The 72,089-nt window shown below is 45.5% G+C and overlaps 1 long non-coding RNA gene across 1 annotated transcript; it reads left to right on the top strand.

The window, feature by feature from the left end:
• Positions 1-51,601: 51,601 nt before the first annotated feature.
• LOC311610268 lies at positions 51,602-63,032 on the top strand. The gene is made up of 3 exons (XR_014792938.1): positions 51,602-52,067; positions 57,195-57,280; positions 61,414-63,032. It is a non-coding gene; the product is annotated as an uncharacterized lncRNA (long non-coding RNA).
• The last annotated feature ends 9,057 nt before the right edge of the window (positions 63,033-72,089 follow it).

Genomic DNA, 72,089 nt, shown 5'->3' with positions numbered 1-72,089 from the left:
ATTACCTCACACTGGAGGACTTCAGTACTTTTTCTGGGCTGCGTTTCCTGAGATCTTCGACGGGCCATGGCTTGTCGTAGCCACTCATGTTAGATCATATGAGTGGTTACTTTCCCCCCCCTGACAGGCCTGTCCCCTCCTCGCGGTCTCCTTGAGGTATCTGGAGTTGATTTTCTTGCCCGAGGGCCACCGCCGGGGCCTCGCACCCCGTGGAGGGCCTGCGTTCCTCCAGCCCCTCCGGCCCCCTCTCCTCCACGTTCGTTTTCCTTGGAGTTCTCCGGGGCAGTCTGCTAACAAGGCTGCGCTCTCTCCCGTCCAGGGTCAGGACCCCTGTTCTCTATAAAAGCCAGATGAAGAACTGGCTGGCGTGAAACTCAGAGGCAGTCCCTGGAGAGCCCACTGTGGCTACTGTCCTGAGGCCGAGAACAGTACCAGACGCTGCTGGGAAAACGCTCCAGGCTTCGACACAGCCCGGCTCTGGCCAAAGTCACCAAACGGCCCCGGGCACAGCCAGGAGCCGTTGTGGAACTGGGATCGCTGGTCGGTGGTGATCCTGGACGGCCGAGGGCTGATGATCGTCTTCCCATGCGTCCTCCCTGACCTCCGTTCTTTTAAGATTCGGAGAATGGTGTTGGGGGTGGAAACCATCTCCAATAATTAAAACATTTGGTCCCTGTTTATCCTTTGCTTCCTTCTTTGGGCCTTGTTCAGAAAATAAACTTTGCTCTGCGCTTCCGGGCTCCGAAAGTTCCCGAGTGTGTGAGTGTCCTGCAGGCCTTGGGCAGGGATCATGGCTAGCGTGAGGTTCGAGGGCCCTCACTGTGTGTGTGTGTGTGTGTGTGTGTGTGTGTGTGTGTGTAACCGCATGTTCTGGTAGCAGGTCTGTCTCTCTTCCTTGCAGGGCGACTTCTCTGGTCCCAGAAGGAAGCCTTACTTGGTGACTGTTTCTAAGTGCTCAGAGGTGTGTGTGTGTGTGTGTGTGTGTGTGTGTGTGTGTGTGTGTCCTTTTAACAAACAAACAAAAAACAACAAAAAAATATGAGCAGAATTAGGGCAGCCACCTCACAACATACAGACAATGGCATTTCATTCTTATACTGTCAGCGAGGCAGGATCCCCGTTAGGTGCCTGGAAATCTTCCAATGTCAAGATGCCTATTTCTCAACTCTCCCTGCCTTCTCTTTCGCAGAAGGCAGCCTGTGTCAGGTCTGAGTCCATGTGTTTTCTTTCTGTGTCCTCACTGCCTGGCTGCTTTTCAAATCTCAGAGCGGCCAAAACATGCCTAGAATCCCCTATCTCCCGCCATCCTCTCTGCCACCTCCCTGGCCCATCCGCATCTACTCTTGCCTGGAGCCTAAAAGGCTTTCTAAATCCCCACCCCCACCCCCACTTGTCAGGGAGCAGCCAGAGGGGTCATTGAAAAACCCAACTCAGATCAGCCCCATGTCCCTGCTGAAACCTTTCTGGTCCCTATCCACTTCCAATACTGAGTTGTCTCTCCTTGGTCCTTTATGTCCCAGATATCCTAGCTCACTGCCCTCATCAGATGAGTGGGCACTGAAAATGCCTGCTCACAGCTGGGGAGGAGTAAGGGCTTTAACATCCAAAGGGCAAGGTCCGGACCAAGGTCTGAGCATGACAGGTGCTCAGTAAATGGAAGAGCCCTTCATAGTTTTTGAATCTGTCAAGGACTCCCCTGCTTCGGGGCCTTCCCAGAAGCCTCTGACACTCACCTTTTTCTCTTTGTGTGGCTGGTCCATTTTTATCTTTCAAGTTCGAATTCACTGCTAACCTCTCAGAGATCTCCTCTGACCAGTCTATTCAAATGGATTCCCATCCCTTTAACCCCCAATCCCATGATTTTCTCCTGTAACACCCTATTTGTTTCCTTCATAGCATTTTTTTTTAACTTGTGATTTACATATACTTTGTTTACCTGAGGACAGGGCTCTGCCTGTATAGCCTCGTCTCTTACAAGAAACATTTGTGGAATGAATGCAGAAACGAATGAATCTAACTCCTTACCTTCCCTCTTCTGATACCAGAGCCATCTCCACCCCACCTTGTCTCCTTCGCCACGTTCTTCTCTCCAAACTCTGTATTTATTTACTTATTGTTCTCTCACCTTCTTGCCAATACTGACCACCATCTCTTGGCAGTGGAGATCCTCAGAATCCTCTAGGGACGACCCCACCCCTCTCCTACCACTCCACTCTTCTCTTGCTTGTGGGCCAGTTTCTCCTGCGAGAGGCTCACACTTTCACTTCTATGTAAATAATAAATAATAGGATATGGAATGCCCAGAGTGAGTCTGAGGGCTAATAACTCCACATCTGCCAAGTTAGAAGGGGTTGGGAATGGATTAACTCATCTTCTACCATCAAGAGATCAATGTCTATGCAATTACTACGCGAAGAGCAAAGATCAGGTGTTTCATTGCCCTACCTGAAAGCCCGGAGTGACAGCAAGACACTGGTGGAGGTGAAATCATCATTCCCATTTTTGATCCTTATTACCCATCGCTAGGTGTGCATGGTGTGCTATGGAGACGTCCTGTAACACGAGCTAAGAAGGGGTAACTGACCTGTCTTTGTGGACCTCTCTCTCTCTCATAGCCAAGAACACTAAGATGGAAAATGCCTCGACTGAATTTTTTATTATTTATTGATTGATAGCCTGTCTCCCTCCCCCCGCCCCCCCGCGCCCCTCCCCCCCAAGCCTCCCCGTGCACTTTGCTAATTACTTCTCTGGAAATCATTTCATTTTACCATTCACCAGAATGCTGCCACCTCTGGGAAAGAATGCGGTAGTGTGATGGAATGTAGGCTTGATAAGAGCTAAGCTTCTAGAAAGGTCTTCTTACTGAAGTGCTGGCCCAGCCCCACCCTCCAATCTTATCCATCTCATGCAATATGAAGGCAGTGATGTAGCCATGAGAAATAGCAACAAGACTTGCATCTCGGCGATTCTTTTCCACCAACGGAATAGGCACAAGGATGACTGCCTTCATCATTTCATTCTTGCCCCCACTTCCTCCCTCTCATCCCCCCACCCCCAGATCTGCACCGTCAGGGAGACCAGGTCACAGAAGCAAGTATACCAGCACATTGAGGCATTGTCTCCCATGACTGTGATCTGAAGGTGAAATCTGTGTGTCCCCTGGGCTAACTACTCAGTGAGTTGAGTGAGTTATTACAAAAAGCCCAATTAGTTATTAACTCCTTTAAGAAGAAAGTAAAGATCTCTTCCATTATATGCAAAAGAGACTCCACTGGTTTATACATGTTTGGATGGATAGCAGATAAATGGGTTTTATTAAGATGAGTTTTCTAGAATTTCATAGTGGGAACTCTGGGAACAAAAGAGAATGCTGAGGGAAAAGGGCAGGGAGAAATGTTTCTTTAATACATTATATATCACCTTACTGACACCATAGGTTCAGAGATTACCATTATTTGAAAGAATATGAGGCATTATGTATATAGTATTGCAAACCTCAAGAATACAGGTACTCTTTACTTTAAAGATGGAAAAAGTGGATTCACAGATGAGATCTCCCCACAAACATAGAAACTTGAAGGACAGCCAACACTGCTACACTGCCGCTCCAGAGCTTCTGTTTCCTAAGTATCAGACTAGACCGAACGAATTTTTTTGGTATTAGTCTTGAATCAAAGAGTCAGCCAAGTTCTGTTTAACTTGACAAAGTAAATATTGAGTGTCTACTGTGCATCAAAAACAAAAAAGGCAAAGGCCTTGTGCTGGAGGAGTAAATAACGACAGACGCATACACTGAATTTAAGGTAAGCACTATTGACAGAGCATTGAGCAAGGAACATTGACCATTAGTTGTGAAGGCCTCACAGTGGAGGAGCCGCTCTGGATGGGGGCTGCCTGTCCAGAAAGAAAGAGAAAGACCCATCAATAGAATCAGGCCACTTCCCTCTAGGCACCGGGGAGCTCTTTGAACTGGTCAAGATTGCTTCCTTGTTTTGGGCTGAAATCTCTCTCTCTGTAGTTTCTACCATGTGGTTCTAGCTTTATCTTCTGAAGTGACATACATTATTTTAACTCTTCTCTTGTGTACCTCCCTTCACAATTCTAAGTCTGGATGATGTTTTTCTCCCCTTTCCTAATACTTCTTCCCCCACTGACTCATTTCCCTTTCCCTTCTTCATCAAGGAGATACCTTAATCTCTTCAACTCGTTCAGTTATAGCATGATTCCCAAATGCTTCACTATCTGAGCATTCTTCTCTCACATTCTACTTTATTCCATCCTTAAACATGGACATGGCATTGAAAACTGAACCGTGGACAGTGTGTCAGTTTCTCCCCTTGTTTTCTACCTATCCACCTCCCCATCCTTCCATCTCTTCCTCCCTCCCTGCAAATGACACTTAAATGATGAGGCACTGTTCTAGTTATTATAGGGGTTAAGAAGATTAAAAACTTCAATGTGAGTTGAGTCTAATGAGATGAATGGAGGGGAACCACACTCATCAAACACAACCTAAGACTTCAGTAGTATTTTTGGCAGCCCTGGGTCTCGCAGTTAGCACCCACTGAGCTTGTGGGCCCTTACCCTTCTGACACAGGCTCACAAAACATGCTTAAACAGATTGCCCTTGTGGGATGGGTTTGTGGAACCAAAGTTCAGAACTTTACATTGACTTTTAATGATCAGCCCATCATTTCCGCTCATTGAGACCTTCTGGAAGTCTGGACCCCTGTCCTCCACACTGAGCCTTTCCTTTCAGTTCCCACCTGCAAACAAGGGGCTTCGCACAGGCGCATAAACAGACGTCAAGCCAGCTTTGCATCCACCCGGCTCTGTGACTCTCAAGTCCTCCTTTCTTTTTTTTTTTTTTTTTTAAATATTTTTATTGATTTCAGAGAGGAAGGGAGAGGGAGAGAGAGATAAAAACATCAATGATGAGAGAGAACCATCTATTGGCCGTCTCCTGCACACCCCCTACTGGTGATTGAGCCCACAACCTAGGCATATGCCCTGACCAGAATCGAACTGGTGACCTCCTGGTTCCTGGGCCGATGCCCAACCGCTGAGCCACACCCAGCCACACTCAAGTCCTCCTTTCTTTATTTTGGCCATCAAGGACATCATTTTTAGTCAGATGAGATACTGAAATCAGGATATTGTGTGCCTCAATAATTTTTTTTTAACCAATTTACTGGTATAAATACTAAATAAATAAATGCATTAATGAAAAGTGAGTACCAGGCCTTGTCCAACCCCATGTTGACAGGAGGATCAATCTGCTAATGTGGAAATTGGCAGCTCCATCAGGCTGGAGAAGGAGGATCTCCCTGCTCAACGGGGAGGTACTAAATCAGTGGATTAAGTCTCCACACCGTCTCTGGGGCTGGAGAGAATAGCAGTGTTCTTTATAAGCATCTTGGATTTCTACTTTTAAAATGAAATCCACTGGGCCCTATCAGTCTGTGGTTTGTCTGCTCTGGTTTTAGCAAACTCTACATGGGGCTGCATTGTGATTGGCTAGAACATTCTGCCCTTTGGAAGGGGGAACCCACTGACCTCTGGCCACAGCTGGTCATACACAGAGTGTCAGAGGCGGAACAATTACCTAAGAGGACCGAGAAAAAAAAAATCAAACAGAGGCTGGGCACAATGAGGGGAAAAAACACACAGCAGGCCCAGCTCCAGTCCCACTGCTTGAATTACCACTATGTCAATAGAAGGTGATAAATCAAGGGAGATATTTACTGATTAAAATTACAGACTCCTACGGGAAACTGTATAAACAGATTGAAGAACAAAGCCTTCAGGGACCGAGCCCAGCTGAATCAGGCCAGGGCTTGGGCCAGTCATTTTTGTTTCTGGCCAAGTCTTGGACCCAGGGGTCGCCTGGAGAGCACCGGAGAGCACGTTGCTCCATGAAATCGGACTTGGGATGCGCGGATCCAGGTTGTAGAGGAAATTTAAAGCCACGTTGGGAAGAGACTCAGGACTCAGACCCATTCACAGGGGATCTTGTTATTTCTCATTTATTTACTTAACTCTTACTCGCATGTCTCGTCTAGATGCACTGGAAAGATCCAGAACACCTGGTCTGTATGTGCCGCCTGCCAGCGGAGGTCCCGAAGGGAGGGCAACAGGAGACATGAGTGGGCACGATTGCTCTCAGAGAGGTTGGGGGCTGGTACCCGTTGCCAATATCCTTCTATGCCAACCCACTTTGTTGGCCATTTTGGGTGTGATGGGTTGACACTCCCTAGGGGTGCCAAAGCTTTGCTCTGCCAATCTGGCATCTCCGTGTGTGTGTGTGTGTGTGTGTGTGTGATGTGGTCAATGCCATTCTGCTTCTTTATGTGAGGTTCTTTTGGAGTAAGAGCCATGCCGTGGGGAGTGTCTGGGAGTGACTTATCCAAGGAGGGCTCAAAGCACTGCTGAGTCTACTTTTCAGAGCCCTTCCCCCTTTCTTTAAATCCTCACCAAGGATATATTTTTCCATTGATCTTTAGAGAGAGAGTGGAAGGGAGGAAGGAGGGAGAGGAAGGGGAGAAGAGAGAGAGATGTGAGGGACACATTGATTGGCTGCTTCCCACATCCACCCCAGACCGGGGCCAGGGATCAAACTGTGAACACCAGCCCAACGTAGGGCCCTTGACTGGGAATGAAACCCATAGCCTTCTGGTCCATGGGCTGCTGCTCTAACCACTGAGATAAGGGGCCAGGGCTCAGAGCGCCCCTTTCCTTTCTTTAGCTCTGCCTATAGGAGTGAGACTGTCACCCCAAACCACTCTGTTCCGATGAGGGGCAGCACAGGTTTATGCCCAATGGACAGGAAGCCTGCATAAGGCTCTTTAACGTCACCAATGGCTCCAGGACTTACAATTGGTCTCAGGGTTACACTTTGACCTCTGAACCCGAGTTCCATCCCTTTCCTTTTGTGCCCTTGGCTGTAAATCTGCATTCATTCACAGGGACTCGGGCAAATGTGGCATACACAGGCTTTGATGACCTGGAGGAGGGAGGAGATGACATTTGGGCATCTTATGGGTCTTACAAAGGTGCTGGCTGACATGAGCTGATGTTCTACCAGCCACACTGCCATGCCATGTGCCCTGATGCAGGGTGCTGTCCACCTACATGTACCCCTTTTATAATTTTTGTAACGCTGAGTATCCCTCGTACTCATGAGAACGTAGAATTAGGCGCAGCTAAGCACGGTGCAGTGCATATCCCCACCAAACTCTGGTGCAACGCGTACCCCCACCAAACTCTTCCCGTACCCCTGGGGGTACGCGTACCACACTTTGGGAAACACTGACCTAGAGGAACAGCTACCTTTTCTTCATGTGCAGGAGAAACCAGTCAATCAAGCATGCAGCCCATGGGCTTCTGTCTGCCCGCTGGGGGCACCTTTTTCTAAATGGCACAAAGCTACAGAACAGGTTGGACAAGGCCCCGATTCCTCTGGCCTTTTCCTCAGAGCTAGCTGGGAGGAAGAGGAGTGGAAGAAGGCCCCAGCTGGAAGTTCATACTTTGCCTTTTAAAAGGCAGCGGTGGATAATGAAAAGTCTGTATGACGATCCTGGCTGGCTCTCCTGTCATTTCGCATTTAGGTTACGGCAAGACCAGGTGAGGGTTCCTTCATTTGTTTTTCCTCCCTAAAGGGAGGGGCCATGGATTCGCTGCTGGGGTGAACTCCTTGTCTGGGGTGTCCCTGAGCGGGAGCCTCGGGGATGGTGGATGGTCCAGTTGGGGCGTCACACACTGTCTTGAGTTCTAGAACACTCGGAGACATCCTTTAATATATATATATATTTTAAGCAACTTATGTTTATAGCTGCTGAGCTTGACTGCTCTGCCCCTTGGAGCCTGTCTGGGAATGGAAGCCCATTTTGGAGACGGGGAGACAGCGATGGCAATTTCACGAGCGAAGAAGGCAAAGCCGGCTGCTGCACACCGTAGGGGCGCTGTGATCTTGCTCTTCTGCTCCGCTGGCCGCAAAGTCTCTGCCCCGGAGTACCGTGGCCTGGAGGCCTTTAAATGAAAACCAGTTGTGAAACTGGCAGCAATTTGGAGCCTGTGCCAGCGCATGCATCTGTAACGAGCAGGGCCTCGGGGATGCAGGTCATGTGTCTGGAAGAGGCCTGTTTTGTATCCTCGCTTTTTACGAAGGCAAGCCTGCGGCCCAGCGCTGGTCTCTCGCAGGGCGACGTTGGCTCTTGGGGGTTGCTTCCCACTCTCCCTGCTGACCTCACCTTCCCTCCTGGGGTCCTAGGGTCTGCCACGCGCGCAGTGGTGCCACCAGGGCCTGGGGTTTCTCAGTATCTCCCTCCCAGGTCAGCGATGGAAGCGCCTGGGAGGTGGCTGACACCTCGGTCTGTTCCCGAGTGAGGAGAACACAGGGCGGCTGGGGACAGGCTGGGTGGGAGGAGACAGGCAGCTGCACAGGAAGACTCTGCGCACAACGTGGACCCAAGCCCGAGCACCCCACGCGGGTTTTATAGAAGATGTTTCTGTCCGTTTCAAGAGAAGGTAGCGGAAATGCCAGACAATAAAAGAGCGAGTTGAGGATGGGCCAGTAAAATTCCTCCCTGGTGTTTACGGCCTGGCTGCTTCTAAGCCGGGAGGTGAGATGCTAACTGCCCACGTGGGCATTTATGGCGAGCGAGCTCGGTCAGAGGGAGGGGCTGGTGGCAAGCCTGAGGGTCAAAGCCCAGATTCTCTTCCTGATACAGGTCTTCCTGCTGACACTTTCCCTAACATTCTGGCCACCCGTGCACTGTTCTTGCTTGGAGGGGTTCTAGAACATTTAAGGTATCTGGCATCTCTGATTAAAAAGTGAAATCTCCCTATAAGAATGAGGAGGCCTGAAGATTCACTATCAGTGAGGTCCTATTTGGCAGGAAAAGAATTCACACTTACCGACGATGTAATTGTTTCCTTAATCAAATTAAGAGTTGGATGTGCCAAGTTATCCTTGCAAACACTGAAGGACTACCTCCAAGGAAACAGGGCTGGCGAATTCAGGGTCAGAGCATATAAGACATGCAAAGTTAAGGAAATTGCACTGCAGCTATAAGCAGTGAATTTTTAAAAAGTATATATATATATATATATATATTTTTTTTTTTAAAAAAAATATATATATATATTTATTTGCTGGGCAAATAAATATATATATATATTTATATATATATATATATATAAATATATATATTAGCCATATATATATGGCTAATATGCAACGTGTCCCCTCAGGAGTTTGACCGGGAGGTCACTCACTATGACATGTGCTGACCACTAGGGGGCCCTGGCTGGCAGCTGGAAGTCCCTGATCGCAGGCCAAGCCTAGGGACCCTACCTGTGCATGAATTTCATGCACAGGGCCTCTAGTGTGTGTGTGTGTGTGTGTGTGTGTGTGTGTGTGTGTGTGTGTATTAATTTCAGAAAGGAAGGGAGAGGGAGAGAGAGATAATTAATAATGAGAGAGAATCATTAATCAGCTGCCTCCTGCACATCCACTAATCTGGGCATGTGCCCTGACTAAAAATTGAACTGTAACCTCCTGGTTAAGGTGGATGCTCAACCACTGAGCCACTATGGCCAGGCTGAACAGAGGATGTTTTATTTATCTGTTTATTTATTTAGAGCAGTGGACATTTTAAAGCAAGGGATGGGCTGAGCAGAGCCATGCCTTGGAAGGGCTATAGAGCAATTTCAAAGACAAGGAAGTAGCAAATAATTCCCAAAACACCTACTATGTGCCAGGACCTGCATTATTTTATTACATGCATGCACTTTTTCAATCTCCACACAACCCTATGCAGTAGGCACTACCCTTGTCCTCATTTTACTGAGAGGCAGTCTGAGGCTCAGGGAGGTTGAGAAACCTGCCCAAGGTCACACAGCTTGCAAGTGGTGGAGCAAGGATTTGAACCCAAGTCAGAGGACTCAGGAGTTTACACTCCTAACTACGCTAGATTGAACTTAGTGTATACATGGCTTGTTTCACCAGTGTCCAGACAATCCATTCCCTTTGTGTGGAGCACAGGGCAAATCTCCAGATGTTAGAGTTGCCAGATTTAGCAAATAAAAATCCAGAATACCTAGTTAGATTTGAAAAATAGCTCCAATGAACTTTTGTGACTTATTAAAAATAGCCGAGTACAGGAGATTTAAGGTGCCTGGACAAAATGAAGAAAGGTACAGGACAAAAATCATTAAGTCCAGGACGTGTCCTTACGCACAGGGATGCTCTGTCTCCCCACCAGGTGTGCACCTCAGGTCTGTTCCATCATGTCTGTGGGACCTTGGGCAAGCCTACCCTCTCTCAGTCTCATGCTCCTCAACGGAAACACGCGGATAATAATCTCATCTACCTCTGGGAGTTGGTACACAACAAACTGAAGTGATATACAATGCCCTCGAGAACGCAGGCCTAGAGTAGGTGCTCAGGAAATGCTTTGCTGGTCAACCGGGCAATCCCCTCGTTTCCAGAAAAAAGAAAAAAAAAAAGGTTTTGTTTTTTTATTCCATTCAAAAGAATACTTAACCCCTGTCGGGTATTTTATTTGTCAAAGACTTGGCCTTTTCTTCGTGAAAGACATCTCTCTTCATGGGAGTCCCTTCTTGATATTTTGTGTAGCCTGCGTTTAAAACACCAGCCGTACCCTTTCATACTAAAAAAGTTGCTACATGAGTTAAAAAAAAAAACAAAACACAAACATACCACCACACACACAAAACAGGGCGGCAGAAACAGTGCCCACCATATTATCTCCAAGCCTTTATGATGTCGGTATTAAGTCTGAACTCAGAGGTCGTCACACTCGGAAAGTGTTTCCATCTGCTGCAGGCCGCTCGCCCTCCTGTCGGTTCAATTAAGCCTGCGAATTTCAACCATCTCGCTAACTCTAAAAATATGTATAGATACTTCTGAAAGTGGAGACTCTTCCCGGGCTTAGGAGAAATTCTGTGGGAGTGAATGTGCTCACAGCGTTCAGTCCAGAAAGGCTGACCCTTCCAGACCTTTGAAAGGCTGTGGAAAGACCGTAAAAATCACATCAAATCAAGTCAAAATAGACAGCCTTTTTTTTTCTTTCTCTCTCTCTCTCTCAAGAAGAGCATTTGGAAAAGAGGTGGAGAGATGGAAGAGTTGTGTGTGAAAAACACATATGCACGCAGTGGGGTGCGTATTTGTCTAAAAACATGAAATTAAAAACTTCTTAAAGTGACAGCATTTCTTCCTCTCATTTCCAGTTCATTCTTATCAGAATTCTGTCAGCTCTCAAACTGACATTTTCCTGTTCTGATCTTTTCTCAGATAGTAAAGAGGGATTTTATTTATTTATTTCTTATTTTTTTTTATTGCGCTGATGCAAACAGCAGATCAGGCTACAGAGAAACGTCAAGGACGGTTTGGAGTCCTAAGCTCTGACCCTCCTGCCCTCTCCTAACTAGCTATTGACATTGAACTTAAAAAAAAGCTGCAATGGTGAGATGAGATAATGTTTGAGAGGAAAAGAGAAAAGGGCTGTGGGGGGGAGGAGGGGCGGGGGAGGGGAACCTCAGTAGCGAATGAGCTGCTGGCCTGGGAGGTAAACTTCAGGTTTTCAGAAATTCAGCTTTGCTTCAAGTATCCAGTGAAGAAAACGGGCCTCGTCCTTTAGACCAGATTCAGAGTAAGGGTGCCTCTTTGGACGACCCGATTCCAGGAAATGTGAAGTGGTAACGTTCACGATTTTGGCGTCGGAAAACGGTCGCATCGTTTTTGCATTGGGCCCATGAATGACTCACTTTTCACTTCGCCCCTGTCATACCACAGAGCTGGCGCTCGGGACTTGGCATTTTCAATGTGAATATCAGAAGGGACTGTCTCCGTCATTTCGAAAACGCACAAGTCCAAAGAACATTGCCTGCATGGGGTTTAGATCCCTTTGTTCTCCGGATCCCATTAGCTTTCGCTTCTCTTTACCCTCATTTACGGAGCCTTCCACCTGAGATTGTGAATTTGACTTGCTTCCTCTCCAGCTGGGAACAGAGATAAAAAGAAAAATGGTTTTTCTCAGAAAAACCCTGACTGTACTATTGTGAAGTCATCTGCCCTTCTGTTCGTATGACTGGGTCCTGAATGTCCTAGAATAAACCCCTGGCGTCTTTGAAAATGTTTTCCTCCATTCTGCCGCCGGTCGGGAACACGGTTCGGTTGCCTGCTGATCAGCGCAGAATAAGATGTGTGAGAGAAGCTGCTTCCTTGGGGAAGAGGGTTTGTTTTGGTTTAGAATGAGTCCTGGTGAGCCTGGACTCTCTCCCCTCCCTTGGTGGCAATCTATGTGCAGAGACGGGGGCCTCTGGATGCTTCTGGAAGGCACGGTGCTCCTCTAGGTAAGCGTAGAGAGGTGACTTTCTAGAAGCTGCTGGTTTCTTCTGGGCCCAGCCCTGGGGCGTGCAAACCCTTTCTGGTCAGGCCAAGGGCCAGCCAGCAGCTCAGAGGACTATAACCCCATACCACTGCTCATGGGGTGGGCAGACACCACGGTCTCTGCCTCCTATGAGTCCATTGCTCCAGACACTTGAAATGAGGCCTGACACCGTGCTAACAAATGCACAACAGAGACCGAGCCTGCCCTGGGCCCTAGGGAATGATTTAGAAGACTTAAAACAGGTCTTCCCATCTTTAATTTCCATGGTTCTAGATATGTTGGCTGCTTATAAAGGGGCAGATTGGTTTTCGGGCAGACTGGTTCGATCTGAAAGCCCTTACTGAGGGAATCTGGCTTCCTGTGGCCAGTCCTTGACCCTCTCCTATAGGTGCCTGGTGTCTGAGAGCAGTCCTCACGTATCTCCTTCCGCTTCCCTTCGGCAGAGAGCAACTGGGCATGGCGTGGGCCTAGGCTCTCCTCCCGAGCGCGTGAGCCAGCTGCCATTGTCTCCACGTGCTGGGCCCATTTCGCACCTGTCTGGCTATGATGGGTCGGAGCAAGCAGCTAGGACCTGGGAGCGATGTTAGCTTAACCCCCCACTGTCTCACATCCCCTCGGGAATCATTCGGACTCTCGGAGAGCCTTCCTAGAAATCTTCTGGTTTCTCCTGAAGATGTGCTGAGTGCCACGATCATTCCTCATCCAAGGTCAAGGGAACTGGCCTTCTCTTAAGGAACGCACTTTGGAAAGCAGGGAGCTGCGGACATGTTCGGTGGAAGGCTAGATGTTAGCAGCTGGTGAATTCATTTTGGAAGTGGCTGTTTTGGAGAAAAGTTGCTATTTCTTTTCTTTCTCTTTTGTAATTGTTCCCATTGGCTTACCCCCTCCCCCCCGCCCGCCCCCAACATGACGCAAGGAAGCAATTATAGGCAATAAAATAGACACAGCTACGTTTAGAGAGAGGGAAGGGCTCTAAGAATTTCCAATTTTTTTTTTTTTTTTTTTTTTTTTTTTAGCTTACAGTAGATTGTCTTTTTCTGGACACGAGGAATAGGAACAATCTCAGTTTTTCCGTCCATAAAACAGGGAGCTTAATTATTGTCCACATCACGGACATGTCTTAGAGACGCAGCTAATGTCTTCACCCAGGTCTGGAGAGAGACTGTGTCACAGGCTCTCCCGTGAGAGTCCAGCGCACTCTGGAGGCGGGGACCCAGGCTCCCTCTGTTTCGGGGTGAAGTCCCCGCAGGGAGAGCCACCACAGCGGATGACGTTCAGGGATTGCTCTCACGCTTTGCACTATTGTACCTGGCTGTGCGGAGCCGGTTCCCACAGTCAACCTTCCAGCTCACACACTGACCCAGGACTGCAGGGAGAGGAGGAGGAGCGGGTGGGAGAGGGGAGGAGGTGTGAGGACGGCAGGGGAGGGGAAGGGAGAAAGAAAATGACCAGAAGGGGGAAGAGCGCTTGGATTATTTTTCTTGTAAAAATGTCTGCATTTGAAAGAACCCTTGGTCAGCTTTGGTCAGGAAGAAACATGCCAAGTCCTCGAGTTCCCTCCTTTTCAGTTTGCCACCCCCTACAGGGGGACACGTGGTGCCTGGTACGGGCCCTGCCCTCCTCATGTCTGCCTGCATGCCCTGTGCAGAGCCCGCCTCCTCCCCACGCTGTTGCATCGGGATTCTGCACGCTTCCTTACGTAGCCTCCCTGAAAAAATCTGAAAATGAAACAAGACGTATTTCTGAGGTTGTCAGCAGGTAGATCCCCTGGTTTGTGGTAAGTAATCTCTCTGGGAGGAAGTCTTGGCTCTGATGTCTGCCTTGAACATGCGTGGCTCCCCCCCAGCCGCCCCTGCGCGGGCCTGTTCGCCGCGCGAGGAGCCGGTGATGATATTGCTTCTAACAACCAGACTGAAGCGTCGCCTCGGGCTGTCTTGCAAAGCCCTCCTCCAAACAGCCTCTAATTAATTTCTATCCTGCCATCCCAATGAGTCCTGGGAGCGCAGCAGCCCGACAACAACAAAAAACCCTCCATCAAGTCGTTTGGAGAAGGCTTTGACGTAAAACTTGCAGATTTTAGATCTCCGAAGGAGAAACTGCGGCAGGAACAAAACAAAGCCCCTCCCCGCCTCCCCCCCCCTCCCCCCCGCCGGCTCGCTCTCTCCAACCCCGGCCTTTTCTCTCGCAGTGGCCAGCACTCAGCCCTTTCTCTGGCTCCCTCCTACCCACGGCTCTTTTGGCAAGAACCCACCCGAATAAATATATGCTTTGCTGCCGGAGGAGAAGCCTGAATTCCCTGGGGCCGGGGCCAGGTACCCGCGCTGGGCTGCCCCAGGGACCCCGGGCCACCTGGAAGGGAGCCCGGTGGCCCCTCCGGCTGGCAGCCGCCTGGGGGCTAGGCCTCCTTCACGCTGTGAACACACTCTTCAGCAGACATGACGTTGGAAGCCCAGGGAAGGCTCCACAAAGAGGAATTTTACCCACTGGGCACATCAAAGGTGTGGCGTTCGGGCCTCTCCCTGCGGAAGCGCTGCTGGCAGAGGCTCAGTGGCCCTGGCCGCGGTCTGCGCCTGGGGCTCCTGCACAGTCCTGAAGGCCCCTCTTCTGATTCCGGGGGGATCCGGGGACAGAGGCCCCTTCCGCCCTGGCACGTGGGCCTCCCTGTGGCCTTCCCTGCAGCCCAGAGGCTCCCTCCCAAACACTTGATCCCCACGGCCTTTCAGAGCCCTCCCCGCCCCTCCGTGTCCATTCAGGATGCTTCTCTGGGGACCGCGGGATGAATGAACGTGTAGGAAGAGCGGCGGCTTGAAATGGTGCATTCAGAGGCGCTGAAACCCAAACCCCCGCCGCCCGGGCTTCCTGGGCTTTTAGAACAAAAAGGCGGAGCGCCTGCTGCTCCCTTCCTGAGGCCTCAGCACAGGAGTGCGATCCCGTGCCAGCGGCTCTGGTGTGAGTTTCAGGGTCCCGGGTGCCAAAGAACTTTCTCGCGGGGCCCACTGGATCCGACACCCCTGAGAAATGGGGCCCTTGTTTCCCAGGAGCTGCGGCACCGGCTCCTTTAAGGGAGTGAATCCCGGAGGCCCAGGCCCGGAGAAGGCTTTTCCGTGGCTCCAGTGCCAGGTCCCGGGGAGGGAGAGCCTGGCCTGTGTTTGAAGACGCCCATGCGGCCCCATCCAGTGACTAATCGCTCATAATTGTCCTCTTTAATTTTAACCTCATGTGCTAGCGCTGAAGATAGATTTCCATTGGCGCCGTCCTCGGGGAAGGGAGAAAGCACTGCTCATCACACACAGGGGCTGCTCGTTCCCTCCTCCTCTGCCTTTTCCTGTCTCCTGGATGGCGGCAGGGCCGGGGATGGAGTCCTGAAGACAGATGTCTGGGTCTGTGTCCGGGTTTTGTAAGCTACTCGCTGTGCTCCTGTGCCTCAGTTTCCCTGTGGGGGAAGTCAAGCACTAACGGCCACCTCATTGGGTTGTTTGCGGGTTTGATGACAGAGCAGAAGCAATGAGTCTCTCACTGGCTCAGGGTTGGGCCTACTAGATGCCCGCACATGAAAAGATGCTGCTGCAGAGGAGCCGGGTGCATGCGGATTCTTGCCTACGTGGCTGTTGCGTTTCCCAGGTGGTAGCGACAGGCCAGGCAGGGAAGTGGAAAGAGAACAGGACCGGGGGTCCAGAGTGCTGGGTCCTAGACTAGACACAGCTCTGCCCACACCGAGTCCTGGAATCCTGGGGAAGGTGCATCCACTCTGAGCCTCGGTTTGCTAAGCCGTGAAATAGTCTCCAGCCTGTCTTCCTTGCAGGGGAGGAGGGGACATCTCAGAAAGGAGAGGTGGGGCTGTGAATGGTCAACTAGAAAATGCTGTTCAAATGGGAAACGCCAAGGATCCTGCAGGTGGACCCCTACCCTAACCTGCCTCTTTGGACCCACAGCCCCTGCCTGCTGCCCTGGAGCCCTCTCCAGCGACCAAGGAGCACCGTGCCACTTGGTGGTGCTCCTCCGAGTTGAGTTGCCGATATCCTGGGAATGAGGAGTGGGGTGAGGCAAGTGAAGGGTTGTTTTCTCACTCACTTGTTAGTGGTCACAGTTCCTTAGACTCTCAGTCTATTTTGTTTTAAAAGGAATGACCCTTGTCTGAAAGTACCTCTCAGTCAAGAGGCAGTATGGTATAGTGGTTAAGCTCTCAGTCAAGACCATGGACTATGGGGCCAACACTTTGGTTGTGTCCTAACTCGGCCACCTTTCTGCTCTGTGTCCTTGGGCAAGCTGCCCCCATTCTGGTTCAGCATCCTCAGCTTCACAGCAGTGATAGTGGTTTCTGCCAGATAAGGATTCAATAAATACACATAATGTGCTTAGAAACATGTGCCAGAGCACATGCTACATGGTAACCACTCAAGAAATATTAAGAGTATTATTATTTTTAAAATGTATGTATGTATACTAGAGGCCTGGTGCACAAATTCGTGTACAGGTGGGGTCCCTTAGCCTGGCTGGGATTGGGGTAATAGGGGCTGTCTTGCCTAGTCCAAATCAGGACCAAGATAGGTTGGGCAGCTGGCTTGGGGGGTGGGGAGGGACTGTGGGAGTTTGGCCAGCTGTGGGAGCACACTGACCACCAGGGAGCAGATCCTGTGTTGAGTGTCTTCCCCCTAGTGGTCAGTGTGCATCATAGCCACTGGTCAAACGGTCATTTCGGTTGTTCCAGTCGTTCTGGTTATTCAGAAATGGTTGCAATAGTCATTTAGGCATATATATTAATAGTCATTTCAGAGAGAGGGAGGGAGAGAGAGAGACATCAATGATGAGAATCACCAATCAGCTGCCTCCTGCACATCCCCTACTGGGGATCAAGCTCACAACCCGAGCATGTCCCCTGACTGGGAATCGAACCATGACCTTCTGGTTCATAGATCAACACTCAACATAGCCATGCTGGCTGGGCAAGAATATTATTCTTATTGATCAAATTTTTCTAGTCTATACAGTGATGAAGCCAGACCAAGAGACTCCGTTATGGAAAACCTCACTAAAGCAAGATACTCAAGTCCAAGGGTTCATAAGCTGCCGGGGGCAGGAGGGGGGGTCATGGATGCATGGATTGTTTGAGGTGATAATTGTTATGGATTCTCTCTGAAGAAAAGTTAACATTCCTAAGAAGTTTCCCACATTTTTTTTCAGGGTGTTTCAACCCACCCACAAAATCCCTGGGGTACACAGAACTTTGGTTAGGAAGCTCTGTTTTATTGACTTCTCATTTATTAAATCATCAGGAGCATCTGGGAACAGCTTTGAATGTAGCAAGGATAAGCATCTGCCTAGACAATTTCAATATGGTCACCATCAACTAATGGTCCTAAACAAACATAAAATGTATCATATGACTGAACCTGAACTAGGCTTTGCAGTCTCTTTCTCAAGTTCTATGCCTTTGATGCATGCCATTGCAATTTCTGTGCAAGCCCAATGTACCCAGCTCTGAGAGAGTCTAGAAATTCTCTTTCTCCCTCTATTCCCACTATTCAGCAGCTGCAAATAGCCAAGAGCCACTTTTTAAAGAAATCCAAATTCTGGAAAAATGGAACATCAAAGGTGTGAAGCTCTCAGTTAACAATGAAAGTTTCCTTATTTTAAGTAAGATAAAGAACTCTCTTGTGGATGGTTTTTTATAGGCTAGGGTTTGAGAAAACTGAAATTAAAACCCCCCACAAATAATGGCAAATATACCCTTAGATTTGATTATACCCTGGACAACTCCATTGTAATTTGTTAGGAATTAAGGGTTGGACCCACACGAGTTTAATTTTCAGGTTAGACAAAAGCATATTTCAAGTCTCCCAAAATACCTTCTCAACAAATACCACCTTTTGCTAGCTTTTGATTTATTTCTCTACGTCAGTACCATTGCCTTTGCATAATTAATTTTGCTATGTAGAAATATTTTGAATCACTGTCCCACTAAACCATGGTTATTCTACATTTTAGTTTCTTCACAATTATGTCCAGTTAAACAGGCTAGAGAGAGAAAAAGAGGAAGGGTGAATGTAAGGGAAAGGGAGTACAGAAGAGTAGGTATGCAGGAGAAAGTAAGAGGCTATGACTGAACAGGCTTGGAGAGAAGTGGTGGATGGAGAAAGAATATATTTGGGTCAGGTAGTTGCACAAATAGTGAGGACAGGGAAGAGAAAACTGTAATCATTGGTTAACTTCTTTGCACATGTATATCTTTATATTATACTAGAGGCCTAGTGCACGAATTTGTGCAAGGTGAGGTCTGGCTGGCCCATGCTGATTGGGCCTATTGGGCCCGGCCGGCCAGGGGGAGGGGCTATAGAAGGTTGGCCAGCCACAGTGCATGGTCATAGTGACTGGTTGTTCCAGTCCTTACGGTCATTCCAGTCACTTGGCTTTCATATATATATATCTCCTTCACTGCCTAACACATGTCTCCACATATTAGGAACTCAATAAATAGACGAAAGAGAAACAAAGAGAACATGTCAAAAACACAGAAAACCCAGGAGCTTTTATATGAATTCTGACTTTGAATTGCACTCTATCTAGGTTATGATCTTACCATTATTATCAGTTGCCATCTGTTTTCTTTGCAATACTGAGTTGTTGTTGTTTTTTTTAAATGGTTTAAATGCTATTCATAGATCTTTGAAGGCTTTAATCCTCGCCTTTAGAAGATCTACTCTGAATGATGTAACTAGAGCTTCCTGCTTACGGTGGTGGGGTGGGTAAGGATTTTTCTTAAAACGGAAATAGAAATAAGAGGAATCATATCACTCTGAGATGCCCAACCCCCGCTTCCCCGGACCTGGGCCAACAGTTTCTCATTCTGATGTTAGGGACTGTGGTGGAGCCTAGTGATAACATATCTGTAGATTACAGACAACTGCTTACATTCCTTCTTAGGAAAATAATTTCTGAGCTGAGGATTGAAAACAGAAAGAGATGAGAAACAAAAGGACAAAAGAAGAGACATTAACTTTTTAGTCAACAGAGGCATCAGTCCTGGGCTCTGAGAGACTCCGGCTTTAACAGAATATCTGAATTGGCATACTGTGCAGCTATTGAGTGAAAATGCTCTATATTTGGTTAACTGGCCCACACACCCCTTACCGTTACATCTAGCCCTAAATAATGGATTGATAACTCTTAGGTGGCCCTTAAAAAATGTCATTCACCAGAAAGAGGCTTAGAGAGGACTCTACCCCATTATTTCAGTGGTGCTTGAGGTAACTGTAAATGGGCACGCCATGAACGATAGGCACGGAGCAACATTCCTTGAATAATCAGGGAGCCAAGAGCTGTGGGATGGTAGGCTCTCTGGACTGGAGGGCAATGGAGCCAGGACACTGGTATTAATATGGTGACCCCTAGTGTTTCATGGTGGTAGCACGACTTGGAATCACACCAGCACCCTGGCCTATGTAGGGCTTCTCCATGGTGTTCTGAGGGAAGGAGTTATTGCTCATCGTAATTGTTTACGTCTTTAAAACCATCACGTTAAACAAAACCCTTTTCAACTTTAATGCATTTTCCTGCACAATATCCATTTCCAGCCCCCGCCAAAGAGAGTTGTCTTGACATTGTTTTTTTTCGTTTTTTTTTCTCCTTCTTATAATGTGTGGCCTCCTGCCTAAGTATTTCAAAGATCAAGACATATCAATTCATTACTGCGGTTGCAATGTCATAAACAATGGATAATGGCATCAATGGATGGATTGCTGGAGGAGGTGGGTTTTGCTATGTCCATGGTATGGGAGCATGACTAGCAGGTGCTTACTAGAGGAACATGGAGTAGAGGGGAGACATGCAAACTGGGTATGGTGAGTGGAACAAATATAATACTTGTCTGTTGTCTGTTGGATTTTTCATCTTGGTACCACCATCCAGATGTGGTAGCACATGATGGGGCCAAAGAAAGCAATTTGATTTTGTATGTTGATGCAAGAAGAAGAGGGAAGTAAAATGCCCAGATACGTTAGGCTACCTAAACCACTTCCTCATTAATTATTTATCTGGATATTTCAGAGGAAAGTGTTTTTCTGGGACCCTAATCATACCCATTTTTGTGAAATGTAATAATGCCTTCATTTCCCATGCCACAAAATATAGGTAGATACTCTATAGACGGAGAATAGAAAATGATAATCAAGGCTAGTTCATTAGTTATCAGGAAACATACTCAACATTTCATAAATGGGCTGGGAATGGGCCGGCCATTGGTTCACATCTCAATGCTTTTCACTTTATGGTTATTGCCCTGTTTTACCAGATATAAACGATTCTGCTTGTCAATTATTCAAATGTAGGTGGGTGTCATTAAAAAGAAAGGAAATAAGCAGAGTGTTTTATTTGGTGTTTTAAGACTCAAGTCACAATATCGCTAGGACTGCAAGTCTTTTAATTGAACAAACACCCATGGTTATTTTCTTGTCTCCCATGCTGGTATCACTTTTATTTTATTTTTTTAAGGTGTAAACAAGCCCCCATAGCTGGAGTGACACCAACTGACCCAAAATAGAGGTTGGGGGATAGCCTACAGTTTTCGTTGTTCTGTCCAGTAGCTATATACACGAAACAAAAAACTACTATAATCCCATCACTTCAATCAGTTCTTAGGTAATATCTTTATGATCCCTTTTTTCTTGATCCAGATCCTGGATTCAGTTGGTGGCTGGCTCATACACACAGCTTCACTTAGACCCCAGGTGGATGGATAAGGACCAAAGGCCTCCTCTCACCATTTGGAAGGACAGAGGTGAAAGGGTCATCCACCCAGAAGAGGAAAGGCAGCAGGTTCTCCCTAGCAAAGCTGACTGAATTGGATCCCTCTCCCCTACCTACTTCTTTCTGTCTTAGATTCAAACACTCCCCAATCTTCTTTTTATAAAAATCTGTTCTATCATCTCAAAATAAATAATCAATATCGAAGACATGAACAATGCACTTTCAAAAAAAAGAAAAGAATCCCCCCCCCCCCCCGCCCCCAGCAGATTTAAATATCAGTTCAGGGACTCTCAACCACAAAAGTGGCCCATAGACTAGGGAATTTTAGCATCCAGGCTGATGTGTCTGGGGTTGTTTGTGAATGAGTGGGGACCCTTGGGAAATAGTGTCCAACTTCAACCATGCCATCCCATCTTTGGGGGACATGGCTAACGCAGGATCAAAAAGGATGAAGATGGTTTGTGAAGGCACATGGATGGTCCCTTAGAGAAGAGAAGAAATGGGGTATCCTTGGGTAGGTAGGGTACAGAAACCTGTGGTGGAGGCAGATATCAAAACGGATGAAGAAAATGCCAGATTTATTGCTTGCCTGGAATAAAACGCATGGTTGTCTGAAATGAAACGGTTGCACCCATAAGTCCACAGCTCACCCTGCTTTGTGGGTATGCTGACGTGACTCCCCTGCCGCCTCTACCAATAGCCTCTCATTTCCAAGGAAGCCCGTTTCATAGAAACACACTGGAACATCTCTTTTTACCTTTTGACAAAATGAAACTGCATCCTTGGGAGTTTCCCACCCATTGCTCTCTTGGCTACTTCACTCCAGTACTATTTCATTACTTATTGATTTTTCCACGCCGCTCTGCATGGCTGTAATTTACACAAGTCCTTCTAGCCTTCAGCGATTCTTAACACCTCAAGGTAAGACCACCGAGTCCACCAGAGAGATGGTGAATCTCATCGCTAAAACAAGTACCTTTGGGAGGCCATGGTGGAGGAAAATGCAGCCTCAAAACAGATCAGATGCTACAGTGCGAGGATGAACAATCTGACTCCCAAGTGAATGTTGTTGCATTCTTGATGAGCTGCTGAATTCCATACAGAAACGAAGTAAGCAATGCTTTGCAGGTGGGAAGTACTTAGTTTTTTTGTTTTGTTTTTTTTTTAGACCTATGAAGTAACACTAAATCTGATAAATCTGGATTTATTATGATCTTAAAAAAAAGAATGACTACTCTTGTCAATTATATATATATATATATATTTTATACATATATATATATATATATATATATATATATATATACACACACACACACCTTTGCTTTTTGTTGCAATCAAGGTTCTCAATGAAAAAACATGGAAGTAAAAGAAAATATGTGTGTGTTATGAAATAAATAGACTAAAATGGAAAGTTTTGTTTGGGTAAAGCATATCAGTGTTATAAAGAGGGAAATAAACTAAAAATGATTATATGCAGAAAAGTATAATTTAGGTTCACAGTAATACATCAAATCAAATTAGAAGAATTTCTAGTCTCACATTTGCACTTGTATTTTGCTTTTAAAAGTTAATAATTAAAAATTATTTAGCTACTTTATTATATATTTCTAGGAAATACTTTTTATTTCACCCATAAAATTCTTTCATACGTTTCTATTTTATATATTTAGAGTTACGGTGAAAATATAATTGTGAACTTTAAGGGAAAATGTAATATTATTAAATAATCATATAAAAGTGACGTGATATATTTTTACTCAAATATAAAGTTGAATTCTCCTTGCTTCTTCTAAAAAATAATACTAAGTAAAGAATTCCCTGAAGGAGTGTATCTTCTAGTGGCCTTGTGGGAAAGCCATAGTTGAAAAAACCGGGTAAAATGTCAGACTGTTTACACAGTATCATGTAGTTTACCTAACTCTGTGACCTGAAAGTCACTTCTAGATGGTTCCAAAACAATGAACTAATCAGCTCACCAATTCATAGAATTACAGAATTATTTTTTTTTAAAACTGAAACTCAGTGTAGAAATCATCTGGGCCAATTATAGTTTAATTTGTTGAAATCAATGAAAATAATGCAATCAAAGGAACTCGTTGGTATTTGAAGATTAAAATACCCCAAATTTTTGATGACACATCTTACTTTTTAATTGTCTATTACCAGTTACATGGTATTGTTATTTTTTGGTTATACATCCTTTATCTGACTGGTACCACTGGATTTGCTAATACATTCTGATTTTATAGAGGCAATTGTAATGGACAGCGTGGTTACTTCTTTCTCGTTGGAACATGCCCTTGACATTTCTTGGCCGGGGAGGCACCTGCCCTCAGTGTGTTTGGTTTAGGTATGGCTGACACTACTACCCATTGGCTCTGGGTTGACCCAAGCCTGGCCAGTGGGACTCCACACCACTCTGCAGTGATGGATCCACAGGAAGACAACAAGAGCCCTAACCAGCACTCCGCTGGAGCCATGGCAATGACAGGCGCTCCGCCAGGGGAGGATGTAAGCCTGGAGCTGGCAGGGACTACCAAAGCGAATGCCCCACCTTGAAAGGAGACCAACAGAACCTGAGTGGGTGTGGGAAGAGTTGTGGGGTGAGATGGACATTATTGTTTGAGCTGCTGAGTCAGGCTGGCCTGAAGCCACATACCCCAGCTATTTTAGCCGGGGAAGGAATATATTCCCATTTTTCCTTGAGCTAATGTGGGTTTGGTTTCAGTTAGTTTCAACCAAAAGAGCCTGCTCAATTAGGGCAATGTTGTCCATGAAGGATGTGCATGTTTCAAATGGATTTCCTTTTGTTCTGCAAACCAACCTGGAGTGTCTAAGCTGGTTTCCTGAATTCAAAGGGATTTAATGACTTTGTTACCCATCTGAGAAGAAAATGCTGCTAAAGCATCTTAGACATGACCCAAAACTACTCTGGCTCGAGAAAGGCTCTTGTAGACAAGGAAAGAGATGGTGAAAATTCCTTAAAAAAATAAAGAAAAGGAAGATTTACTATTTTTGTTTTGTTTTGGATAATCCTGAATTATACGAAATCTCCTTAAGACAGGCACTGTGTTTCTTTGGCATCTACAGTACCAAACAAAGAGCACAATAGGCATCTATTTGGTGACACAAGAAAATCGCTGTCAGTTATTAATGCTTACTTTCTATGAAGAAAATGAAAGATACGTACGGCATGCCAGTGTTTCTGAGGAATTTAATGCAATCTAAAAATGATCAGACTGTTTTCTGAAGATTGACAAAATTCCCAGAAAACACCAAGAACATAAAGCAGTGGGATGAGCCTTCTTTTTTTGGCTCATATAATCAACTTCTACAAAAAGACATTTAAGTGCAAAGACTTATGCTCACTGTTACCCTGCAGCTGCTGCAGCCCAGCACCCACTGCTCACCCCGGGACACGTGACGTGTGAGAATCCCAACCTTGTGACAATTTGTACATGTGGCTAAAATATGGGCTGGATCCAATATTTCTGAGCCCTTGAAATTCTCTAGAATTAAAAGAATGCCTTACTTTTGAACCAACTCTCTCTTAGGAATTTATTTCCTAACCATATTTTTCTAACATTAACTGTTGGCTGAAATATGAGGCCAATCAAAAGCCCATCGGTAGATGACTGGATAAAAAAAGCTGTGGTATATTTATACTATGGAATACTACTTGGCAGTAAAAAAGAAGGAAATCTTACTTTTTGTGAAAATATGGATAGACCTAAAGAGTATTATGCTAAATGGCCGAAACTGGTTTGGCTCAGTGGATAGAGCGTAGGCCTGCAGACTGAAAGGTCCCGGGTTCGATTCCGGTCAAGGGCATGTACCTTGGTTGCAGGCACATCCCCGGTGGGGAGTGTGCAAGAGGCAGCTGATCGATGATTCTCTCTCATCGATATTTCTAACTCTCTATCCCTCTCTCTTCCTCTCTGTAATAAATCAATAAAATATATTTTAAAAAATAGTATTATGCTAAATGAAAGAAGCCAGTCAGAGAAAGATAAATGCCATATTATTTCACTTATATGTGGATTCAAACAAACAAAATAAACTAACAAAGGACATAGAGACAGACTCCTAGATACAGAGGACAGACTGACAGCTGTCAGAAGGGAGGGGATCTGGGATCTGGGTAAAAAAAGTGAAGGGATTAATGAAAAACAAACAAACACAAACACCTTATAGATACAGAAAACAGTATGGTGATTACCAAAGGGAAAGAGAGGTGTGGGGAGGGAGGTAGAAGAAGGTAAAAGGGGGATACATCGTGATGGAAGGAGATTTGACTTGGGGTGGTGAACACACACTCCAATATACAGATGATGTGTTATAGAATTTTACACCTGTAACCTATATAATCTTATTAACCAATAAATTCAATAAAAAACAAAGGGAAACAAAAGCCCCATGGAATAGAAATCTGAAGCCCAAGAAGAAAATATGAACATTACCCAGGGCAAGTGGCTCAAAGAGTTTCTCTGCTGAGGTAGTCCAGCCATATGGCCAATTTGGCCCAGAATCAAAATCAGAGTTGTAAAACCATTGCTATAGCAGGGGAAATGCTAGGGCTGCTGGAGTTAGAATGACTATACTGTACCACTGAGAACTGGGCCAATCAGATGGCGCCGCGGGAGCCAGACAGGCATTCCACAGGAGGAAGGCGGGCTTTGCCCCATGTGACCTTTCCAGACTCATCTCTTCCAGCCTCACTACACAACTTATTGGCCTTCTTTCATGTAATTCATTTGTTTTTCATCACGTGCCTTTGATTATGCTGGTTCTCTGTCTATAATGGCTACCTCCTTTGCTCTCCTCCACCCCATTGAAGTCCTAACCATTACGCCAACCTTACTCTGCTTTCATTACGACCCTCATGTTGATTCTGAACTACCCAACATGTCATAAAGCTCAAACCCTTTTAAGGTCTCCATGCCTTGAGCTCACTTGTTTTTTTTTTTCCTTTTTCTTTCCCATCTTCTCCATTCGTCTTGATCTCCCCAAACTAGTCTTCTAAATTTGGCTCCTTCATCACCTCTTCCTGAAAGCCTTCTCTGATCTATCATTCCAATTTAGGAGATTCTCTTCTGGACTTCTATAGCCCTTCTGTGCCTACTTTATGAGCAGCTACCCCATTGTCCAGTAGTCATCCATCTACATATGTATCTTCTCCATATGACTGGAATGACCTTGACAGTTGAGATCATGCATCCACTAACTTTGTTCCCTATCACTCAGTACCTTGCTTTCAGTAGGAAGGCTGAATAGATTTCAGGAAGGAAGGAAAAAAGAAAGGGAGGGAGGGAGGGAAGGAGGGAAGGGGGGAGGGAGGGAGGGAGGGAGGGAGGGAGGCAGAAAGTCTTAACCCTTCAAAGCTCTGCTGTCATGTCACGTCCTCTGAGAAGGTCTATTATCCCTCCTGTCCTGTTGGATTTTATATATACAAACTCTAAAACACAATTTAATGTGCATTATGGACAAGTCCTGCACCACTTCTTCAATACAGCTTGAGGTCTTTGAGGTCAAGGTTCAAGGCTTCTTCATCTTTCTATCTCTGAAGATGCCCTGTGCACAGTGCATGCCCATTTGTTTCTGTCCCTTAAGCATTTCAAGAAACTTAGGCGGTTTTGTTAGGCCATAAACATGTGAAAGCCATTCATACCAAACTGGACAGTAGACTCTTCCTAGCTTTGGATATTTAAAAAGCTGATCTATCAACTATAGCTGATAGGATGGGAAGAGGGAGGGTAAGGCTAGTAGTAATAATATTAGTTAACAGGCACTGAGGACTTACTACAGGACACATGCAGTTCTAAGAGCCTGATGTGCATAAACCACCATTCAATCATGCTCAGGGGTAGGTGAGCATAGCCCCTGCTTGAGGCAGTGACAACTGTACATTTATAACCAGGAGAGAGTTGGATCTAATGAGTTTCAGGCTTGTATACGGAAGCTGAGATTGTATGGCTTTGTTCTGTGAATTAGCAGAGAGCTTCATCAATGGCTCTCTGCCCCCACAAGTATTTCAAAGCAAAATTATTTTAAATTCTGTTAACCTGTGTCTTTGCAACTTGAATTGGAAAGATGTATCTCTGAATTCTACAATTTGCTCAGTAAATAAACAGCAGACGGGAGAGAAAGACAGCTGAGATGGTGGTGTTCTCCACCACATGGTATCATCATAAAGAGGGTATGGTTTCCTGAGGGATGAACATGGATCCAGTATCAGGGATGCCACACAAGATACCCTCCAGTGTCTACAAGGCCGTGGAGTGGATTAAACACAGTAAGAAGTACAAATCACGTAGCCCAGAAAACCCTTTAATGGTGAGCTGTCACTACCTTCTCTCTCAGAGTAACCCCAGTATGGTAAGCATCATTTTCCTCACTTTAAAGGAGAGGACAGCATTGCCAGAGAAGGTAGGCAACTTGCCCTAAAGTCACACAGTAACGGCTGAGCCAGGATTTGAATCCAGATCTGGCTGAGTACCTGTTAACCATTAACCTACAAGGAAGCTTAATCTTACTACCTCTAAATTGTTTTATGATCCTAGGAGAGTGATTTCCTCTCTGGGCCGCGGTGTTGATTGTGGGGGAAGAAATTAATAAGTGGAATAATTAATTAGGACAAGGCAGAGATTCTGATTTCTATGTTGCTGGGTGAGCCTGATCTGTGGTCAGGACCATACTCCTGATTTGAGGCTGGGTTCCAACATGTAGGCATCCAATACAATGTTAGAAACCTCTCAAAAAAGGGCGTATCAGACCCACCTTGTGATCTCACAGGGTTGCTACCAGGAATGACTAATAAAAATGCCTGAGACATGTCCAAGTGCCACAGTGACAGATGTGACTATACATAAATTAGTCTTGCAGAAAGCTACTTGCCTGGGGTCATCATAAATTTCTGATGGTGCAACACAAGACTGATTGTATTTACTTTTGCTCTCCGTCGGGTAGAGGAGTGCGATAGGCCAGGAAAACGATTTAGTTGGCTGGTAAATTATCTGCAAGATTGATTAAAAATAGGAAGCAAGCAATTGGCAAATTGTCAATGCACAGAAAAGAATACTCAATAACCAGATCCAGAGATTAAATTAATTTAACACAGGGGTACCATTTGAGGAGGATGTTTCATTGAACTCTTGTGATATTCTTTGGGTTGAAATTACTGTGTGTGTGTGTGTGTGTGTGTGTGTGTGTGTGAATGAAGCAGAAATGTAACATGGCGCTCATCTTGGTTCTCAATTCAAGATTGGGAAAACAGTAAAGATAATACACGAGGGACAGCCGTCTTTAGTGCTCATCATTCTAAAAGAGATCATTTGGTGGAAATTAGAAAGAAAACATCAGCCACATAATAAATTACTCTCAGTAGCCCAAGAATTGGAAGCTGGCTGCTATTGTTCCCTCTTCTCATAAATGATGTGCCTAGATTATACCATCACTCTAACATGATTACGTATGCAAATGATGCAGACAGTTATACAATTTACAATTTGGCTGAAATTGTTAAAGAACTGGCAAATGGACTTTGACAAATTGCAATTTGAGGTTTTAAAAATGAACTTTTATCACAGAGCATGCAAACAACTGATATTCAGCCGTGCTTATGTAAATTCCCTGAGTAACATACAATAGAGATGCGTACTCAACTACAATTTAAGAATCAATATCAATCCTTCGCTTGTGGTTGGGAAATGGATTATTTGAACACTGGTCTGGTGGAAACAAATATTGGGTTAATAGGGAATCATCATATATACCACACATGGGTTACCAATTTTAAAAGAATTAGACAACGACAAAATACGTTTAATTTAATATTTCCTTGATGAGTCAGAGGGCACTTTGAGCTCTTGCTGTGCCCCCAGGTCATCATTATGAACCACTATTGATACTGGGGAGGCCTGGGAGATGGTTAAATAAAGAGATCTGGTCACCAGAACACAGGAAAACAGGGAGTCTGCTGTTTTTAGACATTTATGTTAGGGTGTTTCCCTTTCAATTTGATCTCTTTCTAACCCTAGGGAAGCATATACTTCCTGTCTAGACCGAAACTTGGTTACATTATAAATAGGAGTTTTCAAGGTTTTTCATTCAAGGATTCTTACTGTCTTCTGGAGTCCGCTCCTTTAATATATACTGTATTCGGTATTTTTTTCTGTTAAATATATTTACAACAATTCTCCTCCCCCCCTCCTTTTTTCTCCCCACGCATGGCCATTGTTTCCAGTATACAACCAACCAAATGCTTACACAGCATCTCTGTGAAAAAATGTAAAAAAAGAATTAGACATGGCCCATCTTTTAAGATTGACTATCTCAGATATGTTGATGTATACCAGACCATTCAGGAACTTCACCCCGGAGGAAGGAGCCAGATGAGACTGGGCTTCCCAGTTAGGTAGGCCAGTTCCAAGTTGACATTTCTGTTACTGCTCCTTTTTGAAATGTAAGTCATTCACTTTCCTCTTAAATTATAGGGCCCCAAATTAGACTGTAGCGGGGTGTTGACCAGTGCAGGGTATAATTAGAAGGTTACTTGTGGTTTCAACATTTTGTATGCCAGCCAGGGATATTTCTAACAGTGGGCTGGTTAGTCTATTTGGTTAGCAAATAGGTAATAATGAAGCCAAAAGAAGGAGTGCAGTGCCCTGTGGGCTAGTTGGCTTCTCTCATTTCATAACTACAGACTAGAGATATTAATTAAGGTTTGACTCCAGCACCAGTCAGCCGCCTTGAAAATAAAAGTGACTCACTACACAGAGAGAGAGGCAAAGTCAGTGGCTAGCACATAATATTTGGGAAATAACTGCAACATCAACTAAAGGTCAAAGTCACAAAGACTAAAACAAGATGATGTTTGCCCTATCAAGTTCCTTTGGAAAACAAGGGGGAGGAGAGGAGAGCGGAGGGGAAGAGAGAGGAGAAGGGAGGAGTAGGAGACACAGAGAAAGCGTAGTCCTGGCATAGATGAGTAGTAGGAGAGGCTCTGGCGCTCTTATGGCAGATGGAAATGTAAATTGGGACATTTCAGAAAGCAATTTGGAATAAGAGAGCCAAATGTAAGTTCATGCCCGTTGGCTCGGTAGTCCTACTTCTAGAAATCTACCCTACAGAGTGGGGGGAGCTGCCCTTTTCCTCCAGAACAGTGGTTCTCAACCTTTCTAATGCTCCGACCCTTTAATACAGCTCCTCATGTTGTGGTGACCCCCAACCTTAAAGTTATTTTCGTTGCTACTTCATAACTGTAATTTTGCTACTGCTGATGAATCATAATGTAAATATCTGTGTTTTCCGATGGTCTTAGGCTCTACAGCAGCGGTTCTCAACCTGTGGGCGATCCACAGGTTGAGAACCCCTAACAGGGTCGCCTAAGACCATCGGAAAACACAGATATTTACATTATGATTCATTAACAGTAGCGAAATTACAGTTATGAAGTAGCAACGAAAATAATTTTATGGTTGGGGGACACCACAACATGAGGAGCTGTATTAAAGGGTCAGAGCATTAGAAAGGTTGAGAACCACTGTTCTAGAACATTCTCTCCTCTATTTCTTGTGCATGAACTTTCTTGGTGTGCTTGGGTGATGAAGCCTCTGCACTGAAATGGGGTGACCCCACTTTTGAGAAAAAAGGGGAAACACCTCCAGGAGAGAACAAGATTGATGTCTGCCTAAAGATGTTCAGGTCAGCTTTCTTTATGTTTGTGAGAAAGTGCCAACAACATAAAAAATAGTGGGGTAGTTATTAATAGTTACACAGTTAGATCCTGTGTAAGACATGCATATGATAATGTTTATCCATAAACAAACTGTCTATGACAAGTTTTCCAACAGCATGGAAGATGCTTCTCATTATGAAAACGAGTCTAAAACTGTATAAACAATATGACATCAAGAATGTAAAACAGTATGTCTAAACAGAGAAAAACACACCCAAATAATAAGCATGTTTATTCTGCATGGTGACATGTAGAGTAATTTAATTCTTCGTAATTTTTTATATTTTCAAAGATTAGTAAAATTAGCATGTTAATTTTTATAATCAGAAAAATATTAACATATTTTTAAGGAAAATGGGAAATGTTTATGTAATGGTGTTAAATAACAAAAGTAGGATTTAAGACGGAAAAAATACAGTGTGCTCCAATTTAGGTGAAATAGACTGAGAAAAACAGAGTGAAAGTAACATATAGATAAGCATGCTCCCTTAGGAAGCTACCTCGGGATGATGGATTAGAGATGCCCCTTCTTGTTTTTGTCTGTGGTTCTCCTAACTCATGTATTACTTTTATAATCAAAATTAATGAATAAAATACTTAGAAAAGAGCATGTTATTTAATAAATGGAGCCTGGATAAGAGCGTGCAGATAAAGCAAAAGGCACTCTACCAACATTGTCCAAGCAATTCTGAAATGCCAAGGTGACTACAACCCATCTGGCAGGTTAACAATATCATCTTTTTTTAGATTTACCAATGAAATGACAAATTTTGTAAGCAAATAATGGTGAAGCATTGACAATTTCACATGGTTCAACTTAATTTATGAGGAGCAGCACAAACTCCATAAAATTAATTATGGGACTGTCTACTGTTATTTTACTTTAGCCTGTTAATGTTGATCAGAGAAAGCTTGCAAAACTCAAAAGCAGGGATTCTCAAACTCTTTGGTCTCAGGACTGATTAAAATCTTAAAAATCAGTAAGGATGTCAAAGAGCTTTAGTTAGTCTGCATTGTAGATTATCGATGGATATATTAGAGACCAAAAAGAGAGCAATTAAAAAGATACTTATATAGTCACTTAAAAATAAAAGAATAAACCATTACAGATTTACCCAAGTAGCATTTTTTTTTTCCTGAAAATAATTTTATTTCCCAAACCAAAATAACGCAGTGAAAAGAGTGGCACGGTGTCACATCTTTATAAATCTTGTACAGATTAATACATTCTCAGATCTGCTTCTGCATTCACTCTGAGGCAATATAATATGTAATGTAGCCTCTGTAAACTCCTCTATATCTTTGCAAGAGAATGAGAGTGAAAGAGGCAAAGAATGTCTTTGTATTAATATGTAAATCATTTGACCTCAGAGGCCACAGGAAACCCAGGAGTTCCCAGATCACACTTTGAGAACTGCTGCTCTAGAGCTATGACTCATGGCCATTTCAGGGTCATGATTCCCCCAAGTACCATGCGTGTTCTCTCTTCTCCAAGAAAGAAGCATGCACACACAAGTACACACATGCACATAATATTTTGTAAATAACGCCCCCAAATCTGTGGATACCTCAGGTGAAGAATACTTGGCCTGGAAGAAAGGTAAGAATTATTCTGGTTATATTTGCTTTCTAAATATATATTTTTATTGATTTCAGAGAGAGAAAAAGAGAGAGAGAGAGAGAGAGAAAGAGAGAAACATCTATGATGAGAGATAACCACTAACTGGCTGCCTCCTGCATGCCCCCTACTGGAGATTGAGCCCACAATCTGGGCATGTGCCCTGACCTGGAATCAAACCACGATCTCCTGGTTCACAGGTCAATGCTCAACCACTGAACCACACCAGCTGCGCTATATTTGCATTTATAAAAATATTTATGAATTGACTTTAGAGAGAGAGGGTGGGAGAGAGAGATTTGTTGTTCCACTTATTTATGCCTTCATTGGTTGATTCTTGTGTGTACCTTGACTGGGGATTGAACCTACAACACTGACATATCGGGGCAGTGCTCTAACCAACTGAGTTACCCCTCGAGGACTACATTTGCTTTTTAAAAATGTAGTCCTTCTACAGAGAGAAAGGGAGAGGTATAGAAAGCCAGAAACATCAGTGAGAGAGAAACATTGATTAGCTGCCTCCTGCACATCTCCCACTGGAGATGAGCACACAACCAAGGTACATGCCGTTAACCGGAATCAAACCTGGGACCTTTCAGTCCGCTGGCTGATGCTCTATCCACTGAGCCAAACCAATCATGGCTACATTTGCTTTTTGAAGTGCTCAAGACCACTGCCCAGGTAAGGTGCTTAGTAAATACTGTTGCATGACAAAAAATAAAAATAAAATTTTTCTCAGGAAAATACCTAAAACCACCAAAGACTTAATGATATTAAATGGTAAATAACTGTTGGATATGCGCAATGATGCTCTAACACTGACTCAGCAAAATGCCTCCCCCTACAAATGGGAGGGAATAAACCCTAGCTCCACCTTTCACTTCGCCCCCACACTATTGTTGGTAAGGAACTTAACTGGCTTCAATTCAAAGACATGTTGAAAAATATATAAATAAATATTTTGGGATAAAAAAATCCATTAAAATTTTTTATTGCCTTGAGTTGCTTATCAAAGGTGTGTGAATAATGCCAGGAAAAAATACTTTTCTAAAAATCAATAAGTTGAAAGTGCTGTTTTAGGGTTGCTGTAGTTGTTGGTTGTGCTTCAGAGTTATTCCTATTGACCCGAATTCAAAAACAAGGTATTGATTTATAAAGTACCTTCAGCAAATAAATGCACATTCTTTCGGCTAACCCTAATAACCTGTAGCGTTCAGAATAAGATTTTGACTCAGCTCAGTAGAATTGAGCTTAGAGTGTCACAATTAATCCTTTCTAAGAGTCACTCGGCTACTCCTATCTGGGGCAACAGAAGAGATGGCAGACAGGAAGACCATGAAAAGAGGAATGAGATAGGAACATCTTTTTTTCCAGAAAGATTTTCTAAAAATATCATTTTGGTTTCCTGAATAGTTGGGATGCAAAGATAAAACCATTATTGTTCAATGACCAGAAAATGACCTATCCAATTCTTATACATTATGGACCTACTCAGCTTTCCTTTTGAGATTGAATCATGAATATAAGCAGAAAGGTATCTATTTGGTTGACTATGGGGTCCACTCTAGAGAAATAGAGGATGAGGTCAATAGGTCCTGGCTTTAGATTCCAAGTTTGAATCAGGGCAGTGCTGTGCTGGGTTATGGTCTATCTCCCCTTGCCACAAATGGTTGTTGGAAACCATATTGCACTAAAAAGACCAACTCAGAGTTCTTTGAAATAATTTTCTGCCAACCACACTGACTTGCCCCTTGAAGAGGCAGGTAGAAATGAAAGCAAGCTTAAAGAAGATATGGAAAAGTAGAGTTTCTGGGTACAGAACTTCTTTCTGGATTCTTCTTGAGATTCAATGACACTTAAGGACAATACAGAAATAAGCAGCGATTAAGCAATAGAAGTAGAACTACAAAGCAGGGGAGGTTTACCTGCATCTGTGACAAAGGCATCATGGATAAGGCTGCCACATGGATAAATCACCCGGTGGCCCCTGCTTGGTATCTGTAAGATAGGATCTGGCAAAAGCTTATCCATTTAAATGTAAATCCCAAATAATCTCCTTTTTAACAATCAAGTTTTCTATTATTTCTCTCAGTTTTTATAATTTTATTATTTAGACTTGTTCCTTCAGAGCATGTTTTTTGGGCAACTCTGATTCTTCTGTAATGGTCCAGGGTAGCATTTTCTTAATCAGGTTCTTTAGGAAGGAGGTGGTGGGGAATGGGCGGTAAGTGGGGGGTGGGCCCCGGGCCTCACACCTGGCCTCAATCAGAGATGTTATATTTGATTTGTTTTTTTTACCTTGTGAGGCTACAAATAAGATTTTATTAGAAAAAGAATTCTGTTGCTAAATGCAATCATGATGAAAGGTTGAAAGGCACTGGTCAGGGGAAACTATGTTTAGTTGGACATGGAACCTGAACATCAGTAATTCTTTGGTAGGAACTAAGCAGGCAACTTCTCTTCTTAAAAAACAAACAAATACTCTTTCAAGTTATCTATTTTCATTATAGAAAAAGGATAGAGAAAACTGATAAGAAAAAAGAAAACACACACACTTGTAACCCCATAATCCTGAGATCATAGCTACAAACATTTGGAGTCTCTTTCTCTTTCAAAATGAAAATGAGCTCAAACTGTTTTGTCACTTTCTTATTTTTACACTAGAGGCCTGGTGCACAAATTTCATGCACTGATGGGGTCCCTGGGCCTAGCTGATGATCAAGGCTGATTGGGGCCAGGCCGATTAGGGACAGGTCCATCAGGGCCTGCCAGCAGGGGGAAAGGCACGGGGGAGAGACTGTGGGAGGTTGGCTGGTGTGCGTCATAGTGACCAGTCATTCTGGTAGTTCTGCTGTTTGGTCTATTTGCATATTAGGGTTTTATATGCATAGATGCTATGTCAAGAACATCTCTTCATGCCAACCAATGTACTTCTACATCAATTGTTATAAAGACTCCCCAGAATGTCAGCACAGGGGCTTTGTCCATTTCCATGCATCTAGGCTACCCACTGTCTTGTTGTAAGGCTTTTGTTTTGCTCTTCTAAGTAACCTGCTGGGAACATCTGGATGGCTATACCGAGCAGCACTTGCTCACCATGCTGTGGCATGCTGATAAAACGCAAATGGGTTCCAGGGAGGGAGGTATGGGGCCACTTGGCCCACTTGCTGATCCGCCCTCACCCTTGTGCCTGGGGCTGTGACCTCCTCCAGTGCCAAACAGGCTTTTCTTTGTGACCCATGACTCTTAAATTCTTGAAAAGTGCTGATACAGAGTAGCTACAGAGAAGCCCTCTCCAGCCAATCCCACTGGCTTTGCATCTCAGTGCCACCTGTGACCAGCTGGGGGATCTTGAGGAAGTAGCTTTCTGTTTGTGACCCTCAATCCTCTCATTTCTTAAGAGGAGGCAACGATAATGTCTAGCTTACAGTTGTTGTGACATTTCAATAAGTTAATGCATGTAAATACTTAGAACAATTGTAAAACTCATGGGTACATGTATATACCTCGGTATATACCTTCTGACTATTTCAAAGCTGGGGTGGTTTCTGATCGCAAAGACAGGATGTTACATTCGGAGTCTGGAAGCTCTCGTGTCTGTCTCTGTATGCTCTGGGAGACAGTATCCCAAACAGTGTGATGAGATGGTGATTATTTTTTTTAAATACATTTTTATTGATTTCAGAGAGGAAGGGACAGGGAAAGAGAGATAGGAACTCAATGATGAGAGAGAATCATTGATCAGCTGCTTCCTGCACGCCCCATTTGGAAATAGAGCCCACAACCTGGGCCTGTGCCCTTCCCGGAATCAAAGCGTGATCTCCTGGTTCAGAGGTCAAAAATCAGCCACTGAGCCATGCCAGCTGGGGGACAGGGTGATTCTTTTGCCCGCAAGATGGCATGGCGATGCCTGAGGGGTCACAGCTCCTGGGCCCTCAGCACCCAGGCTTTTATTACTCCGGTCTGTTGAACAAATACAGTCATTCTCATTCTGTGCAAAGACATGCGGAAGGTTGGGAAGCGGGTCATAAACTTCGTGTTTATTTCAGAATTCACTCTGACACCCTGCCCCTGCAAATTCTGCTCTCTCCCCGTCCTCCTTTCCTCTTAACTCGAAGCACCCATTATTTGGCAAACACTCAGGCTTAAGCACACTCTTAGCCTGACCTACATGGGCAAGAAGAAAGAGATTGGTTTTCAGTAGTAGTTTTCTGAGGTAACTTCAATAGCGAGTTGCAATATAATATGATAATCACCACATTTAGGGGAAGAAAAACAAGTTAATAATCCTTTACCTCCATATCATGTGGCTCTTTTGTTTTATAACACTTGGCTAGTTCCTGTGGTTTGGGGACATTGGAGGGTAAATGTGTGATATTGAGAATCGTCTGTTGCTGAAACCTGAAGGTACATTTAAGGCACTGGGAACATTTTGTGAGCCTCCATTTTTTCTGTCTTTCATTTTAATCACTTTTTCTCCTCGTCTTCGGGTCTCGAAGTTTATGGTCTTCCCCTCTGTGGGCCTGGGTCCCATTTTTGCTCTAGCTGAGCGCAGATACATGTATCAAATTCTGGCTGAAAATCAGCTGTCTTCTCGGTTTTCAAAAGATGGCTCTCTTATTCCTTCCATAAGCTCCTATGGCCTTTGTTCTTTGGTCCAATCTGTAAGCCATCTGCACCCTTTATTATTAAGAACATATTTACTGAGATTTCACAACTGTTTAATAGATGTGTATCTTATTACATGTTTGATACACCTCATTAAACATACGATTCAATTGGTATTTCTTTAACATTCAGTAAACACCGAGACCCCTCAGCACAGGTGGGGGCGGGGAAGGGAGGCCCAGCATTTCCCTGTCCTGTAGGAGCGGCTCCCGCTGCATCTTTAACCCTTCAACACTCCAGCTCAAACATTCCGGCAAAGGATCAAAGTTGGGCCTGAAGCCTAAACTGCAGCCTCCAGCTCCAGCTTCCCCGGGGGCTACCAGTCTGGACGCGGTCCACGCTCCCGGTGCCATCTCAGCCAGGCCGCGATGCTAAGTGTGAGCTGGGGCATCCCGTCTTTCCAGAGACACAGTGTGACTGTGGATTTTTGTAAGTGACTTAGGAGGTGGCTATCGATACCTCTAGACAGGAGGAGGAAGAGGTTGCCAAAAACCTCTCAGCTGCCCTCCCGGCCAGTCCGGGCCCATCATGAGTGCCGTCAGGGAACTTGAAGTCTATCAGGATGCTTTCGGAGTCTGCCCGACTCCTTGGTCCTTCATGTGACTAGTCTCCACGGCCCTTGGTTCAGGACACTGACCTCTTCTCACAGATCCCCGCTCTCTGAGCTCACTTCTCATGCGCTAACGTTTCCTTGGTTATTTCGGGAAAATAATGGTACACCTGAGTCCTGCGTCGGGGCCGGCCACAGATAGGAACGGTGACCAAGCAGAAGAGTCTTTCTTTAACTGGAACTTTTCAGGCACCCGTTCCTCGTCCCTGCCTACTTCGCTGTCTCCTAATGCAGATGTGTGGAGAGATATCACTCCAGACTTTTCATTTTTCTTCTTCAGGGTTTCCAGGACTCAACTAGGAAGAGAGGCAGAGACGCTGCAGCCACTCCTCTCTCCCTTGAAGAAAGGCTGCATGTCTTAGCCAAACAACTGATTACAAACTGCGGGACCGGACTGCTTTCCGCGAGGGGGGCAGGAGGCAATTTAGCTCTTAGTTCTCCGCCATAAATAACGGATTAAAAAGCTTAGCTGATGCTATAAATTAAAAATGTGAAACTAATTATCCCCGTCCCTTTTATAAAAGCGGAGCAATCAATTCATAAGGCGGGCATGTGATGGGACAGCGTCTCCTGGGCTTGACAAGAGAAAGCGGAGGGACCCAGTAATCCTGCAGGAATCTGTCCTCCAGCCCGGAACCACAGGCCCGCGTCCCTTGTTGCACAGCGAAACGGTAGTCACGCTGTTGTTCTCTCTACCCATTTTTCATGACAAGTTTCATCTTCCTCTTCCCTTTCTCCACCCCTTCCATGCAGGCCCATTACTCAAAAGAAAGGCTCACCCATACCAACAAGCACAGCTGCAGTCCTGCCAATTCAAACCAGATGGGTCTGGAAGGCAGCTGCTGCCAAGACTATAATTCAACCGGGAATTCCTAAATGCTTCAACCAACCATTTAATAAGTTTCCTCCCTGCTGCAGAGAGATGGGTGAGGCCAACGTGGCTGGACCAGGCCGTTTTGGAAAAGCGCTCCATGTTGCCCGTGGATTGTTGGCTTCTATTTTACATGGACCCCCTCACCATGTCACAGGCTCCCTATCCTTTCTCCGCCCCCAGCCTGTCCTCCTCCCGGGGTCGTGGAATGAACCACTGTTCGAAATCCTTCATGCCCTCTATGTATTGGGATTATTTAGCTATATCTTTGCCTTGTGACTTGGTGGCTTTTTCCATTAAAAGTGGAGTGTATTTCCTCGTTGATTTGGTGTGTGGCTCAACCATGTAACCTGATTGAGTTAATGGAGTGTGTGTGTGTGTGTGTGTGTGTGTGTATACACGAGTGTGCTAGCTCTGAATTGAGACCCACAGATGCACTGTTTCTTTCTGTTCTCGTCCTATGTTCTGTTGACCTACCATGAGAATGATATGCCCTTGACATATCAACTGGCCTAAGAAGAATGACAAAACACTGGAGCTGACTTGGACCCAAATCACACTCTGGAGCCAAGCCCAGCTGACCCCAGACAAACAGCAGAGCCAAAGTTGGCCTGAGGACACACAAGGGAAAAGCAAGTGTTTGACGTTTGAGGACACTACATTTTGGGAAGCTTTGTTACACAGCAACAAGGTGGCAATAGCTGACTGATGCACCTGCTGCCTGAGTTAGCTTCCCGTAACTGCCTTGGGATTATGTTAGCAACTCCATAGCTCCTTGCCACTTACAGGGAAAGTCCAAACTCCTCACCATGGCATCCAGGGCCTCTCCCAGTCCAGCTCTGGCCTCAGTGTCAGTCTCCCTGCCAAACCTCCCTGAATGGATTTCCCATGATCTACAACAACAGCACTTGCTATGCTGGATGTCACGAGTATTATATTCATCTCCCAGGAAAGGCTGCGAACTCCAGAGTCAAAAGGTGGTAGCCCATCATCTGTCCTCTTAGAACTAGCCTATGGTAAACACAGTGAATTTGCTTAGTCATGATTTCAGCATGCCTGGTTTTGAATTGGAAACACTGGCAGACTCGAATGTTAACTGAACATTAAAAAAAAAAAAAAAGAAAAGAAACGTTGACTGCCCGGTTTCCTAGTTCAGAGTCCAGGTTTACACAGTGATCTGGGTTTCGGGAGGAGACAGATAGTGGCACACATGTCATTGGAGGTCATAAAGATATGTGCCGAAAGCAAGGCTGTGACCCACTTAAGTCCTCCCCGGGGATTTCAGCCTGATCCTTGTTCTAATGTTGACCCACGGCCATTGCCCAAACAGAGGGGGCCGAGGGGAGGCCGGAGTGTGATTTTCCCAGCTGATCTGGTCACAGTTTGGCCTGTAATAACGTTGCTGTTTTCCCTGGGCTGGCTTCTGCAGACGTGTTAGATGGAGTGGTGCTGCAGCCCTGGGGTAGATCGATAGCATCGATCCTCGAGGCTCCGTGTCATTTCCAGAGGATTTGCTAAAGGAGCTACTTATGTTCCTTTTCCATTTTCACCGACTCGTCCCCAGCTGCCGCTGCCTTTGTGCGTCTCGGCCACACCTGGAGGAGCTGCACGTGGCCGTCCCGGGGCCCGGGCACCTTCCTTCAAAATCAAACGAGGGGCGGGCACGTGACCCGCCAAACCCTGAGCAACACGAGGAAGTCGGGTCACGCTGGTCCGCAGGGTTCGGTTTGTTTTGTTTTAAAAAGGGCAGCCTGGCCTTACACTAAGCAATTGATCCCCGGGCTTAACTTTTAAATTAAGACCATTGTAAATTTGGGAACTTGAGAGGACATAGAGAGGACACCCATAATACTTTGCAAATGTCAAGTGCCTCTTGATGTTGGTTACTTTTCAAAGGTAGCTAGGTTACAATGTACGGCGGTAATGAAAAAACCCCGTCAGGCCCACTCCACGGGGTTTTAGTCAATATACATAATATTATTGGGCTTTGCAGGGATTAAAGGTTGTTTCTCTCACAGCCTCACAATAGGACTATTTCTTTCTACTAAAGGCACAAAGGAAACCCCCCTGTTTACAGAGGAGCCTGGGACATTTTGGGGCCCCGGGGTGGTCCCAACATCCCTTTGTATACTTCCCCCTGCTGGTGGCTTTGTAGTTAACCCCAAAATATCTAATTTCTGTCAACCTACAGATGACAAGCTTTATGAAAAAAAAAAAAAATTATTGGTGATTTGTGTTGCCCCTGAGTCATTTTCTAGAATACGGAAGTCATGGCTTCCTCCAGTTTTATCCTGAGAGTGAAAGCTTTTATGTCACTGCATCCTCCCCGCAACTCTCGGGTCTTTTCAGTGTCTCCGCGTTTAGTGGGGTTCTGGGAATCACTCGCTCCACAGAGTGGGGTATCCAGCATAGAGCACAGCACAGAGTGTGGCCTCACCTGGATTCACACACATTAGGGGGCTGGAGGCAGCACACCAGGAAAGCTGCAATGTCTCATGGACAAGCCTTCATAAGAGGAAGAAACTATTCCTTGTGCTTGGCCAATGCAACTAAAAGGAAATTCTGGTTCCAAAATCTCACCGCAGAGATGTGGGGTTAACCTGTCTAATAAAACTGGAAGAGGATTATGGAGAATAATCCTGGGCTGGCTCGAGGGAATGACCCAACTCATTCTTTTAAGCATTTCCACGGTGCCCAGAACTTTCTTAGAATTATTTTGATTAAAAAAAAAAAATTGTGGTGAAAACACATAACCCCAAATGTACCATTTTAACCATTCTCAAGTATATAATTCAATGGCATTAAGGCATTCACAGTGTTGTACATCTATTACTACTATCCATTTCCAGAACTTTCTCATCACCCCAAATGGAAATCCTATTCTGATTAGTGGTCACCCTTATTTCCTCTTCTCCCCAGTTCCTGACAACCACAAATCTGCTTTCTACCTCTATGGATTTGCCTATTCCGATGTTTCATATAAATGGAATCACATGATATGTGGCCCTTTGTGTCTTGCTTCTTCTACTTAACATAGTTTCTTAAAGGTTCCTTCATATTGTAGTATCAGGAATTCTTTTATTTTCATGATTGGATAACATCCCATTATAGCGGGGGGGGGGGGGGGGGGAACCCTCATTTTACTGATGTGTTCATCTGTTGATGGACATTTGGGTTCTTAGATCTGGTTTTTGCTTCTTTTCATGGTAACAGAAATTCATGTAAACAACACCCAGATCTAATGTTGTTGTGGTGGCTGTTTTTAACAAGTCATGTTATTAACATGTTTTTTTTTCTCTCAACAGTCCATCCCCATGTACAGGCACTAGAGGCACTCAATCAATTTTGCTTGATTAGGTCTTGTCCTTGCCTTCAAGGGCCCTGGGCGGGGGGGTTAATACCAGAAATCAGGAAAGGATTATATAAATTAGGGATGGTGCAGGGGGTCCATGGATGTGTCACTCTGTGGAAAAGGACCCAGTTAGACTGGTGAGCCCTTTTCAGTTTCCTGTCACCTTTTCTACAAATGGTCGATGCTAAGAGATCCTGAAATCATGGGAATGGCTCCCAAGGCAGGGAGCAGAGCACTGTGCTGGCTGAGCTGCCTCTGGACGGGCCCTGGTGTCCGGGAGCCCAAGCTGATGAGAACTTGAAAGATACCTTCTCTGGTCAGCAGGGTCCCAGGAAATTGGTTGAGATTTCCATTGTAAAATACATTTGAGGAAAAGCGAGGTGGACTGTAAACCATTTTAAAAAAATTGGAATGGTCTTCATTGACAAATAAGTCTGAGAAATGTGGTAAAAAATTTAAGTTAAGGGAAGTAAAATAGGTCTTGGTAGCCAGGTCTTTTCAGAGCCTTTTAATATATCCACGAACATTCTAAAGCTCCAGTACAACATGCAGAATTTTCCAAAGTTCTTTGACTATGAAAACCCTCAATGCTACTGTGTTCATTGTGTAGTTTTTGTGCTGCACAAATATACCCACTAAAGGGAGCTGGTGGGAGCCGAAACACATGTGCCTTCCCATCTGCTTGCCGAATTAAAGGTCTATGGGGTGGCATTCTTGTGTTTGTTAGTTTGCCTTCCCAAAATAGTCTCCATTCTCTAATTCTCACAAGGGTGCTCTGCTGGTAGCAGAGTCCCAACTACCTTTTTGGCAGGGCCATGGGGGTGATGTGTGTGTGTGTGTGTGTGTGTGTGTGTGTGTGTGTGAGGGAGGATGCCTGCAGGGAATGGGAATGTTGGGCATATCTTCTGTGGGGCAAGGAGCACTGCCCCCAAGAGCAAGACAGCTACTATAGACTGAATGCTTGTGTCCCCCCAAATTCTATGTTGAAACCAATCCCCTCTGTGATGGTGGTAGGAGATGGGGCCTTGGGGAGGCATTAGGTCATGAGAGTGGAGCCTTCGGCGATGGGATTAGTGTCCTTATACATGCGACCTCAGAGAGCTCACGTCCCACTTTCTTCCCGTGAGCACAGAATGAGATGATGTTCTCTATGAACCAGGAAGTGGGCCCTGACCAAACGTTGACTCTGCCGGCGCCTTTCTCGTAGGCTTCCCAGCTTCCAGAACTGTGAGAAATAAATGCCTATTTCCAGCAGCCTGAAAGCACTAAGACAGGAACGCAAAGATGTATCCCTGGGGCCACCGCAGCTTGAGATTCATCAGGGACGAGGACTCTCAGGAGGATGGCAGGCCATGTTGTTGTGATGGAGCCACCAAACCTGAGGTCCTGGACTTGACTTAATCTGACCTCCCTGGAAGACTGAGCTTGAGCCTATGCTTCCCTCCTTGGTCAGGAGGGGGCCTTGGGGAGTCCAGGATGAGGGCCTGGGACCCCAGAGGCAGAGAAGGAGCTGATGGATAGAATGCTGAAGGATAAAAGCCTAAGGACTCAAAGCGGGAGCCATCAGCAGGGTGAACGGGCTGGACGGGACCATCTATTAAACCTCTGTGCTTTGCCCACAAAGAATCACTGATGTTCAGAATGAAAAGAATACTGGAGCACAAAGGGATTATGAGATTCCTTCTGAATCAACTCAGGGTGATTAAATTATTTTTGATATTCACGTATTTATATTTGAATTCTCTGAAAACTGGTACTCCATGTGGGATGCTAATCATGACATCCCAACCCATGGCCACGGTCAGAATGGAAAACAGGGTTTACTGGATAAACATGCTTCTACAATTACAAAATTGGTGGCATTGGAGTGAAATGGCTCATAAGTGAAAGAAATTTTGTATGTCAGGTTGCTATCTGTATCTTGCCTTGTAATAAATGCAAGATAAATATACATATATTTCTATGTCATATGCTATTTCTTCCTGCTTATAAAATATATGTGACCAATGTAGAAAATGCAAAAAACCCAAAGAATAAAATAAAAAAAAAACACACACACCACAAAACCAAAACCTCTGTTTACAGTCACTGTTTTGGTGTATATATTTGATACACCTTTATATATAAGTTTATATTTTTATAGATGGTTTTTTTTTATAGTTGTGTTTTTTTATAGATTTAAAAATAAAATTGGGATCACCTCTATATGCTATTTTTAACTTTTTTTTTAAACCACATGTTAATGTGTTGTGTGTACTTTCCATGTCTTTAACTATCACTTCACAACACGACTGCATAGTATGTCACTGTGAGGACAAATTTCATTGTACTCAATATAACTTCCTATTAGACAGAACTCAGCGATGGGCCCATCTTTTACTTCACATCTTTAATTGTCTCCCAGAAGCCTCTCACATCTTTTTATTATGCTCCTGTAACACCACAAGCCCTGAAATTGTCACTGCTGGTTATAATTATTTTTTAAAGATGAACAAGAGACTTACCAGGTGTGAATAATTTCTCCTCATCCGAGTGCCATATACCCAGATCAACAAAATGGCATGTTGAAAATACGTGGCTTTAAAGCATTATTTTCTCTTACAGCCTAAGAACACGCAAAGCAAAAAGCGGATTGAACTCGGAGAGTTTTCTTGTTCAAACCAGCCCTGGTTTGAGCTTCTAGATTGCTCCTCCATGGTTGTAATGATCTTCTTGACATGGGACTTTCCACTGGCCAGTCATGAGGAGCAGGCTGAGCTCACCTAAGCAAGTCAAGTCACTGAGTCTGCAGTGTCCCTCGAGTGCAGTTTCTAAGTGCCCTGCACCATGTGTCTAGGTGTGGCCTGTCAAGGACAAAGAGCTTTTGCAGAGCTGTGGCCAACACAGTTGTATTTATGGGAAAAGGGCTCCATGCTGGCAGACCGATGGAAGGCTGCATCAGCCACCGGGATTGCTTGCTAAGAAGAGGTGTCTTCTCTAAACGTGGGCCTGGGAGTGGAAGCCCTAATGCTCCCGTCAAATGGACAGAGACAGCAAGGCACAGAAAGCTGCACACAATCGAGAAGGTAAGCTGCTCCTCATGAACACAGATTACCGATGACTTCCAGAACCTTCTGCTTGGAAAGTCTGAAGGGAAGAGTGGCTGGACTGCAGAGTGCCTGAACTCAGAAATATCTCTGAAAGCTTCAGCTGGCTTTCCCAAACTTCAATCATGGGACTATCGCCTCCAGGATTCTGTCCTACTCCTGGAGCGCCTTCATTGTGGTTTGCTATCTTTCTTCCAGTGCACTCGCAAGTTTATTTAAATAGATGTAGCCTCATGCTACAAGAAAGTACCCATGGGATCATGATATTATGTGCTGGTTATATTTTTATATATGCCTAAGTGTTAAACCTTTTTTTAAAAAAAGTGTTAGTGTACTTTCAAACGTGGCCTTTCACATTACTGTTTATATGCATTCCACACTTGAGGAAATATGGGTTTAAAGAAAGCTCTTTTAGGACAAATACAGAAATATAGCTGTCTACAATAAATAGGAAACATCTGAGATTTGTCCTCTTGAATATCTACATAAGCTCTAAATAAGGCCAGGTTTAAGAAGACTTGAATAAACGTCCACAGGTCAGAGCCACAAAAAGCTGCTCAGTTAGGGGTTTTCAAGATGGGCCCATTAACACTGTGTTCTACTTCGTGTTATCCCAGCACAGACGGAATATTGGCCGTATAGATCTCTGTTCTGACCTAACAATGCATTTTTTAAAAAAATCTCTGAGCTCGTCTTTCTGTTTATGGAGTAGAAACTTCCTAAGCATCCATTTCAATAACTGAACTAACAGTCACTCTCCATTTCCTTGGGAAGCCCGGATGACTGATGCCCACAGCATTCTATGGGGTTTCAGATAATGGCACAGGCCCTGGAGCACCCGAGCAGTCCTGGGCCCACAAGGTGAGAGGTATCTTCCCTAAGAGTTAGTCATGTTTGTTCTCAAATTTCCTTATAAAACTTATTCTTATTAATGTAATTAATAAATTAAATAGAATACAAAGCAGAGACATACAAGCGCAAAAAGAGCTGTTTCTATGACAGCTAAACAAACTGTGAAAACACTCAGTTGAGTTGCTAAAAATTGCTAAGGGGCAGAGCAACTCTAACGGAAGGATTCTGCACTCATGGCATTGTGCGTGTTTTTATATGCCCCTTGCTTTAGCCAACTTCTAACGTTAACTGACCAATGACTGGTCCATCAGAGCTCCCCATATGGGCCTGCATGGTAGCTGTTCTCACTGCTGGGCCTGAAATACCGGCCGTCACATGTGTCTTGGCCTTGGCCTGTCTCATGAGATGTGAGCTCCCACAGGTCAGGGCCTCTAACTTAGCCGTCTTTGCTGATTACATGGAGCCAAAGCCTTATAACTCTGATCAAGTTCCTTAAGAATTGAAATGCAATGTCTTTGTTCTTATTAATTTGAATTTCTTCAAATTATCTGTACTTCCTACCCTGATCCTGAGTCGTTTTCCCTTATGGCCACATAACTGAGCGTGACTGGGATGAAAAATGCCCGCCACTGAGCTGTCTATTCTGCCAGGATTGGCTGGGAAGGGGGAAGCAGAGGAGGGGCCTCTCGCAGCCTGAGCGTGACTGAGATATGGCTCTGCCAATGAAGTGCTTCATTCTAGAATATTCCACCAATGCTACAGGGTGGCGAAGTAATCCATCACATATATTTAAAGTTGAATTTACCGATATTTTATGGTATTGGATATTATTTCTATTAACATTTTATGCTGAAATTACAGAATGATTCGTGAGTACTGAATTTTTGATTGCTTTTACACTTGCTGGGACACTATTAAACTTGATTTACGTTAATAGCACTGTAAGAAGATATTAACAATGAAATTTCCAAAAGCACTTAGCATCTCATAATTGGAGTTAAATGACAAAAAAAATGAGGGGATAATAAAGGAAAGAGAGAAAAGGAAAGAGAAAGTTTTGACAATACTCTTTTTAACCTGTGGTTCTTAATAAGATTTTTGCAAAATTGTTTTAGGTTAGAAAAGAATCAACTCTCCGATCAGGAGCGATGACACTGATTTACTAGAGGGGTTTTATATTATGGAGTAAAGATCTAGCTCCAGGTACAGCGAGCAGAATTTACTACTTCTCGGAGAGAAAATTTTTGGTTGCCAGTGTTGGGCGGACACTTCCATAGCCACCATTTTCTCCCATCACTGCTAACTAAAATAGAATCTAATTGTTTTCAATAAAAGTAATTGATTTGGACCTAACTGCTGGATTACAGAAAGGTAGACTTTCAAAGCAAAGACACCAAAGTTAAAACAAAAACAATAAACAACTATTATAACACATTATGTTGTGCCTTCATTATGTGCAGGCTCCATGCGAAGCAATTTGTATCTATAATCTCATTTAATTGTCACAGCATCCTTATGCATTAGGTATTGTTACTATCTCTGTTTTACACTCAAGGAAAGTGAGATGCAGAGAAATTAAATGCCATTAGCAGTGGTGGCACCGGGATTTGAACACAGGCAATCTGGCTCCTTAACCACTATGCTTAATGACTAAAGAATAAGTGATTTGGTTGAACTCAGAGCCACATTATGCATGGCTTCCATTGGCCATGGGTGTTTTTGCCTTCATGGGTCCCTTCCTCCCACAAATTATTCAAACTACTGCTTTATGATTGTACTGACATAAAAATGAATATATTAATATCATATATCAAAACATATATCATTTGACCTGAAAGTATAACTTTTCAATGATTTTAAAGGACATCAAAGCAGTTTTGTGGGCCTCTAAAACTTTAATGGGCCCTACCGCTACATCTACTGCGCTTAATGGAGAAGTCAGCCCTGGTTAGCATGACAGAAAGGTCTAGACTAGCACATGCAATCACATAATCTCATTTCTGATTACAACCGGATCCAGAGAGCTCAGGGGATGGGCGGAATGGAAATGCCAGGAGAAGAGGAGAGAGGTGGTCTCCTTTCCCTTGTCCTTTTGGAGAGCTCATGCCTGAGGCCCTTGACTGCTTTCTGGGGATTGCAAAGCCAGAACTGCTGAGGTCTTTATGAGCATAACCTTAATCAATATTCTTATGGTCTAGCTTTTCTTTTTTAAAAACAGCTTGGATCCCGAACTGATAATACCGCCTAAAAACTAACAGAATACTAGAGATGCTAGAGACACGATCAGCTGCCCGATTAGGATTCTTACCTGGGCTACAGTTTTCAATAAAGCACAGTGAAAACAAGCCCAGCCAAATTCTCCACTCCTCACACAGGGCAGCAAACTACAGTTCTTATCCCACTGAGGAATGAGGCTCATCCATGCACATTCCTCCCCAACCCAGTGAGCTCCGTTTCTTTGGAGCGAATTCTGAGATTTCACTCTGAGAAGGTGTTGAATCTCAAGTTTTGGCCCAGATTTTAATATATTTGGGATAAAATTAATGCAAGAAATAATTTTTAGTTCTCAAATTGATATTGGATCCCCTGGGTACAGGGTAAATCAAACATGTATAACCTCATTACCATGTTAAGGTTTAGTATCTGCTTTGCTTTACGGTAAAAGTAATCTCAGGTTAGTTCTGTGTGAATTGGACCACTTGCAAAAGGTCACCCAGTGGTCGATATAGGAGCTGAATGAGACTGACCAGTATATGCTACCCTTTTTTAAAGCCAGGGTTTGGGAGAAAGTAGAAATGCATAATTTTATTTGCAAGGAAAATGCTCCAGATATCCAGGATAAAATATTTTCCTTGTAGTTTTTAACTCAATGAAAATCATGTGATCTTACTTCCCTTAAAAAAAATATTTTGATTGATTTGAGAGAGGAAGGGAGAGGGAGAGAGAGATAGAAACATCAATGATGAGAGAGAATCATTGATTGGTTGCCTCCTGCACGCCCCATTCTGGGGATCAAGCCCACAGCCCGGGCATGTGCCCTGAGTGGGAACTGAACTATGACCTCTTGGCTCATAGGTCCATGTTCAATCATTCAGCCAGGCTGGCTGAGCCTTTCTTCTTTAGTTTACAAGACTTTTATAACATTTACAGACTTCATTTGGAAATTGGGAATTATTTACCTTAAAAAATGATTAAGAATGTGAATCTGGGATTCTGTTAAGAACATAGCTAACAAAAGGCACAAATTAAAAGGTAACTGATAAGCAAATGATAGATGATTGAATAGATACATAATGAATACAAAAATAGATAGATGAATAATACAGATGGATAGACAAGTAGATGATAGATAATAGGAAGGTATTCATAGATCAATATATGGTTAGAAAATGGATATCTAGATGCACATGGATGAATAGATGACTGGGAAGCAGAATAAATAGTTGATATATAAATGAATATAGCCAGATGAATGGAGAGATGCTAGAGATTGATGCAGGTAAGGACAAATTTGGAATGAAATTGCAGATAGATGAAAGGGTACAACAATATCGTGATTGTACCCAACTGGAATGGAATACCAATGAAGCTAACGACATTTCTCCTCGAGGAGCTGTTTTAAATAGTTTAACTATATTGGGGGATGTAGAGACTGGGAGCAGGGAATCAGCCTTCAATAGCCCTGACGACTCATGCTGTCTTAGTGAGTGGGAGAAAATACATGGGTGGGTCACAACTTAGCCACTTCTGAATCCTCCAAAATGCTCAATTCTGGCCCACCTGACTCAGAGTGAGGGATGCCCCATGCATCCTTCAGGCCTTCTTGGTGATACCCACAAGTCATCCCATTTCACCTTTCCTCAATTCTGATATCCATCTATCAGGGCCTTGGTAGACCTGCCCAGGAAGGCGTGGTGCTGTAATTAATCCGTGTCACAGCAAAGTGTATGTTGGTGGAATTTATGAGTGGGTTTGAGTTGCTGTGATGAGTAGGGGCACCTCAGCCCGTGTGATAGAAATTCCTCTGCTAATTGGATCGCTGGAGCTAGTCAGAAGCCAGAAAGGGAATAAAAAAAAAAAAATCCATGTTCCTGCTGCTGCTGCCGCCACCTGATAAAGCGGACAGCTCCTTTCACGGCGGAGGGTGCGGGGATTGAATCCTCACGCGGAGGTCTTACTCTAGATGCCTATCTGAAAGGCGACACATCCCTCCTGTCGCCAGGCCAGGAGGAGACGGGCAGAGCAATGGGAGAAAAGAGTGGAGTATCCCAAGGAGATTTTGCTACCGAATCACAGACACAGAGGGAGTGGGGGAGAGACAAAAGGATGGGAAACCAAAGGGACGGGGACCATCCAATGGCAGGAGAGAGCTAGAAGCTTCTTCTGAAATGAGATGCCACTCCCTGAGACTCGTGAGCGTGCCTGACATCCGCTTGGGGGCATGACCTCAGGGGGCCTCATCTCGGGAGCCAGGACTCAGAGCGGGCCAGAGAGAGTCACCCATGGCGTGTCACTCAACTCAGGACACTCCTGTGCTCCATTTCCTGAAGGCGAGGAAGCCAAGGGGAGGGTGCAAATCCCACTCAATACCAGGGAGCTTCCAACTGGGAACGCCGCTGAACTGCTCAGGCTGCCGGGAAGGTTAGGAAACAAGACCGAGGTGAAACTCCGCTCCCAGAAACCATGGGCAGAAAGCACTGTCCTGGGCTCCCACACTTCCTAGGTTTGGGAGGAGGCAGAAAGGGCAAGTGTTCAATGTCCTGGGTGCCCTTCCCACCAAGGATAAACGTCCTGTGGGACTTGGGAAGTGTGTATCCACTCCAGGGCACGGGTTAGACCTCGGTGGCCATTATCTCTTCTTTGCTTGTCCAAGGCCCTCCCATGTCCCCCCAGAGGAAAGTGTGTGCCCAACACTGGGTTCCACCGGGCCCAGCGCCCTGCGGTCCTCTTTACACCCCCCCTGTTTGTCTCTCCCGCGTCCTTGTCTCCCTGCGATCCTACCACTCCTCGCCCATATTTCTCCTCAAGCCCTCTACGGGCGCTCAATCCTTAGTCACGATGCGTAGGCAGCAGGCCCCTCTTGTACACAACAAAGACTCTCTCTTTTTCTCCCACCCCCTTTCTATCTTTTGGGCGACACACGATAAAAAATAACCCTGTATTTATGCAAATTGCAAAGTAGCGTGTGATAATGAAAACAAAACAGGGCTGGCCCGCAGCCAAGGCATGGCACTGGCGGGGGCTCCCGACCATTTGGCTCCGGATTCTTCGGGGAGAGCAGCTGCGGAGGAAGGAGGACACACGCCGCCCTCGTCACACGCGCGCTCCCACGCGCACGGCCTCGCTCGCACGCATTCCGGGGCCGTCGCCTCGGAGCCGGGGCGACGCTTGGGATCCACATGGACTTCTGCTCGCCGCCGCCTCCGCCGCCGCCAGCCCTGCAGCGTCGTCCCCCACGAGCCTCCCTGCCCCCTGCTCCTGATCCCCTTTCAGGAATTTACAAACATTTTCCGCAGATCAATATCTGTATTGATTATTCATTGTGGAGTGAGTCGTGTGTCTTTTGTGATCCAGGCTTGCAGAGCGGTTGCAGCCAAAGCCTGCCTGCTGCAGGGGGAGGGAAAAAAAAAAAATAACAGAAGGCGAAGGAGGACCCGGCAAGCTGGGCAAAAGCTGGGGTCTGAGGCTGCCGGCAACACAGAAAGGAAGGAGAGGCGAAGAGGAAAGCGCTGGAACACGAAGGCATGGACGAGGGTGGAGGAGAAAGAGGGAGCAACAGCAAGAAAAAACGAGGCGCCGCCGGCCATCTGGATCCAGGGCTCTCTCTCTCTCGGTGGCTTGGAGGGAAGCCCCATCACGGCTCTGCGGTTTGGTGCGGGAGGTGGCTCCCGGCGCTGGTATCTCCTGCCGAAGAGCTTTGGGGGATCCCTTGGCTTGCTGACAAGGAGAGGAAGCGAGCAGCAGCCGAGGTAAAAAACCCCGATCCGATCGCTTCCGACAGAAGACAGCCTTGCGGGAGGACACGCAGCCGCTCGGTCCGCCTGGAACAGCCCGCAGCTCTGATGGCACGCGGACGACGGGGAATAATTAACAAGGCCGGCGTCCCTTCCTAAGTGAGTAAACACAAAGCCCGTTGCAAACGTGTGCTCTCCGGCTAATGAGAAGCTGTAATTTCTAATACTTCAAGGCAAAACAAGACAGGGATAGGGCTCAGCGGTGTGTGTGTGTGTGTGTGTGTGTGTGTGTGTGCACGCGCGCGGGGATATGGATACGGGGGTGGGGGCTGTGGGGGGGGGAGGGTGGAGAGAAATCGACTAATTGTTGGCAATGTTTAAAAAAGGGATTACTGGAAAAGACAGTGAAATGATGACAGGAAAACATCTTGGACCAGAGCCAAAAAAAAAAAAAAAAAAAAAATCGAGGCAAATCGAGTCTGTAGCTGGGAGAGAACACTATTGGCGGGGACTCCGTTAGGAACTGCCTGGGGTTCCTCAGCCGCGAGCGGATACCAGGCGGGCACCTGGGGCAGGGCCGGGGACCACCAGCGTCCGGAGGAAGGGAGCGTGGCATGCCAGGTTTACACAGTTGTGTCAGACTTGGAGAAACAAAGCAAAAAAAAAAAAAAAAAAAAAAAAAACCAAAAATAATAAAGAGCCAAGCTGCCCTTGCCTTTTAATTGGAGTTCCTGCTTGCTCAAATTCGCTTCAGTCCATTAAAAGCAACCCCTACCTGTGCCTTCTGATAATAGGAGCTGCTGCTTCTCGGTTTGCCGCTGGGAAGCTGCCACAATGTCCCACAGATATGCTGGAGAAGGAGGTTGAGGAGATTCAGTTTTCCAGCCGCTGGGCGTCTGGCTACGCGTACCCGGTGGCCGGCTGTCTTTGCCAGTTGGACCGCCATGCGGCTTGGGGTTCCTCTTCTCTCGTCATCCGGCCGTGGCCCGCGGGACTCTCATAGTGCAGGGTTCCAAACACACACAACACAGAGAGGAATGAAAGGAACTGGATCTTCCTTCCTTTTGGGTGTTCAGTTAACTGGGCTATCTGGTCTCCTTTCACATGGATGGAGTTGGGGCTTTAAAATTAAAAATATATATATATATTTTTTTATTTCTGGGACTTAAAAAAAAAAAGTCCATAGATTAGATATCTCCTTTTGACTGAGGTTTTACTCATCATGTGGCTTCCGCAAGTTTCCTGAGCAGGAGGAATATATCTTGCAGATGTGTGCCTTGGAGATCCAAAGAGGGAGGAGTTAAGCCAGTTGTGAATGACTCTTGCATTGCACCTTACATTGCATTTCTTCAGCATTCATAGACTCCTGTGTCTGGCGTGTGTGTGTGTGTGTGTGTGTCTGTGTGTGATGGCATTATGTAAAGTGCATGCTTGCATGAGTGTGGCTCCCTGTCTCTGTGTTTCTCGGAGGGGGTGGGAAAGAGGAGGAAGTGAGAGCACACGGAACGTTGGGGCATTTGTGTGATTCATGCAGAGAATGCTCAGCGCTACAAGGCAGACAGCCACCCATCCCTGGCCTGCCGCTCTGGAGGGCCTGCACAGACCTGATCTGAATGTTAAATGCAGGCGACGAAATTAGCATACTAACCAAGGATGTCAGCCCCTCCTCGCAATCAGTAAATGGCCGGCTCTTCTCTTGAAAGCTGGCACCGCCATGCGCACCAGCCACTTAACCATGTCCTCTGTCAGGTCCCTTTTTTGTGTGTGTTTGTTTTTTTGTTTTTGTTTTTGGATGAAAGACTGGAAATTCATTAATGAAGAGGGAAGGAAGGGCTTCAAGGGGGCTATAATGAAAACAAATGATCCTCTTTAAACCTCATGACGGCCAGGGCTGGGGGAGGGGGTCATGGGGGCCGCTCTCTGTTCTGGGGCTGGAGAATAGGAAATTCCACAGACAACGGACCACTTGACAAGAGCCCAAGAATGTATTACTTGGGAATTCCGTCTGTGTGGCACAGACCGGCCACGGCCAGCATGTCTGTGCTAATAAAAGTTACAATGAGCTTGATCTTCCGAATTCAAGAGTGTGGTCTGTATCAGCTGCCTTCCCATTCTGTCTCAGGTCACCCAAGCTTGTTGACCTTGTGAGGGCAGACGAGCTTTGGAAATCTTCTGGCTGATGTCCTTTGAAGCAGTACACGTTTTTCTTGTCGGCTGCTCCCGAAGGAAGTGGTGGGTTTTATTTTAATCTCTATCAGACACAGAAGCGCACAGAGGAAACACGTGGACTTCACCTTCTGCGGGGCCCCGTGCTGAAGCAGACAGAGGGCTGTCTAGGAGCTAAGGATCCGGGACTCCGCCCCACGGCTTTGGAAGGCGGAACGTTTGCTTCCCTTTTCTCTATTTTAGCCCCTTTATCTGCAGAAACAAACTTCTCTGTCGTGTTTGACTGTTTGGCTTTAAACCGGAGGTCACACACACACTCTGAAATCTCTAGTGACCGGAGAGCCCGGCCTGAGGGGGCAATAGGGAGGACTGGGGCTTGGGGTGAGCTGGAGACAGTCACTCACGTTCACTCAGGGGGAGAAAAGCTGTGCCTTGTGTTGTCTGATCTTCCAATGTTCCAAGAGGTGGCAGAAATTGCCATGTTTAAATACAAAATTTTCTATAATAATAAAAGTGTAATATGCTAATTAGACTGAATGACCTTCCGGACGACCACACTATGACACCTATTGGTGCCAGGCAAGCCGAGGCGGGTGGGATGCGATTTGTCAGGGGTCTGGCCACCGCCCCATGATCGCCCACAGAGGGAGGCCCAGGACACCAACCAGCAGGCTGTAGCAGGTGGGCGGGGTGTCCCTCTGGGAGGGAAGCCCCAGTGCCGGCAGCCAGGGGAAGGAAGACCTACTATTGCAAGAATTTCGTGCATCAGGCCTCTAGTATATGAATATTGAAATGCTGGCTCAATGTTTTTTTTTTTTGTTGTTGTTGTTGTTTTTTAAACATTCTATGGGTCAAATAAAACATGTTTGTGAGGATAATGTTGGCCCACAGCATGTTGCAACCTTTGTTTTAGTAGTTTAAAATACTAGCACACGTGTTTTGTTAGATTATTTTGTACATTTTTAAAGCCCAGTCTTTCTACAACATATTTTACCTTGTGTTTTAATTTCTTTAAAATACAGACATTAGCAACTGCATGGCAAACATCATGGGAGTGTGTGTTTTGCTGCCCCAAGAGGGAAGTGCTAATTTAGAACAATAGGGAAGGGAAGGAAATGGATGTCTGCATGGCCTCCTTGGCCGGTGGTCACTGGCATCTTAGCAGGAATGGTGGTGCAATGTCATCTTGCTCTGACAGAGCACCGAGATTTTCTCCCAAGGGTCATAACTGGGAAGGTTAAATATCTAGAAACGTGTGTGCATATTTTCACGTGCATCTCCATCAATTTGTAAAGTAACTATTGGTTAGCGCTATTTTAACTTTAAACATTTTATTTTTCAAAACATTTTCTCCTTATTCATCCTCAGCACTCTACGTCTCAAGTGGGTAGGAAACAAAGACCCTGGAGGGAGAGAGCCTGCCTGTAGTCTGGAAGAGCTCTTTTCCCTAGCATGCCAAAGGACTTCAGCGAGAAAGGGCACCTGGGCACACAGGGAGGGGCGGGGAGGAGGCTCCTCCTCTCGCACAACTGTACTGAGCGGCCCCATGTCCAAGGTGCCCCTTCGTTCATGGCTCTTTCTTCTCAGGCTTCATCTCAGACTTATTTCTCTTTTTGTAATCCCTTCCATATTAGTGTTCCTAGAAGAGGGTGCATGGATATCTTCTATCTTCAACGGTACATATTTTGCTTTGTGTAGACATAAACCGTTGACTTCAGCAGTGGTCTGTCAACTGACCATCCAAACTCCTGGATGGAGGCTTGGGTATCTAGCTGCCTGCCGACCTCTTCTGGTCCAAGGCACCCCCACTCGATACACCCTAAACTGGACTCATCACCATTCACAAAGCTGCCCCTCCTTCCACATCCCTTCTCCCCCTTCTCTCTAACTGCCAACGGCTCTTTAAGGCCTTTCAATTCTACTTTCTCAGTCCCTCTCTAACAACTCTCTCGCTATATTCCTGATGCTTTGCTCCTGGTTTATTTCCTCAGTGGCTTTTCTCACAGCCCAACTGTTCTCTTCACTCTCAGATGTGCCCGGCCCACAATGCACTACTTCTGCGTGATCTACAGAACCTGCCAGCCAGTGTGATGGTTGTGCTCACCTCTGTGAGATCCTCCAGTGAACCCCACCTTCCTAACGTGGCCTTCAGGGTTCCTCCTGCTCTGGGTCTTGCCTCTCCCCAGCTTGCTCGTTTGAGACTCTTCCATTTTCCACTCTAGGCGACAGGTCCCAGAGCACCCCGTAGCCTTTCATTCCTCTAAAGTTTCCTACAATGTTCCTGCCTCTTGGAATGTTCAACTCTACTTTCTTCATGTGGCCAATTCCTTCTCCACCTTCACAATTCTGTTCCAGTAGGAAGCATTACTCACTCCCCAAGCCCCCATTTGGGTTGTGTGCTACCACGGGGCCCCTCCTGCTGCTTCCCTCTCTCACATATTCACACACACACACACACACACACACACACACCCCGCCTTCCACAATGATCAAATTCTCCAATTTCCTTGTGAGACACTTCAAGGCAGAACGAGACTGTGAGTTTTATCCCCGTGTTCCCAGCACCCAGAACAGGTCCTGGTGCATGTTGGGTACTTAATAAATTAATATTACTATTTTTATTATAAGTATCAGAACTACTGTAATTTTTTTTTTAAACTTGAAGATTACAGGCCCCCAAAATAATGAAACAGAGGGAAAAATATAGCAACTATTTCCCATAGTGCGAAAAAGGATTTCCTATGGTACAGTTCTCACTTACATCAGTTTTTTTTTTTTTTACTTCTGTCAGGTGAGAAATGAACACTGGGGTGGTCTGTAGGTGTTTGCTGATGTGGTAGGAACTTTGGAGTTAATTAGAAGCTCTGGCTAAAGCTGAAATTCCTCTGCGGAGTTCCTGGGAGGAAACACTAAATTAACAGTTCAAGGTTACTATTAGAAAAATAGCCTGCTTTCCTTAGGTTACGCCTTGGGGAGCCAGTTCTCCCTGCCATTCCTAAGGTGTTTCCACTTTCCCTGTGACCTGGCTGCATCTGCCGCAGTAACCTGGTCTTTCCAACAAAGGTGACATCTCGCGAGCTCGGAGACTGCTAACTGTGTCTTTTGCCTATCTCCCCGCAGCAGCAGGTTCTGGAGCGAGCGCTCGGTCATTGCTGGTCGAATGGAGGAGAAAGGCCGCCCACCACAGAAGGAATAAGGACAACCTTGTAAGTTTCCATCTTTCATGGAGGAGGACATGGATTGAGATCACTGGTACAAGACACCATCATCAGGAATTCCTAAATGTGTGAATACAGTTGGTCCTCATTATTCATGGTCGTATTGCTCTGTAGAATCACCACGGGCTCTGGTGTAGCAAATACCGAGCTATTGTTCTTGGAGGAATTCCAGGGTTAGGTTCCCTCATGCCTCTGGTGACAATATGTTTGTCAACCGGTTAATACAAAACCTTGTTTTATGTGTTTTTCTGTTTGTAGACCTTATTTAATATATACTGTTAATTTACTAGCATTTAACCGACGACCAATAGCACTGTAAGTCATGCCTGGTTGAAACTTCTCTAATGCATGTGTTTCTTAAAATAACACTAGGCAAACAGCTCTGGAGCACTACACTTGGGAGGCATGTTAGACAGTGAATCAAAATCACAAAATGTGGAAAACATGTCACTAAATAGACAGTGAAAAGAAAGAGAACTTGTTTACAGCATGAGAATTGAAGGTAATCTCAGCTGGGAATGTTTCTTTCCATTGGATGACTCAAAACTGTAGCCTCCCTGTCTGAGTCCACGAATGACCATGCACTGCAAGTACTGACGCTGGGGTTACACATACATGTGAGGAGGTGAACTTGCAGATACGGAATCTGCGAATAATGAGGGCTGCCGCACTCTTAGACTAGAAAGGAAACAGGAGAGCTTTTGCTTACTTCCAAATGTAGACTATGATGACCTGGTGCACAATTCTGACTTTGAAGCCCATTCTTTTATTTATAAAACTTCTCCTTTCTGGCAAAGGATCACTTTCACTTGCTTAGAGCTCGTCACAGAAGTAGCTGCCACTCAAAAGCTGTTGGATGGGAGGGTGTGGTTTTCTGGGATGGGACGCAGAGGCTGGGTGACCAGCTAGACCCCATCGCCAGCTGGGAGAAGTGTCCCCCAGCTGGCCCTCCATGTTTACTGTATGATTCAAAGGTGGATTAAGGAAAATGACAGATGACACATTAGGCATCTCTGCCCCTGTGAAGAGGATTTTACATGATTATCTTAAAAAGTTAATTTCTCTGAGCTAAACCTTGCCCTCTGTGGATCATATCTTCGCTTACATTTTGCATTGCAAGTGGCTACTCAGAAATTCATTTTTGTTATGTTCTTACTGATTCCCATCTTATGGCAAAGAGTGAATGGATGCAGAATTCTAGAACACTATTGTTTTTTCACAAGCCAAAGGCACAGACACACGTGTATTGCAGGAGTCAGAAAAGGGGGTCAGTAAGGCATTAAGTAGCACATGAAGGAGAAGCCCTGGCATGATTTCAGGCGGCAGTGAGGGAGGAGAAGAGGCTCTGAGTGAATCACTATGAGTGAGGGTAGAGGTGGTCCCAGCAAGACAGGAACCGCTGCTCGGGATTTATCCACATTGGGAGCCTAACCAATTGGGAAACTTCGCTGAGAACTGTCCCCTCTTCTTTGAAATGGGGACCATGATACCAACCTCCAGGAGTGACTGGGGATTAAATGAGATGATGTATGTAAAGTGCTGAGTGCCACATCTGGCGGAAGTATAGCTCTGGAGCACTATACTTGGGAGGCATGGAAATGGAGGTTGGTAATTGTTGCTTTTGTCAGGGAAATATCCTAGATCCCTAACTAGCTAGCCTCTCCCCTCGCTTCTGCGTCATGCATACTCATGGGAACATAGGAGATTACAGTTGAAGGGCCTGTTCAAGGTCACCTTCCTCGTAGAGGAGAAAACTGAGTGAGTGGGACTCAAACCGCTCAGCATTGAGTAGGTAGGTAGAGCAGAATCAGAAGGAGAAACCACCTCCATGAGGCCCGTTTCACAACTACGCAATAGAATCCTGTGTGCCCAGATTTCCCTTCTAGATTCATCTTGCACAGTAGTGGAGCTATCTATCTCCTACCCCCTCCCCCCGCTCCTGCATCCCAGCAGCCTAGTAACCATTGCTCTGTAAGTTACTATCTTATTGGGAAGAAAGATTTGGTGCTAATGGTATTATTCAAGTAGAAAATTTTAGATCAGGAACCACAGAGCAAGATTCCTCATGTTTTTCTTTTTTACTATAAATACCAAGGGCATGTAATATTCACAGCATAATAACGTAAGACAAAGCAAAAACAGGAGCTATAGAAACAATGCTCTTTTAAAAAGGACCAACTATTTCCGCAGTTCTCTGTAGTAATTTGCAGACACTCCCTTGGAAATTCCACAGGACACATAAACCCCAAAGCTCGTAACTGGTCAAAACGAGTGAGAGGGCACTGGAGAAACAGGATGGGGCTCCTTATTTCCCGCCACACCTGAGACCTGTCCTTCAAGCGGCTGTTCAGAAGCCAGGAACATGTCCATCAGTGAGGAGGTGTGGGCTGGGAGGTGCCACAAGGTGGTCCCAGGGGAGCCCCTGTGAGGATTGGGTAGTGCCATGGAATCCTGGATTCTGTGGCATTCAAGCAAAAAGTCCTATCCAGCGGGACACTGGCCATAGCAAGACAAGCTATGATGTGCACGTGAGTCCTGAAGGTGAAGCTAGGTTAGAGTCTGGAGTGTGTGGTCAAATGAGAGAGGGGTACGCTACTGTGGACCTCAGCTCAGGGAACTGGGTGCCCCAATGGCTGCATAGGCACCAGGTGGAGACAGCATCCCAGCTCACCCGTTAAGTTGGGTTGCAGAAGCAGGCATCAAAATTAGGGAGCGATTAGGCAGGCCTGGTGGGATAGGGGGACCCTTCCCTACTTCATCACCTGAGAGATAAACATTTGCCTTACATTGCTCATCTTTATCGTTGAGCAAATTACAACATTTCTCAGTCGGGATTGGAAGGCCTGAGAGACAGATCCTCCTGTTTCTCCATGGCTGCGACCCACTCACTCTTATTCCCGACCCATTTTTGTCCTCATTCTACTCATATCCATTGAACTGATGAACCACAAAAGCCGATGCAAGATGTAACTTCATTAGAATATCCTCCTCGTGAAAGATCTGGAACTGTATTTAATCTGCCAAGGTAATAGGTTCAAGTGAAACACAGCTGACACCTCCAGGCCACTGAGGTATTATATTTGCATTTTATATTGAATATGCTTGTAAAACTCTTTTTTTTTTTTTTTTTTTTTGGTAGATGGAACTGACATTTCCATATGATGATAAATGCTAAATTGCGAATAGCTTTAATCAGAGTTTTGCTTCAGCAATTCCATCACTCTGTAGCCACAGAAAAAGATCACAAGGAATGACTATAAGCACCCAACACAATGTGCTTTTTGGTACAATCTGGTTAGCAACTTAATTTGGATGTATGCTATCTCTCACTTATCCAGAAGTCAACTAGTTAGCAGCTACCTTACTTACCTGGAATTAATTTAAAACAAAAGCTCTCTAAAAGCCAGAAAACTCATCGCTGAAGGGACATGCATGGAAGGTCAGGGATATTAGAGTCTCTGCCATCAGTCTCAGTGGTCCTTTCAAGGACCAGATCTCAGTGCTACGCTGCAGGCAGGGGCTTAGGGAGGGAACTGCTGTGCAAGGCTGCCCGCCCTTGAATGAAAAAGGTTTGGACACAGGATATGGGATGCTTGTGAGTGTGAGAGGTTCATGAAGGCTACCCTGGGCACGTTGGCCCCTGTGGGAAATGGGAAGTAGCATCATTGGTCCAATAAATTTGTTGCTTCTGCATCTGAAATCCATCTTGGTTTCTGGGGACTCTGCCTTCCTCAGCTGCCACTTCTTTAGAGGGTACTCGAGAATATGTGAGTTGGGAAGTGAAGAATAAAGTGCAAAAGGGACCCAAAGAATTCCAGGAAACACTGCCTGTCATACCAACAGAGCTCTAACCTTTGACAGCAGCAGCCATAGGGATTTCTGCACCCTGGGCCCTGCTGGGAGCTGCGAACAGATCTGCTGGGAGCAGTTCTGAATAGTTGATGGAGGCACCCCCCAGAAAATATTCGTACGGAAGAGTGTCAGGCGTATGAACTAGACCAGGGTGGTCCGTGGACCACTGGTGGTCCGTGAGGTCCAAAAGGTTGGCGACCGCTGAACTAGACAAAAGAACGAACGACATGGTAACCAAAGGCGTGACCCTACTCTCCTCCCTCTACCAGGCAAAGCCCAGCACACAGGCCTGAGTCCTGAGGACAAGCGAATGGCTGGAGAGCCAGTTCCCCGTGGAGCCTCAGAGTGACGGGACATGGCAGCCCAGAACACGCTGGGACCAAGGCAAGCGAGTTTGGAACAGAAGTCTAGAAGATTCTTCCCCAGCTGAGTAGAAGAGTCCAGGGAAGGGATGAGAATGGGAAGGTAGAACTGTGGAGCGATTAACCAGAAGCAGACACTGCCCTCTTGAATGCATCTGCCCAGCTTCAGCAGGCTGGCACAGTGAAGTGGCAGCAGGGAGAAGCTGGCAGACGGCGAGGCCAGCAGCACTGGGAATAAACACACCAGCGCCCTCACGGCAGCTGTGACGGGGAGACGAGGTACATTCACAGAGGCTGGTGTGTGGCAGAGGACTCAGATCCCGGGGGCTGAGAGGACTTATGTGAGCTCACGTGATGTCCCCTCTGGGGGCTACTTCCCAGAAGACCCGGGGAGATTCTGAGAAAGAAGGGCCTACTATTGCAGGTGGAGGTCGACACTGCCACCTGGACATGAGCCTACCTCCCCTCTGGGTGTGACCTGGAGAAACCGGTGTCTCAGCAACCTAGGCCTGGAAGCCCTGAAGGACTGGGTGTGGGGAAGGCAGCAGTGCTGGTGACCACTCCACTCGCACGCACATGGGAACTGAAGCAGAGCTTCCATCTCCACGTCCCCAAAGCCAATCGCAGTGACCGAGTGTCCTCTAATGGACTCACTCATCTGCCGCCTCTCCGGAACAGTAAGCTCCGCGAGGAAAGGGACTGTGTTTAGTTCATCTTTAGATTCCTACTTCTCCACACTGCACCAGGCAAACAGCAGACCCTCAGCCAATGCCTGCTGGGTGAAGGATAAAGAAATCAAGAGGTGCCACAGATGGGGCCGGCATCTGAGACGAGGTTATGTAAATGAATAAAGACTGTGTCCAGGTGTCCAGAGAGAAGTGGCAGCCCCATACCCCAAATACTATCAGGACCAGATAATTGAAAAGGGAAACAGTAAGAAGAGGAAGGTCCTGCCAGGTGAGCAGGAATGACAGATCCATTTGAGCTGCCTTTTAGGTCTGTGAACTCAAGAGGGCTGGGTCCTTGAGCTTAGACCAGGAGGGGATATATTCCCAAGGAACATGGGCCTGAAGCCACTCCTATCTCCTCCTCGGAGAATGAGCTGGGACACTCACTCCGCTGTGAGCAGTCCCGGGCTTCCCAGCCCAGCTTCACTGATGACAGTCCTGGAAGGGAGGACCTCGGCCAGGTGCGCTTCACTGGTGGACAGGTGGCCATTGGTCTCTGGGTGCCAAGCCCCAGAGTGATGACACTCTAAGAGAGAGCTGGTCCGTGAGGGCCCATGGAGGCCCAGAAGTAAAGCATCCTGAATGCCAGGCCTGCTGGCATCTGGCGATCACTGGGGTCTGGCTTCTTCCTCGTGGCCAGGTGCTTGAAGGAACGGGGCTCAGGCAAAGAAGGGCTCCTAAGTCACAGACGTATGGGTCTGGGTCCCAGGCAGGACCTCTCATCTGGGTTGGGAGCTGTGAGCACAGGGCTCAGGACCAGATGGATGCAGGGAAATGGATTGGGAATTCGGAATCTGGGCTGACTGGGTCTCCGTGTCATCAGTGGGGTCACTTACCCATTGAGCCTTGAGCAGCTGGGGACTGGGCTTGGGAAGCAGTTTTATTTAGCCTCAATGGAAGGGAAGGTCTTCCCAAGCTGAATGGATTGCTTGATTAATTCTACCTCACTGTTAATTCCATCTTATTTGCTTGAGAAAGAGGGGCGGGGAAGGGGGAGAAACATGTCTTCCTTCTAAGCATGTGTATTGCTTTAAAAATATATATTTTTATTGACTTCAGAGAGGAAGGGAGGGGGAGAGAGCTAGAAACATAAATTATGACAGAGAATCATTGATCATCTGTCTCCTGCACGCCCCTTACTAAGGACTGAGCCTGCTACCCAGGCATGTGCCCTGACTGGGAGTCAAATTTCACCCGACCACCTGTTCGTAGGTTGATGCTCAACCACTGATCCTTGCTGGCCTGGCAAAGTGCTATATTTTAAAGTGAGTCTCTATGTCCTTTAGATATGACATTTTTAACATAAGCAACAATTTGAGGCACACCCTTGCACTCTTAAAATTTGAAACTGACTTCCATTCCAAAAAAAATAAAGTTTTTACACAAACTGATAATTCTAAAATGGTCCCTTTGTCCTCCACTGGTTGAAAAACTGAGGGTTATAGATGTCTTCATGATATAATATTTAATATTTTCAGAAAGGAAGATGCATCCCTTTATATTAAATTAATGTATATGCATATTCGCCTCAAGTTTTTCAGGCACAAAGCGTATGTGTGCATGGATATGTGTGTGCACATGTGTATGTATATAGACTCTGCATATAATGTGTTTGCATGTAAATATGTATGCATGGTGTGTGTGGGGTGTGTGTTGTGGGTGGTTGGAGGCTATAAAAAGTGTCTTTGCTACATGTTGAGTATGCAAGAAGTGTGCGTTTTTCTGAACCATCAAAGATCAAAGATGTTGCAATCAATCCTAATTTTTAAATAAAGTTTAATTTTTTTTTTATTGAAAGCCACAGGTTTATTCCAAAAGACTGAGTAGGATGGTACTTTAAAAATAATTCTAGGCATTTAAGTTTAAGAGCTTAAAAGAAGCCCCATCCATGGTCCAAATCTATTCCCTGGCCCAGAGCCCAAAGTGTTTTCATTAGATTGAGAATTGGATACAATTTCATTCACTTGAAGCTTTTGCTGCTCAGAATTTCGTTCTTCAGAGACAATCTAACAAGTGTCGATGGCCATGCTGGCCTCCTTAATAGGCCTCCTCTCCTTGAAGGATCTATTTCAGTTGCATTATTACCATTTAAGGATGGCCTTGGGCTTACGGACACATTTTCAGTGAATGTATGAAGAATGTTGATGTTTCCTTTACATGCTTCTACTTCTACAGTTAAGTGACTTGTTTGGAGAAAGTCCTTAATTTATTTTCTATGAAGCCATTTGCAAAAGAAAGGCTATCTAAAGAATCCTCTTGTGTACCTTAATCTTGCTGCTACTAAAGAAGATTTTGTCCAAACATACTAAGATTCCTTTAAGTTTTAAAAATTAATTAGTGAGGATTTTACTGTGGTGTTTTCAGCAAATAGTGGTGAACTATCAGTAAGAAAAAAGACAGATAATCCACAGAAAAATGGGCAAAAGACTGGAATAGGACATCACACACACACACACACACACACACACACACACACAAATTCAAATGGCCAATGAGTACTCACATTCATTGGAATTAAGGAAATGTAAATTAAAATGTGACGGAATTAAGGTGAACTAATTGGTAATTACAAAGTAGGCATGGGATGTAAGGCAAAGCATAGGGAATATGGTCAACAATATTGTAATAACTATCCACGATACCAGGTAGATACTTGAATTACTGAAGGGGACACTATGTAAACTACTATATGAATGTCTATCTATTGTTGTATACATCTGAAACTAATACAAAATAGTGTTGAATGCAAACCATGATCAAAAAATAAAATAAGACACCTGGCTGGTGTTTCTAAGTGCTTAGAGCATTGGACCGAGCACCAAAGAGTCGCAGGTTCAATTGCCAGCCAACGGCACAAACCTGGGTTGTGAGTTCACTCCCCACCCCTGGTCAGGTCATGTGCTAGAGGCAACCAATCGATGCATCTCTCTCACATAGATGTTTCTCTCTCTTCCCCTCCCTTCTTCCCTTCCTTTCCTCCCTTCCACTCTCTGTGAAAAGCAATGGAAAAAATATCCTCAGGTGAGGATTAAAAAAAAACAAGAAAAATTAAAACACACACACACACACACACACACACACACACACACACACACGAGAGACAACTTCAACTTCCATATTCATTGCCTTGGCAAAAATTGAAGTCTGACAATAATAAATGTTGGTGTAGGTGTAAACAGAACAATGGGATACCCATACACTGTGGCAGGATTGTAAAGACACTAGTTAGGAAAATGCTTTTGCATTACTTTGTAAAGCTGAAAAGATGCATGCCCCGGACCCAGCAAATCCCTTCCTGTAACAAAACAGTTTTCAAAGTACGGTCCCGTGCCTGGCTGCAGCATCAGCATCAGTGGGAAACTTGTTAGAGATGTAACCTCTCTGATCTCACTGCATTAGACACTCTGGGGGCGGGGCCCTGCCATCTGCGAACCTGCTGGCTGATGGCGGAGAGCTCCCAATGAGGAGAAGCACCCCGGAGAGAGAAATCTATGAGCGTGTGCACAAGACACACGAAAGGGAAGTTCACAACAGCAACTACATATCCATCAACAAGAACACTTTCTCTTAGCAGGTGGAATATTACACTGCAGCGAATATGAACGCATTTCATGAATGAGTCTTAAAGTCATTATGTTGAGGGAAAGAAGCAAGATACAAAGTAAAAACAAAACAAAACAAACACCTCTTAAGAAAAGCAAGGAAATGATTGCCATATGATCCAGGAAAATGGTTACATGTATTAGAAAAGGAGGCTATGGTTACGAAGGAACTCACAGTGGGGCTGGAGTTTCTGAAGAACTGGCAACATTCCATCCTTTGACATCAGAGGCGATTAATACTCTTTTGCTTTATGATTGTACTTTAAATTGTGTAAGTGCACTCTTTCAAATATACATTACGTTTTACAATCAAAATAAGCTATTGTATCTACCACAGCTTTTCAATGTTGCTAGCCGCCAAATCAATCAAATATAGCCCCCTACCTTCACAAGATGCTTAATGCTCGGTCCCACTATGAGGAGCTGTCTGTTCTGTCACATCACTACTTTAGTTATTACCCTTCTTTTCCTCTCTCCAGCTTCGAAAGACAGTCAGGAATAGACTCTAAGATGGTGATTTATATCAGCCAGAGTCACTGTCCCTTCCTCTTCCTAAACACGCGGAGGAGTCCGAAGCAACGGGGCAGCAGCAAACGTTCTCTGTGCGTGAGCTGGACACCGCCCAGGGCGCTGCTGCCACCTGCAAGTGCCTTTGCCCATTTGCAGCTTCTTTGGGGACCGTTGTTAGGCTGGACTAATGCCAAGTTGGAGGGGGAAACAACATAGCGGTTCTTTAGAGTACGACAGAGACAACATAGGAGCTAGTTGGCTCATACCGCAGCTGCCTATGTTTAAAGTGGAAGGTACTTTCCAAACGATTTTGAAGGCAGGTCCCTTATTTTACTTTTCTTTCAATTAAGTCAGGTGTACTTTGCTCACAGGTCTATAATGATGAAGGCATTGACAGACATTTGTCTGGTCACGTATGAAATCATTCTTTTGTCCACAGGAACCAACACGTTAGTACTAATACATATATAATATAGCTACATATTATGGAACATTACACCAAGCACAGTGGTTGTACATAGTCTACACCAGTGTTTCCCAACCTTCTCTCATGATGAGAATCACCTGGTGGAGTTGTTAAAACACAGATTCCTGAATCCCAACTAAGAAGTGCTAAACTAGAATTTTGGGGAACATATAGGTAAAATTGTATACTTAACTAGTGCTCTAAGACAGATTTTATATACAGAGCACTAAGTTAGGTATGCAATTTTACCTATATGTTCTCAAAAATTCTAGTTTAGCACTTCTTAGTTGGGATTCAGGAATCTGTGTTTTAACAACTCCACCAGGTGATTCTCATCATGAGAGAAGGTTGGGAAACACTGGTCTACACTGTACTTAGTGGACATTGAGCTGACATGCTATTCTGTCATACAAAAATTGTGAAATAAAAATATTATTATGAATTATTATATAGCTTAGCTGTCCAGCTTTGTGTGTGTGTGTGTGTGTGTGTGTGTGTGTGTGTTTGCATTTATTACATTGATTTTAGAGAGGAAGGAAAGGAGAGAAAGAGGAAATATCTATTTGAGAGAGAAACATTGATCAGTTGCCTCCCCTACACACTCTGACGAGGGATGAAACCTGAAATCTAGGAATGTGCCCTACTGGAAATTGAACCCATGAACTTTCGGGGCAAGGATGACGCTCCAACTGAGATACCTGATCAGATCCCAACATTAAAAGGTGCCATTTTAGCCATTTAGCACAACTAAGTGGCATCAATTATATTCACAGTGTTGTGCAACTATCTATCTGTCCAGGTATAACCCTCATATTAACGTGTTTATTTGTTAGAATCTTCCATATTTCACTTTGCTTTTTTCTAAATTTCCTCTAATCTAGCCTCCGTCCTACACTTTGTCTTTCGCTATCTTTGCCGGGTCCTTGGTCTCATTTACGATCAGAGTCCACGTTTGTTATCCCGTGTGTGGGGGGGACCAGCGATGTCTGTGTCCACAGGCCGTTCTTTGCTTTTAAAGTTCAGCTCACAGCTGTCCGGCAGTGGAGCTGCTACATTAAACCGAAGAGAGTTAAAACCAACCAAACAAAAAAAAGTCCATTCTTACCAGGAAAAATGTAGACTCTTGCATTCGGGATCCTCTGGGACCCATCACGGGTTATCTAAAGTACCCCAAATTATTAGCCTGATGTGTTAGTGGAAGTACTCAGGATATTAATTCACCAGTTGTGCACAATTCCCAAGCTAGTCTCTTGTGCCAAACAGTGAATAATTAAGCAGCGGATAATGTCATGCAGCAAGCCTGATAAGACAATAACGATGATAACAATAGCTACTAACACAGAATGCTGTGGGGGCCCAGCATGACTATAAGCCTGCATTATTTTATTTAGTTATCACAACGACCCTAAGGCAAGCATGGAATGATTAGCCTATTTTATAGATGAAGAAATCAAGGCTCAGCGGGGTTAATTATATGTCCACAGTTACAGGAGTTCATCCCAGGCCGAAGGATCACGGGGCCCTGCTCATGATCACCCTGCTGTGACCCCTGTTTAAGAACAGAACCCAATAGAATGTTCTGCTTTCACACCTTTAATGGAAGAAGAAGAAGAAAACACACAGGAATAGTTTAGGAAAAAGAGTAACACACAGAAGCCCTGGCTGGGGGTGGGCTCAGTGGGCTGGAGTGTTGTCCCTTATGCCGAAAGGTTGTGGGTTTGGTTCCCAATCAGGGCACAAAACTAGGGTGAGGGTTTGGTCCCCGGTCTGCGTGTATACGGGAAACAACCCACTCACGTTTCTCCCTCGCATCCATGTTTTTTTCTTTCTCTATCTATCTCCACCCCCTCTCTCTCAAATCAATAAAAATATATCCATGGGTGAAGATTAAAAAAAAAAGAACAATACACACACCCCTTTATTCCTTTGGGGGTCAGTGAGGGGTGAGGGAGGGAGCTGGGAGAATTAGCCAGTTAGCAATCAGTTAGCAATAAGCGCCAAAAGAAAGACATTTAGAAAAAATATGACTGCCGTTAGTTGGGAGGAGATTATTTTTAGCTGCTAGGCAGGAAGGAGTTGAGTACACAATGTAGAGCCATCAAAAGCTTTTCAGCACAGAAGGGACATAATGAAAGCGATGCTTTTAGGAAAATAAAACTGCCATCAGTGACGATTATGGCCTGGAAGGAGAAAAGCCTCAAGGTGGAAAGGTGATTCAGAGGCGCCCACAGAAGCCCGCAGGGCAGGTGGTGGGGCTGGAGTGAGGGTAGTGCCCATGGGCGCGGAGAGCCCGGGAGAGACTGCAGGAAGCACGATAGAGCAGTGGGCTCGGAGGGTGGGCTGAGTGTGAGGGTCCACCCTGGATGATGGCAGAACGGGCGCTCACCGAGAGAGTTAGGAAAGCCTGGAGGACTAGAGGGTGTTGGAGGCAAACTCAGGGCCCAAGCTGGAAACTGGGGCAGGATCACAGGGATGGTGGAGGAGGTTCAGTGTGAGAGGGAGGTTCGGGTTGGGATCTGGAGCTTCTGCAGAGCAGGGAGAGTCTAAATCCTGAAGCTGAATGAGAGTGTGAAGGGAGGGAATGGAGAGTCACACCCAGGCTGAGGAAGACTGAGACGTGTGGGGACACTCACGTTTAGAGGTAATGAGGAAAGAAGTCAGAAACAATAAGGTCAGAAAGGTAGAAAGAGAGCTGAGAGCAGCCTAGAAGCCAAGGGAGGAAAAAAGGGGGAGAGTGAGGGGTGATAGTCAGATAAGACAATGGGTGACAGAAGGTGGAACCCAAGGTGAGGGACTGGGTTATAACACAGAGACCCAGAGGAAGAGCTGCAGCTGAATATTGGGGGGAGTTGGGGGTGAGGGGAGGAGCGTCGGGTAAGAGGGGGAAGGTGTAACCAAGTATAGAAATGTCTCCTCGGTGGTTTGGTGATGAGGAAAGGAGAGGTACCTAAGGATAGGCCAACGGGATAGAAGGTTCAGGGGAAAGTTTAGGACGAAGGAGCAATCAATGTTCATAGACCAAGGGGAAGAATCCTGTGGAGCAGAGGGAAGGAAACTGCATGAGAGATATGGATCATCAACACAGCCGAAGTATAGGGGTGGAAAGCAAGTGGGGGTCCAGAGGTGCTGGAAGGAAGTCTCTTTCTCTCCAGGCTGTCGATGTGGAGGGGGAAGGCCGCCCGGAAAGCGGGGAGGCCTGGGCTGCCCACAAGGACCTGATGACAGTACAAGGGGGTGGTAGTGCAGTGAGAAACATGACACAGAACCAACAGGACAGGGAAGGGTCACCGAGGCGGTGTGAGGGTCACCTGATGTTGGATGACACACACATGGGGGGGTCACTTGGCTTAGTTCCATGGCTTTCTTTAAACGGCGCTGAGCAGGCAGGGAGGAAATAATATACAAGCAGAGGGTGGAATTCACCCTGGTTTGGGATTTGGAATATGAGCCTAACAGAAGGACAAGGGGTCAAGGTCACTTGAGGGCCGGCTAGGAAGGCAAGAGGACTGAGGGAAAACCAGTGTCTGGTCCGGTGGCCTCGGAGGGGCTGCTCTGGGAGCGCAGCTGACGGACACTTGCAGTTACCTTTGCACCTTTGGGCTCCCCTGCACTCGCTCCAGGCCAGGCTGCTCTCCAGCTGCTCCAGTGACACGGGCATGGAGGAGCACGAAGAGGGAGGCCATTTCCCCCACCAGGGCTCCTCCCTCAGGAGACTCAGCTCAGGGACTCCTCACGGCCTGGCTGAGATTCTTCTCTGCTTTGGGTGTTGCCGGAGGTTCTTCCTGCCCAATCCTCCATCCCTCCTTTCACAGACGTTAGAGCTGCCTGGCACTGGGAAGACACCCCCGCTCCCACCTCCCTCTCACTTTGTGCTTCCCAGACGCTCCCCCAATATATCTGTGGCCTAATTAGGATGTGGCTTTTGCTCTTTTGGATGTCCTAAGCCGACGCACTTGGACTTGCTACTCTTAGAGAAGGGCCTAGTGACTGGAAGGTGGAGGTGACTGCAAAGGCATGGCGGCTGGCGTTCCTGTGGCACCTCTTTGAAGTTACCAGAGACTAACAGAGAGCCCTGCACCTCGCTTCCACCAGTAGAATCCTCATTATATAATCAAAACCAAGAAATTGACATAATATTAACAAGTTCACATGATTCTGTGTCATCAGTTTCTCGTTATGTTTCTGTCCACCTCACAGACATATGGATCTCATCTCCACTGCACAAAGTAACAGTTCTTTCCCAAGTCAGCCAGCTCTGTGACCACAAGGTTGGTAAGATGCCTACATAAAACCATGGATGGAAGAGGGGGGGTAGGAAATGGCAGATGTCCACTGAGATGAGAGGTCTTTATCCATCCATCCATCCATCCGTCCATTCGTCCGTCCGTCCATCCATCCATTCATCCATCCATCCAATCATCCATCTATTCACCCACCCCTTCCTGTTAGCTAAGCTTTCCCTAAGTGTCAGGAACCATGCACTGAGTCTGTGGCATTAGGATACTGATACCAAAATGGTCACAGCATCTATCACACCTCTGTTTGGGCTCAGATGCAATGAGGATATATAATTGTTTAGGGGCAAAGGATACCCACATCTGTCCTGTCATCACATCCACACAGGCAGTAATTCAACTGGTAGCCACCTTATGCTCAATGGCCAGGATCATGCCTTTTTATGAGTCATTGTAAAGCTCCAAGTGCATTGACATATACTTCATAAATGCTAAATAATAACCAGCCAGTGAACCTAAAAGTATTGGATTCTGTATCCGAGACATTAAATCCAAGTTATGCTGTTCTAGAAGCAAGGCAAACAAATAAATCAACCCCAAATCAAATAAAGCCGCATCCATCCCGGCCAGCATGGGTGTTGTCTGGAATGCTCTTTATGGGTGAGTGGTTCTCGCGTGATGGGGCACTTGTTAGTGCTTCACCTGATACATCGCACACCGCGCCTTGCCTGTGATTTTGGGGGAGAGTTTTACATCTGACCCACAGCAGACAACAGTGATACCATGTTCTTAAAACTCCGATTCTCCTTACTTGATGCCAGAAAATAAAATCTGCTGAAGGGACAGTCACTCCACAGAACAATTAGATTGATCTTGGCAGGGAGTCCCTGTTGGCAATCCTGTGAGACCCTGTTGTATTTCAAAGTTTAGGATTTCGTTTTCCTTTAAGATGCCAGTCACTGGTCCCTCGAGAGTTTAGGTACATCATCTAGAAAGCCTGAAATGCCCCCTCTCCTGGATTGGCCACTGACTTGGCCCACAG

Source organism: Pipistrellus hanaki, assembly GCF_964339955.1.
Source record: "Pipistrellus hanaki genome assembly, chromosome: 15".
NCBI classification, from domain to species: Eukaryota; Metazoa; Chordata; class Mammalia; order Chiroptera; family Vespertilionidae; genus Pipistrellus; species Pipistrellus hanaki.
This window is presented reverse-complemented; position numbering and strand designations above follow the sequence as displayed.